General features: G+C 41.4%; 3 protein-coding genes across 10 annotated transcripts; 2 read left to right on the plus strand and 1 right to left on the minus strand.

The window, feature by feature from the left end:
• The first annotated feature begins 1,313 nt into the window (after positions 1 to 1,313).
• TIMMDC1 (translocase of inner mitochondrial membrane domain containing 1) lies at positions 1,314 to 28,340 on the plus strand. Its single transcript, XM_030857371.3, has 7 exons — positions 1,314 to 1,744; positions 4,165 to 4,330; positions 7,730 to 7,818; positions 8,252 to 8,319; positions 19,224 to 19,302; positions 22,520 to 22,630; positions 24,881 to 28,340. The coding sequence occupies exons 1-7, from the start codon at positions 1,551 to 1,553 to the stop codon at positions 25,029 to 25,031; spliced, it is 858 nt and encodes a 285-aa protein (XP_030713231.1). The 5' UTR covers positions 1,314 to 1,550; the 3' UTR covers positions 25,032 to 28,340.
• On the minus strand, positions 26,237 to 52,069 carry CD80 (CD80 molecule). Of its 5 annotated transcripts, none has more exons than XM_030857361.2 (7): positions 51,930 to 52,069; positions 50,565 to 50,669; positions 41,395 to 41,712; positions 36,342 to 36,623; positions 31,929 to 32,039; positions 30,583 to 30,697; positions 26,237 to 28,756 (listed from the first exon to the last, which is right to left on the minus strand). In XM_030857361.2, the coding sequence occupies exons 2-6, from the start codon at positions 50,659 to 50,661 to the stop codon at positions 30,621 to 30,623; spliced, it is 885 nt and encodes a 294-aa protein (XP_030713221.1). In that variant the 5' UTR covers positions 50,662 to 50,669; positions 51,930 to 52,069; the 3' UTR covers positions 26,237 to 28,756; positions 30,583 to 30,620. The 5 variants fall into 5 exon arrangements, with proteins under 5 accessions (XP_030713221.1, XP_030713214.1, XP_060154097.1 ...); XM_030857354.2 differs by having other exon boundaries at positions 31,929 to 32,042; XM_060298114.1 differs by lacking the exon at positions 51,930 to 52,069 and adding an exon at positions 50,929 to 50,947 and having other exon boundaries at positions 31,929 to 32,042.
• An 8,495-nt stretch (positions 52,070 to 60,564) lies between these two features.
• On the plus strand, positions 60,565 to 69,692 carry ADPRH (ADP-ribosylarginine hydrolase). 4 transcript variants are annotated; one of them, XM_060298117.2, is made up of 6 exons: positions 60,565 to 60,799; positions 61,572 to 61,741; positions 62,448 to 62,481; positions 63,555 to 63,880; positions 65,612 to 65,972; positions 67,339 to 69,691. In XM_060298117.2, exons 3-6 carry the CDS (start codon positions 62,450 to 62,452, stop codon positions 67,739 to 67,741), a joined length of 1,122 nt encoding a protein of 373 aa, XP_060154100.1. In that variant the 5' UTR covers positions 60,565 to 60,799; positions 61,572 to 61,741; positions 62,448 to 62,449; the 3' UTR covers positions 67,742 to 69,691. The 4 variants fall into 4 exon arrangements, with proteins under 4 accessions (XP_060154100.1, XP_060154101.1, XP_030713138.1 ...); XM_060298118.2 differs by lacking the exon at positions 62,448 to 62,481 and having other exon boundaries at positions 60,567 to 60,799; positions 67,339 to 69,690; XM_030857278.3 differs by lacking the exon at positions 61,572 to 61,741 and having other exon boundaries at positions 60,780 to 60,799.
• The last annotated feature ends 1,310 nt before the right edge of the window (positions 69,693 to 71,002 follow it).

The raw sequence follows: 71,002 nt of genomic DNA on the forward strand, positions 1-71,002 counted from the left end.
TCAGTAATAACTGCCCAACACTCCCACCCTCCAATTCAAAGTTCTCATCGCAGAATGATTCTGGGGTCATCTTAAGCATTTAGATTTTCCACATGTACACTAGACAGACTGGACAGCCATTTCCTTGGGCTTTCAGGCCTTGGGACTTTATCCCGGTGCCCACCTCCACCTGTATGGGATAGGCAGCAACCTGTGGCCAGAGCCAAGAGTCAGAGGATCTGAATTCTTTATTGGACAACCTATGTGCCAGCCATGATAGGTACTGGGGATAGAGAGGTGAATATAAACGGTCTCTGACCTCAAAGTTAGTCTACTGAGACACATAGCAAATAGGAAATCGTGATGCAACGTAGTAAACGTTATGTTGGGAACTGAATCTAATCCTGGCTCCCAGACACCAGAGATCTTCCTGGCGCCGTGACTGACTCAGCTAGTCACTCTTATCAGTTAACTTCCTGGGCCTTATCTATAGAATTCCAGCTATCAAATTCCTGAACTCTATTTACTGTATCCTACTGAAGAGTGTAACGATTTGTAATTACACCTAGAAAGGAATCAAGGATGGGTAGGGATTGGCAAAGAGAACATGTGACTGTATTTGGTTGCTAGCAAAGATTAAGTGAAATTACACAAACCAGTTTGAGAATATTTTAAATGCGTGCATTTTAATAAAAACTATACTTTGAAGCACATGTTAGTGGAGACTGTAGTGACGGGAAATTATTGCTGGACTATCAAGCAAACGCCTGGTAGAAATTCCAGAAATTGTCCTGCCTTTCGAGAAACAGTAGGCATACGAACTAAGGGGAGTAAAACCCATCTTGTGAAGCCCAGGGCCGATTTCTTTAAAAAGTGTTCTGGAAATCTCGGGGAAACTGGCACCAAGACCCCTCTTCAACGCCTCGGTCCTTTCCGAAAACAAGAATGGACCCCACCCAGCCCGGTAGTCCGCGACAGGGTAAGTTGGGCTTGTATTTGCGCAAATTGCCTTCCCCTTTCCGTACTCCACTTGTAGTGAACACTGCACTTTCTTCACCTACATGGGGTTTCTGCCGTTTTAAATACGCTAACCTACTTTTGCTTGCGAACACGTCTCGCCGCCTGCAAACTGCCCAACTCTCCCGTTTTCCGGGCGCAGGAAGACCAGGCACATGACGCCAGAGGCGGGGCCGGAGAGCGTTAAGCGTGTCTACTCTCCGCCACCTCACTTCCGGCGGGGCGACGCCGCACTGCAGAGGTCCTTCCCGCCTCCAACCGGAAGTGTGTTCGGATCCGGCTCCGCCTTTACTCCTCTTTTGGCCTTTGCCCTCGTTGGGGCGGGACTTCCTGTCTCGTGTGTCCAAGGGCCTCCAAAGTGAGGCCTGGCACTGAGGGCAAGTCTGTTAGGCGATGTGGCAGCGGGTACGGCCGCGAATTAGCTCGGGCGTAGTGTACGGGTACTCGTCCACTCCTTCTTGCAGTTATCCTCGCTCTTCTCCCACGGCGCCTCCGGGAGGCCTTGGCGCCCTGAGCGCCCAAGCGAGTGTCTGTCGGCAGGTTCGTAGAGGGCCATGGAGGTGCCGCCGCCGGCGCCACGGAGCTTCCTCTGCAGGGCGCTGAGTCCTTTACCTCGGGTCTTTGCTGCCGAAGCTGTGGCCGCCGATCCCAAGGCTCTTGTGAAAGACCAGAAGCTGCCTTCCTACGTCCCAGAACCCCAAAACCCGGAATCCGGATGGGACCGCCTCCGAGAGCTGTTTGTCAAAGAGTAAAAGTACCTACTGTCTGTGGGGAGGGGTTCAAAGGAGGTGACCTGCTGCCTGGGTCATCTAGGGCGAAGGACCCCAGAGTGGTGGGATTTATCTTTGTGGGATTTGGGGTTTTAATATTTGTATTCCAAGTTTGTATCCTACCATTGCCGTTTGGTAGTTCTATTGGTTGACAGGCCGGTTTTCAGATGGTAAGGGTGAGACTAACTGAAAGTCAGAGCTTTTAGGGGTTTTAGGGACTGTAGTCTTAGTGTAATCCCCCGATTTTACAGATGAGAAGAATTGAACCAAGCTACTTAGTGATTCTAGAACCAACATCTGCAGGACTCCACTCCAGTATTCTTTTTCACGTTTCACTTGATCCCAAATTTTCATGAACAGCAGCCCTCCTCCTCGCCATAAAAGTGGAGGTTGGAGAGATAACAGAGAGTTGTAAAGTTTTTATTCTGCCAAATAAGGAATATATAAAAAAATAGTAGCAACGGTTGTCTCATCAGTTTATAAAAGAAAAGATATTAGCTGGATTCACAAATAAGGATGTTTCACAATAAAGAATAAAATAAGCCTTTAAACTAACTTTCATGGAAACCTCAGGATAATTAGTTAATTTCATCATGTTTTAAAATTCATCACTTACTGGTGAAAAGTTAGCCCTCTTATGAAGTACTTTACCATACACTACACTGTGTTATCAAGTGGATAAATTAACATTTAAGTTTTAGTATGTTGCTGAGGTAGGGCAGGGGAGCTGGTGGAATTGTATTTAATTACTTTATTTAGTTTCATCATCTCATTTTAAAGATACCGAGGCCGCCCTTCTCATTGGTCATTCCAAAATTTGAGATATCTGTGAACGATCCTGTGTAGTACACAACAGAAAAGTGTTATTTTGATCAGCTTTATAAACAACAGAATGATGAGCTGAAAGAAATTTGGAAGATAATTTAGTGTGACTTTCATTCTCCCTACCATGTCATGGGTGAGGAAACCTAGGTTCAGAGCGATTGTGTTCTGGCTGCAGGTCATTTAGCAGTGGATGACAGAACCAGAACCACAACCCCATTGCTGTTACTTATAGTCCAGGTCCTTTCCACCACTATGCCTTGTTTGTTCACCGTTCATTAGCTCTTAGGGCCAATCATGTAACTTCTTAGAGCCTCTGTCTATAAAATGAAGAAAAATGTCACCTATGTCATGGAATTTTTCAGAGGATGAGAAAGAGGAAAGCATATTGCATTTCCTGGCTTGTTAAATCTTAAGCTCTTTTACATTTACTGTTTTCTGAATTCTGCCAGTTTTTATGTAGATGTTGTTTTTGGTCCTTATTCATTATAAAAGATAAAATATAAAGTTCAGCTTATAGCAGTTTTTCCTCTTGATATAGGAATTAGTTTCCTAAGAGATTTTATTTAGGTTTCTCTCTTGTATATGCAGGAACTATAAAAACTTACTGATTCTGATTTCAGAAATGTAGTGGTTGTTATTGGCAATTAGAATTAAACACTTGTACAGCCTCTGAAGAAAGCAAGTTAGTAATGTAAAAAATTAACATTTAGTAGTTTACTTATGTAGGAGGGCCATTATTTATAGTAACTGAACACTTACAAACTTAGCTATTTCTTAGAGCAATTTCCAGAGGACATCTTGGAAGCTCCAGTACGGGTTCTGGTTTCTTACGCTTTTGAGAGTAATAGATTGGATTAAATGGTAGTTTTTCCCTGTTATTTTAGGTTTGTCTGTGTTGCCCACTGCATGGTGAGCTTTCTTATTCAATGGTCTTTAATAGTACAGGCCCATCTGAGCATGACATAAAAATTAAATATTCAGAAAGATAAAGTTTTGATTTTTTTTTTTTACATCTAGGAATTCATTCTGGCATATGTTGTCCTAAAATCTCATAAGCTCGTGTAATTTCCAAAAGTTATCTAAAAATTCAGAAAGGGAAATATTGATCTGTACATCCAGTTCACAAATTCTTTCTGTTTACAGGGATATGGTAGAGCTGTAATAGTCATCAAATAAAATAACCTTAAAAAACAACCTTTTTATTGGAGTATAGTATGCACCTAGAAAAATGTACATAAGTATACCACTCAGTGACTTTTCACAAAGCAAACATAGCTGTGTATGCAGCCCCAAGACTGTTAACAGCATCCCAGAATCTCCCCCTGGTGCCCCTTCCTTGTCACTGCCTTCCCAAGAATAACCACTAGCTTAATTTCTGAAAGCATAGATTAGTTTTGGCTGAGATTTGAGCTACTTGTAATATAATCATTTAATTCATCAGAAGATTTAACTGGTTCTGCCCATCATGAAAAGTGTAGCCCTTTTAGCATTTGAGATAATTCTGATCATACTGTCTTTTGGAGAGCAGTATGCATAAACTAATCCCAAACAACACTGTCTTTTTGATGTTTAGTGAGCAGCAGAGAACGTCAAAAGAACTTCAGGATATTTACAAGGCGGCAATTTCAGCAGGCGTCATTGGCTGGGCATATGGGGGGATACCAGCTTTTATTCATGCTAAACAGCACTATATTGAGCAGAGCCAAGCAGAAGTTTACCACAACCAGCTTGATGCAGTGGTATGTACTGGTGTTCTAGTAGTATTTGGGGGCATGCCAATTTAGCTGTTCCTTTTACACTTAGTCATCTAGTTAGGTGGTAGGGTTGGGAAGGTTTAGGAAACAAAGTCTGTACTTGACAACAATGCAAGTACTAATGCTAAAGTGCATACACAAGCCTCGTCAGACCACTTTTCTTATCTTTAGAATTGATCACCACTTATGGCTCTACTTTCTGAAATATATTACTACACCCGTGCTAAATCGTCATGGCTCAGCTGTAGCATATTTATCCTATTCAAAAAGCCTCCTGCAGTACACTAGCTCACACTAAAACAATAATTAACACTTAGAGCTTTATAGCTTGTAGAGTGCTAACTCATTTGTTATATCTTAGCTCTGTACATCAATTCTACTGTATTAGTGAGAAAGTTACAGCTCAGAAATTTTAGTTTTTTGAAGCTTTTTTTTGAAATTGTGTCAGACTTAAAAGTTGCAAAAGTAGTACCAGTGTCCCACAGTATCCAAGGGGGATTAGGATCCAAGGACTCCTGCGGATACCAAAACCCGAAAATGCTCAAGTTTTTTGTATAAAAAGGCACAGTACCATAGACCCCCCCCATATCCATGATTCCACATCCTCAGGTTCCAAATCTGAGGATACAGAGGGCTGACTATACAAAGAATTCCTGTATACCTTTCAATCAGATTCTCCAAATGTTAAAATTTTACGACATTTGCTTTCTTATTCTCTCTCTGTATAAGGCATACTATTATTTTTTTGTGAACTGCTTGGGAGTAAGTTATAGACACATGAGTGCTGCATTTCCTAAAAACAAAGACATTTTCTTACATAACCACAATATTATTATGCAGAGCAAGACGTTAACACTTACAGAGTACTGTTATCTTACCTATGGACTTTATGTAAATTTTGCTAGTTGTCCCACTAATATAATTTATTTTAAAAGTAAACAATTCAGGGGCTTCCCCGGTGGCGCAGTGGTTGAGAGTCCACCTGCCGATGCAGGGGACACGGGTTCATGCCCCGGTCTGGGAGGATCCCACATGCTGCGGAGCGGATGAGCCCGTGAGCCATGGCCGCTGAGCCTGTGCGTCTGGAGCCTGTGCTCCGCAACGGGAGAGGACACAACAGTGAGAGGCCCATGTACCGCAAAAAAAAAAAAAAAAAGTAAACAATTCATTAAAAATTTTTTTTCTGGTCCGGGATCTAATACTGGATCAGGTGTTGCATTTGCCTGTCATGCCTCTCTAGTCAGTCTCCTTTAATCTGGAACAATTTTTCTGTTGTTCTTTGACTTTCATGACTTTGATATTTTTTAAGACTATGGTCCATTTATTTTATAGAATGTCCCTCAACTTGGATGTTTGATGTTTTCTTGTGATTAGATTTCACTTATGTGTTCTCACAGGAATACCCTAGAACTGATGTTGTATTCCTCAGTAGGTAAGGATAAGGAGCACAAGATATCTATTTGTCCCTCAACTGGTGATGCTTACTTTAGTCACTTAGTTAAGATGGTCCCTGCCAGGTTTATCCACTGTAAAATTACTATTTTTTTCTCTTTGTAATTAATAAGTGTCTTATGAATACTTTTTAGCTACTTTGAGACTATGCCAATATCCTATTTTTCATCAAATTTCTACCCTCTAGTTTTAGTATTCAATGCTAATTCTTGCCTAAAGCAGTTATTACTGTGGTGGTTGCCAAATGGCCATTTTCTAATTCCATCATTCCATTTATATTTATTGGTTAGTATTCTACTGTAAGGAAGAGCTTTCACTTTCCCTCTATTTATTTATTTGTCCATTTATCTATTTATAATTTATTTATTCAATGTGGACTCATGGATTCTTATTTTATTCTGTAGTTTTATAATCCATTATTATCATCATTCATTTTGATACTCAAATTGGCCTGGATTTGGACAATTGGAGCCCCTTAAAGCTAGCTCCTGTGTCCTTTTGATATGTCCCCGTTACTCTCTTTTTTTTGGCTGCGTTGGGTCTTCGTTGCTGCATGGGGGCTTTCTCTAGCTGTGGTGAGCAGAGGCTACTCTTCATTGCGGTGCGCAGGCTTCTCATTGCAGTGGCTTCTCTTGTTGCAGAGCACGGGCTCTAGGGCACGCAGGCTTCAGTAGTTGTGTTACACAGGCTCAGTTGTTGTGGCTTGCAGGCTCTAGAGCACAGGCTCAGTAGTTTTGGCACACGGGCTTAGTCGCTCCGCAGCATGTGAGATCTTTGTGGACCAGGGCTCGAACCTGTGTCTCTCCTGCATTGGCAGGCAGATTCTTAACCACTGCGCCACAAGGGAAGACCCCCATTACTCCTTGAGCACTCCTTTACTTTCTAAAAGGCACAGCAAGGTGTTTCTGGTCCATCTTTTACTTTTTAAGCACCAGCCCTGGCATAAGCCCATTTCACCAAAGACCTATAAGTTTCTTTTAAAATGGTATTTAAAAGCCAAGTTCTAGTGCTAGGTATGCTCACTGCTACTGAGGTATCATGGCTTCTAGGCTCTAGGCAGATAGAGTTAGGAAATGTGTATGTGTATGTGTGTGTGTGACTTATGTACACATTCATGCACATTTCTATATCTGTTTCTATATTTATCTACCCATTTATTAAAAGCCATGAGTTCGCACTGATACCTTTCAGAGAGGTTTTGACTTGCCCAATATCATATAGTAGTTAAGACTACACTTAGGGTTTCTGTCACATTCTTTAAAAATCTTGGCTTTACCCTCACAGTATTATGCCAGACTTGCTTCATTGTGGTCTAGTGAAAATGAGTTGTGGAAACAGACAACCTAACTTCCAGTTCTGACTTTATTCCTTATTGGCTGAGAAAAACTTCCTCTCTATGTTTTAGTTAAAACTAAAACACCTGCTTGAAGAAAATGTTGTAAAGATTGAGGTAATATGTTAACAATGTTTACACAGAAGGTGGTCAGTAAAGATTGTCTTTTTTTCTTCCTTTCCTCCTTTCCTGCACATCTGTATAACTTTAATCCTTACCCTTTACAGTATACTCTGCTTCTTCTTTATTTTGTGTTTTTCTTTTCCCCACAATTTCTTGAAAGAAAGTATGTCTAATACTGATTTTATGTCTGTCATAGTGTTTGTCATATAGATTCTTAGTTGCTACTTAATTGATGGATTACTTGTGTGACACTTCATCTCTTAGTTCCTTTTATACCTCCTGATAGAATATGATGCACATGGCATTTTCACTTAAGTTTTAGTACTTAAAGAATGATATTTCTAGACATTTTCCTATTGTTTCTATGTGTTCAGGTGTCCCTACTTAATGCCTAGCTGACATTCCTCCACCACATTTTTAAAATAGGGAAAGTGTCAGGGTGTCTCAGAACCTCACAGCCTTTTTATTAACTTTAGCAATCTGCACATCGTGCTGCCACACGAGGCTTCATCCGGTACGGCTGGCGCTGGAGTTGGAGAACGGCCATGTTTGTGACTATATTCAAGTAAGTTCTCTGAATTGTGATGAATGGTCTTGGGTATTCTTTTAGGAGCACATTTTTTGAGAAGTGGAATTACAAAGTTTGAACGCCCATATAAAAGTGATTCATGATACCTTTTTCTTAAGAACTTTTATCTATTTACCTGAAAGATTGGTTCAGTTGTACTTTTGTATGCATGGATGAAGGTCTGCCAACTAATATCATAATAGATAGAGGTTTGCTAAGTCAGAGGAACTCTGCAGAACTCTTCTTTACGTTCTGTTGCTTATTGGCATATTAGCAATCTGAAACACACTGAAGGAGCCTAGACTAGCACCAGGGATTCACATAGTAGGCTCTTCTAAACTAATACATATCACTTTAGTGAAAGTTACAGTCAAGAAGGTAAATGAGATATGCTTTAAATGATGTTTTCCTCCTCCTCCCTTCTTCTCAGTACAGTGAACACTGGTCTAAATGTGTACCGAAATAAAAATGCCCTAAGCCATTTTGTCATTGCAGGAGGTAAGACATTTTTGTTTTGTTTATATTTTTCAATCTCAAATATGGTTTAGGAAATATGTAAGGACTTACAAGTCATGGCTACTGAATTCTTTGGTTGGCTTCTCATCACACCTCATTCAACATTCATGCAAAATGTATGGAAAACGTTGTGCTTGGTCCTTGGTGTACTTGTTGAACAAAACAGATAAGGTCTTTGCCTTCATTGAGTTTTATCATCTAATGTGGATGGGAAAAAAACACGTTGCTATGATAGAAAGTAACAAATAGGTGCGGCAGTGGGATCTAATGTGGACAGGGTGATCGAGAAGACCTTTTTTTTTTTTTTTTAAAACATCTTTATTGGAGTATAATTGCTTTACAATGGTGTGTTAGTTTCTGCTGTATAACAAAGTAAATCAGCTATACATATACGTACATCCCCATATCTCCTCCCTCTTGCCTCTCCCTCCCACCCTCCCTATCCCATCCCTCTAGGTGGACGCAAAGTACCGAGCTGATCTCCCTGTGCTATGCGGCTGCTTCCCACTAGCTATCTGTTTTACATTTGGTAGTGTATATATGTCCATGCCACTCTCTCACTTCGTCCCAGCTTACCCTTCCCCCTCCCCGTGTCCTCAAGTCCATTCTGTATGTCTGTGTCTTTATTCCTGTCCTGCCCCTAGGTTCTTCAGAACCTTTTTTTTTTAGATTCCATATATATGTGTTAGCATATGGTATTTGTTTTTCTCTTTCTGACTTACTTCACTCTGTATGACAGTTTCTAGGTCCATCCACCTCACAAAAAATAACTCAATTTCGTTTCTTTTTATGGCTGAGTAATATATATTTGCCACATCTTCTTTATCCATTCATCTGTTGATGGACACTTAGGTTGCTTCCATGTCCTGGCTATTGTAAATAGAGCTGCAGCGAACATTGTGGTACATGACTCTTTTTGAATTATGGTTTTCTCAGGGTATATGCCCAGTAGTGGGATTGCTGGGTCGTATGGTAGTTCTATTTTTAGTTTTTTAAGGAACCTTCATACTGTTCTCCATAGTGGCTGTATCAATTTACATTCCCACCAACAGTGCAAGAGGGTTCCCTTTTCTCCACACCCTCTCCAGCATTTATTGTTTGTAGATTTTTTGATGATGGCCATTCTGACCAGTGTGAGGTGATACCTCATTATAGTTTTGATTTGCATTTCTCTAATGATTAGTGATGTTGAGCATTCTTTCATGTGTTTGTTGGCAGTCTGTATATCTTCTTTGGAGAGATGTCTATTTAGGTCTCTGCCCATTTTTGGATTGGGTTGTTTGTTTTTTTGATATTGAGCTGTATGAGCTGTTTATATATTTTGGAGATTAATCCTTAGTCCGTTGATTCATTTGCAAATATTTTCTCCCATTCTGAGGGTTGTCTTTTCGTCTTGTTTTTGGTTTCCTTTGCTGTGCAAAAACTTTGAAGTTTCATTAGGTCCTATTTGTTTATTTTTGTTTTTATTTCCATTTCTCTAGGAGGTGGGTCAAAAAGGATCTTGCTGTGATTTATGTCATGGAGTGTTCTGCCTATGTTTTCCCCAAAGAATTTAATAGTGTCTGGCCTTACATGTAGGTCTTTAACCCATTTTGAGTTTATTTTTGTGTATGGTGTTAGGGAGTGTTCTAATTTCATTTTTTACAGGTAGGTGTCCAGTTTTCCCAGCACCGCTTATTGAAGAGGCTGTCTTTTCTCCATTGTATATTCTTACCTCCTTTATCAAAGATAAGGTGACCATATGTGTGTGAGTTTATCTCTGGGCTTTCTGTCCTGTTCCATTGATCTATATTTCTGTTTTTGTGCCAGTACCATACTGGAGAAGACCTTTCTAAGGAGGTGACATTTAAGCTGATACCTGAAGCATGGAAAGGAGCAAGGCTTGCAACGAAGTAGCCTAGGCAGGGAGAACGTCAAGGGTGAGGGCTCTAAGGTTTCTCAAATGCAGGATAATATGACTGGAACATAGTGAATAAGGGAAAGAATGGCTTGAGATGAGATTGGTAAGGTGAAGTAGAAAGGAGCCAGATTTTTCATGGTAAGAGATTGGATTTTATTTTAAAGCTCTCTGCCTCTGGTAGATAATGCCCTCTTTAAAATGAATGTTTAAAAAGAAAAAAAAAGTATTGAACATTTTCATTACATTTCCAGTACAAATCCAGTACATTTCCAGAAATGTAAATGAAGTTAACTGCGTATACATGCAAACACTCACTAATTCATGTACATTCTCTCACATACAAAAACATACACATACTGCACATAACAGTTTTTTACTTTTTATTTGGAAATAACTTCAAGCTTATGGAAAGTTGCAAAAATAAAATACAAGGAACACCATGAGCAATACCCTTTAGTACTGATATTTGTTATTGTTAACATTTTTTTTTTTACTCCACCCCCACCCAGCTGCATAGCTTGCAGGATCTTAGTTCCCCGATCAGGGAATGAACCTGGACCCTCGGTAGTGAAAGCACAGAGTCCTAACCACTGGACCGCCAGGGAATTCCCAGTTATTATTAACATTTTAGCCCATTTGCTTTATCACTTATGCTCTCTTTTATTTTGGGTGCACTCTGTCTTTCTCTGTGTATACACACACAGGCAAACGCACATATACATAATTTGAGCTTAATGTTTTAATGAAAACATTTAAAAATATAAAACTAGAAATAGACATTAATAGCATTGTAGCAGCTAGAGCTTGCCTGGTTTTAACTTGTGAACATTTTTACATGGATATTCTGTAGGCTCAAGTGCCTGTATCCAAACCAAACTCTTGTCTTTCTTCCCCTACTTGCAGATTTACTCCTGTTACATGTTCTCTGTCATCTGTTAAATTCCAAAATTGGAAATCAGTTAATGATGTGGTTCTGCCCTTTATTTCCCTTTTCCAGACTTCTAGTTCTATCAATCTTTTTTTTATAAAAAATTTATTTATTTAATTTTGGCTGCGTTGGGTCTTCGTTGCTGTGCACGGGCTTTCTCTAGTTGCAGTGAGCAGGCTTCATTGCGGTGGCTTCTCTTGTTGAGGAGCATGGGTTCTAGGTGTGTGGGCGTCAGTAGTTGTGGCATGCGGGCTCAATAGTTGTGGCTCGCGGGCTCTAGAGCACAGGCTCAGTAGTTGTGGCACACGGGCTTAGTTGCTCCGTGGCATGTGAGATCTTCCCGGACCAGGGATTGAACCTGTGTCCCCTGCATTGGCAGGCGGATTCTTAACCACTGTGCCACCAGGGAAGCCCTAGTTCCATCAGTCTTATTCCTTAAATATATATGGACTCTCTCACCTCCTCTTTGTTCCCACTGCTACTACAGGTCTTCCCTGTTTCTAATCTTGGTTTGCTTCACCTCTACTGTTATCTGACTTTTTTGAAATATGAATAAGATTTTAATACTTCTCTGCTTCAGATTCTTCCATAGTTTCCCATCACTCTAATGTCGATTCTTGACCTGACCTCCATGTACCACTCTTGCCCAAAACTTATAATCTACTTGGATTTCTCAAACCCAGCATATTCTTGCTTTACAAGAATGCTTGCTTGAATCCACCTTCCAACTCCCACAACTAATTTCATTCAGCTCTATACTTAACCTGTCTTTCAAGTTTCACTTCATCTGTCAGCTTCAGCTTCCCTAGAGGGTTCTCCTAGCTCACATTTTCCTATCCTTAGGTACCTTTCCCCTGTGTTCTCATAGTTCACTGTAAACAGTTTTATCAAAGCATTTATAACACTGTGTTGTAGCTGTTTACTTGTTTTGCTTCCCTACTAGACGACTTACTTGAATTCAGAGAAAGTGTTAGCCTTTTATTTCACAATTGTTTAACATATAGCAGGGTAGAATAAAGGTTTCTTGATTGAATGTAAATATTAGTAAAATAAAAATAGAAAAATATATCTGATACAATATATATTTTTATCTCAAACCAGCAACCAACATTAAAATTAATGGTATAACACTAATTTATCCTGAAGTCAGACTCAGGTAAGGATGTCTTCCCTCACCACTATTATTTGGCATTGGTCTGGACATTCATAAAAGTATATTCAGCATCTAGAATGCCTTAGTAAGGAGCTTGGCAAATCCTCTCCCTCAAAAGTAATAATAAAGCTGGACAAAATTATCAAAAGCAACCATTTAAAGATTCTGAGAATTGACCAGAGGCACACAACAAATTGAGAAGCATTTATTCAAGAATTTCTACTGAATCTCACTGAGAACAGTGGGAGTAGTCTGTAGTGTTTCAGCTTGGGGCTTCTTCCACCTCCTAACACCCAGCTGCATGGTGTTGAAGTTCCACAAGGGCAGGGCAGGCTGGGAGGAACAATACTTCTGCTGTTTGAGGTGACTGACTTGATATGGAGCAGAGCACAGCAAATTCCATGCCTAAGGGTGTTGCTGAAAACAATAGCAAACAGTTAGGGAAGGACAGTATCACACAGCTAACCTGAGGCTTTGATGTTGTTTGGGGCAAGCAATAGATTGGCAGATGAGGCAGAATCTTACCAGGGATGTCCAGGGAACAAGAAAGCCAAAGCGGACTTCAGTAAGATCTTACTAATCCCCAGAACTCCAGAAAGTTACCTGTATGTGTAAGCACACTCAGGAGAGACTGGTAAGGGCCCTAGCAAGCTACTTATCTTTGGTTAATTGTGAGGCCTCATGAACATAGAAAGTAAAAGCCAGAAAGGATTTATAAACTGCCTAAACCTTGAGTGCATTCTTCAAGCCACAGACAGATCCACTGACAAAAGGTAGCAGCCAGGCTTCCCTGGTGGCGCAGTGGTTGAGAGTCCGCCTGCTGATGCAGGGGACACGGGTTTGTGCCCCGGTCTGGAAAGATCCCACATGCCGTGGAGCGGCTGGGCCCATGAGCCATGGCCGCTGAGCCTGTGCGTCCGGAGCCTGTGCTCTGCAACAGGAGAGGCCACAGCAGTGAGAGGCCCGAGTACTGCAAAAAAAAAAAAAAAAAAAGGTAGCAGCCTTACTGGCTTAAGATGTGTAATCACAACCTCTGACAAATCATTGACTGACTACCAAGCTGGTATGATTCTTAGGAAGCCAGGCATAAATATAAAAACTGAGCAGAGACTTCTGTGGCTGCACTCTACAAAAACAACAACAGCAAAAAACAAAGACTCCATAGAATTGGTACAGGCAAATCACTACATAAGCAAAGAACCACAGCCATGCCCCTGGTAGGGAGATGTTCCAACTCCAGTGTTGCTATAATTTATTACCTAAAATGCCTGATTTTTAAAAACAGCAAAAATGTCACACGATATACAAAAACAGGAGACTTAAAAAAAAGCAGTCACTGGGTATGTCTCTGACAGAGGCCATCTATTGGACATAGCAAACAAAAGACTTCAAGCCATTTTAAAAGAAATAAAAGTGTGATGACATTTACTCACCATATAGAAAATATCAATAAAGGTAGAAATTATTCAAAAAAGAATCAAACGAATATTCTAGAGTTGATAAATACAATAATGGAAATTAAAAATTCACTGGAGAGGAGGCGCTCAACAGCCGATTTGAGAGAGCATAAGAGAATCAGTAATCTTGAAGATAGATCAATATAGATTATCTTTTATCAAGGACAGAATTTTTAAAATTAAAGACAAATGAACAGAGCCTCAGAGATCTAGGGGACACAATCAAGAATACTAACACATGGATAATGGAGAGGAAAGAAAGAAAAGGGAAGAAAAAGTATTTTAGGAAATTATGGCCACAGACTTCCCAAATTTGATGAAAAACATTAATCTGTACATCCAAGAATCTCAACAAACTCCAAGAAGAATAAACATGAACAGATTGACACATAATAGTTACACTGTTGAAAGATAGAGAAAAATCATGAAAGCAACAAGATAAAAACAACTCATACTGGAATACCCAATAAAATTAACAGCTGACTTCTCATCAGAACAGTGGAAGCCAGAAGGCAGTAGAATTACTAAGTGCTGAAAGGAATAAACTGTCAATTAGTAATTCTATATCTAGCAAACCATCCTACAAAATTGAAGGCAAAAGATGTTGGCAGATGAACAAAGAGAGAATTCATTGCTAGCAGACCCACCTTACAAAAACATTAAAGGAAGTTCTTCAGGCTTAAAGGAAGTGATATCAGATGGTAACTTGATTCTACATGAAGAACATTGATAAAGATAATTATATAAGTAATTCTTGAAGGCAGTATAAATATTTTCTTCTCCTAACTGATCTAAAAAAGTTACATAATAATAAAATTGAAGTGTTGGGCATACAACATTTAAAGCTATATATTATAGCACAAAAGAGGGGGAAGGAATGGACTTATTTTGGAGCAATGAAATGATACCAGATAGTTACTTGGCTCCACAGGAAGAAATGAAAATTACTAGAGATGGTAAATACATAGGTTAATATGAAAGAGTTTGTGAATCTATTGTTTCCACTTTCTTTTCTTAACTGTTTCCACCCTTAACGTCATTAAAATACATATGGTTGTGTAAAATAATAATAATAACATTGTATTGTTTTTAAACATATATGCCTAACGTAAATGACAATAATAGCACAAAGAAGGGAGAGGAGTGGAGCTGTATTAGAACAATGTTTCTACATTTTACTGGAATTAGTACTGATCTGAAGTAGACTGTGATAAGATGCATAGTATAATCCCTAAAGCAAATAATAAAATAGTAACTTTAAAAAATAGTAACAGGGTCAAAAAGGAATTAGATAATATAGAAAACAAATAGCAAAATGGCAGATCTAAATCTAACCATATCAATAAAAACATTAAAACATGAATGGATTAAACATTCCAATCAGTAGAGATTGTCCAACTGTATTTTAAAAAGGATCCAACTATATGCTGTCTGCAAGAGACATATTTTAGGTTTAAAGGAACAAATTAGTTGAACATAAAAAGACAAAGATATACTGTGCAAACAGTAAGAAAAAGAGCTTGAGTGACTATACTAGTATCAGGCAGAATAGACTTTAAGAGAAAAGTCGTAGAAGACAAAGAAGGACATTTTATAATGTTAAAAGGGACAATCCACCAAGAAGATACAACATTTAGAAACATACGCATCTAACAACAGAGCTCCAAAATACATGAAGCAAACACTTTGAATTGAGAGGAGAAATAGACAACTCAATCAGTTGCTGAAGACTTTTACAGTAGCTGGAGACTTTAATACTCCACTTTTAATAATGGATAGAACAACTAGAGGGAAAATCAACAAGGATATAGAAGACGTGAACACTTATCTATCTACATGACACAGTAACATCTCTAGAACACTCCACCCAGCAATAGCAGAATTTTCATTCTTTTCAAGTGCACAGGGGACATTCTCTAAGCTAGACCATATGCAAGGCTATAAAACAAGTCTCAATAAATTTAAAAGGATTGAAATCTCACAAAGTATGTTCTCTGTCCTCAATGGAATTAAACTAAAAAGAAATTGGGGGAAAATCACAAATATTTGGAAATTAAATAACACATTCATAATTAAACCATAAACCAAAGAGTAATCAGAAGGTAAATTTAAAATATTTTGAGCTGAGTGAAAATTAAAGCACATTATATTAAAATTTATGAGGTGCAGGGACTTCCTTGGTGGTCCAGTGGTTAAGACTCCACACCTCCAATGCAGGGGGTGCAGGTTCGATCCCTCGTCAGGGAACTAAGATCTCGCATGCCGCAGTGTGGGGAAAAAAAAAAAAATTATGAGGTGTAGTCAAATTAAAATAAGAAAGATCTCATATGAGTAAGCTTCCACCTTTAAAAACTAGAAAATGAAGAGCAAAATAAACCTAAAGTAAGCAGGCAGAAGGAAATAATAGAATTAGAATGACATTCAATGAAATCAAGAGAAAAATCAATGAAACCAGAAGTTGGTTCTTTGAAAAGAGCAACAAAATAGACAATCCTTTAGCAAGACTGACCACGGGGTGGGGGGTGGGGGTGATACAAATTACCAAAATTTGCTCAAGAAGAAATAGAAAATCCCTATAGCCCTATAACAAATTGATAAACTAAATATTTAATTAAAATCTTTTCACAACGAAAAGTCCAGGACCAGATGGCTTCCCTGGCTATTAATATTATCCTAATACCAAAGCCAGATGAAGTAGACAACTAAACTACAGATCACTATCCCTCAAGAGTATATACACAATTTTATCCTTAACAAAATATTATTAACCAAATCCAGCAACGAATAAAGATTATACACCATGACCATGTGGAACTTATTTAAGGAATTCAAGGTTAGTTTGAAAACGCATTTGACAAAAGTCCAACATTCATGATAAAAACTCTAAACAAACTAGGATTAAAAGGGACTTTCTTTAACTTGATAAAGATTATCTATGAACAACAGCTAACATATTTAATGGTGAAAGACTGAATGATTTCCTTAAGATTGAGAACAAGACAAGTAGATGAATACACTTGTATTTAGCATTATACTGGAGACTTTAGCCAGTGCATTCAGGCAAGAAAAAGAAATAAAAAACATCCAGATTGAAAAAGACTTCACAGAAATATGGTCCTGTGTAACAAAGAGTGTGACTCCATTTTTTATGTTTGGCTTCTAGCAGCTTCTAAACCCCACCACTCGTCCTCCACCACCCCCCTTTTTTAATAAATTTATTTATTTATTTTTGGCTGCGTTGAGTCTTCGTTGCTGCACGCAGGCTTTCTCTGGTTGTGGCAAGCAGGGGCTACTCTTCATTGCAGTGCGTGGGCTTCTCATTGTGGCTTCTCTTTTGCGGAGCATGGGCTCTTGGTGTCTGGGGTCAGTAGTTGTGGCTCACGGGCTCTAGAACGCAGGCTCAGTAGTTGTGGTGCACAGGCTTAGTTGCTCCGAGGCATGTAGGATCTTCTCAGACCAGAGCTCGAACCTGTGTCCCCTGCATTGGCAGGCAGATTCTCAACCACTGCGCCACGAGGGAAGCCCCTGACCTCCTTTCTAATAAACAGTTTTTTAGAGCAGTTTAGGTTCACAGCAAAATTGGGCAGAAGATAAAAGATTTGCCATATACTTCCTCCCTGCTGCATACACATAGTCTCTCTGGCTATTAACATCCCACACCAGAGTGGTACATTTGTTACAATTGAAGAACCTAAATTGATACATCATCACCCAAAGTCCTGTTTACCTTAGGGTTCACACTTGGTGTTTTACATTCTGTGGGTTTGGGGAAATGTATAATGACATATGTCCACCATTATGATATCATAAAAAGTATTTTCCCCTCTAAAAATCCGTGCTCTGCCTATTGATCCCCATGCTCCACCCTCAACCCCTGGCCACCATTGATCTTTTTAACTATCTCCATAGTTTTGTCTTTTCCAAAATGTTGTATAGTTGGAATCATACAATATGTAGCTTTTTCGGTTTGGCTTCTTTTATTTAATAATATGCATTTAAGATTCCTCCATGTCTTTTCATGAGTTGATAGCTCATTTCTATTTAGCGGTTGATAGCTCATTTCTATTTAGCGCTGAATAATGCTCTATTGTCTGGATGTACGACAGTTTATTTTTCCATCACCTGTTGAGGACATCTTGGTTGCTTCCATGTTTTGATGATTATGAACACAGTTGCTATAAACACCTGTGTGCAGGTATTTGTAGACAAAAGTTTTCAACTCTTGTGTCATTGCTGGATGGTATAGTAAGAGTACGTTAGTTTTATAAGAAACTACCAGTCTTACAAAGTAACATTACCATTCTGCATTCCCACCAGGAATGAATGCAAGTTTCTATTGCTTCACATCCTCACCAGCATTTGATGTTGTCAGTGTTCCAGAGTTTGGCTATTCTAATAGGTTTTTAAAAAATATTTTGTTTGGAAAAGAAGCCTAGAAAAAAAGACCAAATTTTTTGCTGTCTCTGGATAATGGAATTAAAGGTGATTTTTGTTCTTGTTAATTTAAAAATTTAGAAAAGACGGGGACTTCCCTGGCGGTCCAGTAGTTAAGACTCTGCACTTCCAATGTAGGGAGCGTGGGTTTTGATCCCTAGTCAGGGAACTATGATCCCACATGCTGCGCAGCACAGCCAAAATATTAAAAAAAAAAGTTAAAGAATTGGATAACTGGGTATGCTGGATGCTGTAAATGCATAGTCTATAAAATAATAATAATAGGATATTACAAACAACTTCATATCATCACTTGAAAAATTTTTAAAATTTAGAAAAGTTAAAACAATGAATATTTAAATTAAATAAGTACTTAAATAAGAACTATAAACCTCAAATGTTAATTTTAAAATTGTTACCACCTGAAGTGTCATTCGTTGTGTTTGTACGTAGTGAAAGAGGAAAATGAATGGACATCTTGGGTGTACAGTCTTAGTGGGAAGGAAAGAGGACCTATGCCCCGGCCACCAGGTGGCGTTGTAGGCCAACTGCCCACTTGCAGGCCTGCTTGAGAGGTGTAGCGTAGCAGTACAGAAAGGTGAGGCTGGGGGAGGACATGAACTGCAGGCTCTAGTGAAGGTTTTGTTAATTATTTGGGGAAAACTTTCCTTAAAGAAGGAACAAATGAAAGACGTGGAAGTGAAGAAATAACAGATTTTTAAGGCGAGGTTGGCAAAAATGAAGCATAATGAGAAGAGGCTGGGTCCATAGAACCAACTGAGCAATTCTGTTTGTAAAAGGAACGTTTCTTCATTTGAACCTGCAGAGTGGATGAGAAGCTGGCTGTATTGGCATTTTAGATTCAGGAAATCTAGGTTGTGGTGGTATATTAATGTTGGGTTCAAAAAGCTTATTTGGAGATTTATGTCCTTCTTATGGAGGAACATTTTTAAATGGAACTCTGGTGTTTAAAGGTGATTTAATATTGCCCTTTGTTTGTTTCTTTTAAAATAGCTATCACTGGAAGTCTTTTTAGGATAAACTTAGGCCTGCATGGCTTGGTAGCTGGTGGCATAATTGGAGCCTTGCTGGGGTAAGTGTTAACATGGTTTGATTCTAAATTAATATAATTTAATGCCTTCTCTGTTAAAAATTGCAATCATTTCTAAAGAGCAAATTTAATACTTAGAGCCTATAAAAGGTCTCTAGTCTTGTATTAGCAGTAGCTTTGACTGTCCAATTCTGATTGTACCCCAGTTTTTGATTTTACTTCTAGTTTTCACCGGATAAAAACTGTTAAATATCTCTAACACCTGAAACTATTTGAGGTTTGAGCAAAGGTACTTATAAGTAGCAGGAAAAAGGAATAAGAAACAGTTAACAAGCACATTCTATAAAAAATTTGGGGTTAGATTTTGTTTGTATAGTTTAATAAACGTTAAGAATTTTCTTCTCCAACTTTTTACTTTGAAACATTTCAAACCTGTAGAAAACATGAGTGAATTGAACATTGAACACCCATATAACCCTTTACTCAGATTCACCAGTTGTTAACATTTTTCCATATTTGTTTTCTACCTCTCTGTTTATGTGTGGGACATGTGTATATTTCCTTTTCTATTTTTTTCTTTTGGTTAAACCATTTAAAGTATTTTAGACCTCATAATTCTTCAGCCCTAAATACATCAGCATGTATTTCCCAGGATGAAGAACATTCTCCAATGATATCACAGTACAGTTACCACAATAAATAATTTAGCATTGATTGACTGAATACTATTTAAGATAGGGTCCATATTCAAAATTCCTCAGTTATTACAATAATGTCATATATATATAATTTTTTAAAATCCAGGATCTAATTGTTGCATTTCGTTGTTATGTCTCTTTAGATTCCTTTAAGCTAAAACAGTTCCACTGCCTTTTTTTGCCCAGAATATTTCTCAATTTTGTTTGATTATCCCCTCATGATTAGATTTAGGTTTAATGTTTTCACCAAGAATACAACATAGGTGAGGTTGTGTCCTTCTCAGTGTATCACATCAAGAGACATATTATGTCACCCATTGTAAGTGATGTTAACTTGGTGTATTAGTTTTCTGTTGCTGTGTAACAAATCACTACAAACTCAGAAGCTTTAAACACCACACATTTATTATATGGGGTTGGTCAAAAAGTTTGTTCAGGTTTTTCCATAACATCTTACAGAAAAATGCAAACGAACTTTTTGGCCAACCCAGTATCACTTTTCTGTAGGTCAGAAGTCTGGGTAGGCACAGATGGGTTCTCTGCTTAGTATTTCAGAAGACCAAAATCAAAGTGTTGTCCAGGCAGGTTCTTACCTGGAGGCTCTGTGGGAAGAATGTGTTTCTATAAAATTCAGGTTGTTGACAGAACCCTGTGGCTGTAGGCCTGAAGTCCCCGTTTCCTGGCTGGCTGGCTGTCAGGCACCACCTTGTTCCTAGAGACATCCACATTCCTTCTAACGTGCCCCCTCCATGTTCAAACCAGCAACCAGCATGTTGAATCCTTCTCAGACTTTTAATCTCTCTGACTTCCATTCTGCCACCAACTGGAAAAAACTCTCTCCTTGCAGAGGGTTCACCCAGATAATCTCTTTTTTGATTAACTCAGATTCAACTGATCAGTAACCTTAATTACATCTGTAAAATCCATTTTGCCATGTAACAATTTAATCATGGGCATAATAGTTCATCATTTACTCATAGTTGAGAAATTAGGGCAGGAAATTTTGGGGGGCTATTTTAGACTTCTGCCTGCCACATTTGGTATCTACTAAATTTCTCCACTGCAAGGGTATCTTTTTGCCATTGTGCTTAATAAGGAATCTGTGGGGTGAGACTGTGTAAATAGCCCGTTCTCCAGATGTCTTTCTTCTAGTGGTTTCAATGATCCATTGATGATCCCTAATGTAATCAGTTATTGTAAAAGTTGCAAAATGTTGATTTGCTAGTTCTGTCATTTCTTCTGTTTTTATTAGTTGGCATTTATCTGAATAGAAGAGTTATTTCTCCCTTACCCTCCCTTTTTCTACCCCACTTTGGGGAGGAAACACTGTAACTTTATGGATTCTTTTTTTTTTAAATTAAAAAACGTTTAAAATTCAACATATTATAATCTATTGCTGATGTTTTTGTTGTATTGTTAATATACCAGCTTGGTTTGAAGGGAAAAATTGCTGAAATTAGCCGCAAAAATATTTTTTTGTTGAGGTAAAAAAAACACATAACATAAAAATTACCATCTTAACCACTTTAAATTGTACAGTTCAGTAGTGTTACCTGTATTCACATTGTTGTGCAACAGATCTCTAGAACTTTTTCATCTTGCAAAACTGAAACTCTGTACCTAAACACTAATTCTCCTTTCTCCCACCCCAGAGCCTCTGGCAACCACCTTTCTACTTTCTGTTTCTGTGATTTTGACTACTCTAGGTGCTTCTTATTAGTGGAATCATACAATATTTTTCCTTTTGTAACTGGCCTGTTTCGCTTAGCATAATGTCCTGAAGGTTTATCCATGTTGCAGCATGTGACAGGATCTTCCTTTTTGGACTGCATAATATTCCATTGTATATACAGTACCACATTTTCTTTATTCATTCATCATCAATGAACATTTCCACCTAGCAAAAATAATTTTTAAAATGTGGTTACAACTTAAGTTGTAACCAGAAGGAATTTAAGTTGTGTCAGAGTCAAAAACTCCTTCTCTTTGAAAACATGACCCAAACCCTCTTCATTACTGTAATAATTATTATCTAAATCAGTTTCTCAATGGGTAACTGTTGGCATTCTGGTGAGACAGTTGTGCCAGACTCTTGAATTTTAGGATGTTTTGGCAGCTTCAGCCCCAAAAGCCAGTAGCATCCTTCCCTCAATACCCTTCACATTTCTTGTCCCTTAAGGGGCTCTGGCACCATTCCTGGTATTAATTTCATTTCTGAGAAACCTTCAGTATAAAGCTATTTACTAGAACTTGTCATAAATGTATTTTTTCCCGGTTTATTTATCACTCATGATAAAAATCAGAGCCAATTTATAGACCTGTTGTTTTTATACCAGTTAAATTTAGGAAGTTGCAATGATTGTTTTTCCTATTGTTCAGACCAGGAAGGAAATTATCTTAATATTTTTTTATTTGACAAGGACACTTTAATTATCAAATGTTCCTGTACCTGTCAGTGAGCAAGTGGCTCGTTTGGTGCTGCTCGCGCCTTAGCAGAGACACTCATGTTTCGCGTGGTTAACAGCTCTTTCTCCTAAGCATTCCCTCTGCCTCCCCCTCAGCACTCCTATAGGAAGCCTGTTGATGGCACTTCAGAAGTACTGTGGTGAGACAGTTCAGGAGAGAAAACAGAAGGATCGAAAAGCACTCCAGGAGCTGAAACTGGAAGAGCGGTAAGGAGCATGTTAAGACCAGGGGGGTGTCTGGCTTTCCTATCCGTGGACAGTGGTGCCCTCTGAAATAAGTACTCTAAATTGCCGCTCAATTCACAGAGTTTCTGTTTACTGAGTCCTTCACCTGGCATCTTACCTGGTCTTTTAATCTTTTTAATTAAGGAGAATGGAAAACAGAAAGACACTAATTGAGAATCTTTCCTTAGATACATTTTTTTTTAAGTTAAAATGTTGTAAATCTCATTTGGTTGCATATTTTTTCTTTTCCTGTGTTTTTGACTGCATAGAAATTATCTAAAGGAAGTAAACAGCAATGAGTGAGCTTTATTTAAAAGATGATATCCTTGTTTACACATACATCTATGAACAATACAGAGCATGTTAGGCCTCCACATTCAAAGATTTTACTTCTTGCTGTGGACACAATAGGCATTAGGTAGATATAGTGGCTGTTCATGGACTAGATGCCACTGAGAAGGATACAGACTGTCACCTGTTTATCTAGTCACTCCTTGGGGTCCAGCAATAGCAGACTTCATGCTAATTCTTTTTAAGATCATCATAATAGGCTGCCATCTAGCACTTTGGTACAAATGATTCTCATGGTTCTGCTTCCTGGCCACTAAGATGACATCTGCTGCTGCTACTTTGGTGGTTTGGTAGATAAGCAGTCTTCTTTTTACCATGTTTTTATTGGAAACTTCCATTTGTGCCACACACACACACACACACACACACACACACAGAAATTCTTAATATCTGTAGATCTGTTTTCCAAGAACAGGTGCTATAGGAGAAAAAGCATTGATTTTAGAGCCAATGAAACCTTGAAAACAAACCTTAAATCCCAGCTAGACTATTAATTAATTCTGTGACAGTAGATGTTTTCCTTAACTTCAAGCCCTCAGTTTTCTCAGCTGTTCTAAGGGAAGAATCACACCACAGTGTTCAACATATGTTTGTTTTGTTCTGTCTTCTTTCCATAGTAAGAAGGTGAGTGAGATATGCTGCTCTCTAGGTTCTAGGATAAAGTACTTAAAATTCTGAATGCCATCATATATATAATTTGATATTATGGAGAGCTAAAAGCATGAAAGCATTAGCTTATTTCTAGCCCTTTAGGTGTCCTAAGAGACTTCTTTTTAAAAAAGGAATCTTTGAGAAAGGAGTTGGAAAAGTAAGGAAAATATCTGGTTATTTGAATCTGATATAGGAAGTTATAGAAGAATTAACATTTGGAAAAATATGAACAAATAATAATTGTATTCCAATCAGAAAAAAAGGAAACCAGAAAAAAAAAACTAGAGAAGTTGGTCAGTTATTTAGAGATGGAAAACCTCAAGAATGGGTAAAAACAACAACTGGAATTATAGAAATGAAAGAATATTTTGGCAGAAGGAAATAGTGTCAGAAGTGTATAGGTTATTTATATATTTATATATATATATAATATATATATGTGGTATTTCTGAGGACAGTTAATAAATAGTTAAGAACCTTTTATATGTCTGCTTCTTTGCTTGAAAATAACTACAGTATAGAGAAATCAACAAAGTGAGAATCTAGAAAATTGACATAGTGAGCAGAAAATACAGAACATTGGCTGTATTTTCCATAGAGCTATGAAAGAAGATATGGTCAAATCTGGTTATGAAGAGTTGAGAAGAAAGTCATAGGTGACCCTGATAATCACTTAAAGACAGGAAGACACTAATACTTGACTTGGAGAAAGAACTGATCTGTTATTTGGAAATTCGATTTTTTAACTCCTAGTAAATACACGTATGTAGTATTGCCCTATGTGACTTTTCCGTACTGAGATTACCAATGTTGTAACCTTTGTGCATGTCCCACAAGGTCTGTCAACAGAGTTTAACAGAGTGGCAGGGTGTTTCACATCCCCTCTGGGCCCTGAGGGCAAGAGGACAGATTGGTTTGAGGCTCACACCTTAGTTCAGGGTGCTTCATTCAGCAACTGCATGCCACCCCTTCGAGAACTCTGGAATATCTTAAGGATCAGAGCTACTGCTGGCAATGTCCACGATGGTAATGTGAGACTCCTAGCTGGCTTGTAAGTGGAACAGGTTAGGAGAGAGAAGAAAGTCATTGTATTTGAAGTGCAAGGAGCAATGTTTGCTCACAAGTTGTAAGGGAGTATAAGACAAACACTATCTTTCTAAAAAAAATTCTCTCTAAAAACCAAAGAAATAGAGCAGTACTTGATATATCCTTCTTGTTCTTTGATTACAGGAAAGCCAGACTACACTTTACTGAGCTCCTCCCTGAAGAAATTGAAAGTAATTTACAGAAAAATCAATCCAAGGCCGATGCTAAGAAGATTGAAGCACTGCTAAGTCTTCCTAGAAACCCTTCGTCAGCAGATAAACAAGACAAAGACTGAACATACTCTGGACTTAAAACTCGTTGGAGAGTTGAAAGCTGTGTTGCTATGTCCATTGAATGCCAGTTAGTTGGGCTGCTGACAGATGTAAGTATGGGCATCTGTAGTGGCAGTGACTTGCTCTTACTTTTTTTTTTAACCAAGAATTGGGCTACTGTACTCTTACTTTACTCATCCTTAAATTTAAGTACATACTTTTATCTACATTGATTGATCTATATATTTGACATTATATCTATATTGATGGATCAATATAGATTTCTTTTCCCTGGATTATACAATAGTAAATTAAGATTTCCCAAAATATTAAAGTTGAATTGTACAGGTTGTAAATTTATTCTTGTAGCCCTTTAAAAGAGTACTGTAGGGATCACTAGGAAGGAGAGGAAGGAACCAGGTAAGGCAAATGGTCTGTGAAACCCTTGCACCCTTGAGTCTTAGAAACAGTAAGGACCTAAATGTGTAGCCGTGTTTGGTTCTGTCTTAATAAAAATCAAAGATGGTTCCTGTGCCATTTGAAATAATATAAAACTTAACAAAAAGGAAGTAGGTAAGCATTATTAAAGAAACAACCGACCTTGTTTCCTATCTCAGTAATGCTGACAAGTATCTCTGCTATAGTATACAAGAGTTACTCAGAATAGATACACTGTCTCTACACTCCAGGAGCTTGCTGCCTGAGAAGGAGGCTGCCCTGCAGATTATAACTTTTACTCAGTGAGAGGTGAGAATGACTGAATTGAGTGTACTGAGAGGAAAAAACTGCTAGTGCTTTGTTTTGGGGTTAGACCTCTTGGTTCCTACTCTGAAAATACTGTTGTTCACATGAGCAGGGTTTGTGAAGCAGCCTAGAGTAGGGGCTAAAGCCGTGGGCTCTGGAGGCAGAACAACTGGCTTGGAATCTCAGCCCTGGAGCTTTGCAGCCATGTGACCTGCAGCCAAGCCATTTTACTTTAAGTCTCAAGTTTTCTCATCTGTCAAATGAAACAGTATCTACCTCAGAATGAGTATTAAATGAAACGATGTGTGTAAAACATAGCACAATGCAGTGGCACACAGGGCATTATCTAACAACAGGTATTAGAGGTTAAAAGGATACGCACCAGCACATTTTCACCATGATTTACATATTATTGCCACACTCCCAAAAGCATGTTTTTCTTAATTATCCCATTCATAAATTGCTGACAAATTGGTACTTAGTCAATCTGTTTATTGTTCTATTCACAACCACATTGAGATTAAATCCTTCAACTTATAAAATTAGATGGTTGGTTTTAAAATAATTTTATTCATATCACAAAAATATCAGAATAATAAAAGTAAAAAATACTACTTGAAAAAATAGTAGTAACACATTTATTAAATGTAATAAGCAATAATTTACTATAATTTATTTAAAGTACAAGTAAGCTGTCTCTTAGGTTTGTACTGTTTTGTGGTTACTTCTAGAGGTCTCCTTTTGATCATGTCCAAGGATTATGAATCTTAACTAATGTGGCAATTCCTGGTGTGTTTTTTTTTTTTTGGTAGCTGTTTGTTTGTTTAAATTCTTGTAATTTTGTTCTGTGAGCAACCATTTAAAAGTGTACCTCTGTTCCATAGACTATATAGACTAATCTAGCCCCTTTACAGCTACCAAAATTAAACGTTTTAAATCCAGCCCCGTTTGAGAAACTTGATCAACTTGCTGTGCAACTCCAGATTTTCAAATGAGAATGTCTGATTGCCCCAGGTTAAATCACGTCCACTCCTGGTCCAATGAGCATGGAAGGCAATTTCAGAGAAAGAGGAGTCATGAGTTAAGTGATGTAGGAACAGCAGTTGGCCACTTCTTTCTTTTCAATTCTCTGCTGATGTCAGAGGGATCCAGAAATACCATGGAGGAAAAGCCACTTTAGGAATGTAAGGAAGCCCTATGGAATGCTATTTTCATTACTTCAATCAATTTCTGCTAAAGACAGCTTACTCTTTTGTACATACATAAAACCTATCTCATTTTAAATGAGAACCTTCTCATAAAGATTTTACAAATGAGATTAAACTAGCATAAAGCCATTTAAGGAGAGTATCAGTCCAATGTGAACTAAACAAATTATCACTCTCCAACCTTACCATTGCTTTGAGTTGTAAGTCCCCTACATACCAACATTCAAGTTGTGAACTGTTTTTTTTTTAATTTAACTAAAAATAAATTTTAATTCCTTTATATGTCTTTGAAGTAACAAAATAGATATGCCAATTTTTATTACAAAAATGAACTTATGAAGCTGTTTTCATTTGCAGTTACTTTCTAGAACAAGTTATTGATTAGTTCATAAATTTTAAATAGAAAAAAAAGTTTGTGTGTGGTTTGTACACATGCACAACTTTTGCTAAATCTTTTCTTAGAGACGTTTGCATTTTCCTCCTTAACAGTTTATTGGTTGTGTCAGTCTTAACCACAGAGGTTAGCAGTGTGTATTAAGTATTTTGCTATGCCCTTGTTCTCTAATACAGTATTTACTTTGGCTTACCAACTTTTTTCCAAGGAATTATCAAGAAGCATTCATCTGGGCTTTTCATAGTATTGATTTATTTTTTAGTTGCTCCTTTTAAAAGAAAAAAAAACAGTTCAACAAAATCTATTCTTGTTTGACCTATGATCTGCTAAGTTTGATTTACTTTACAAAACAAAAAATAAAGTCATTCTGTTTGCATTTACTAACAAGTTGCAAACTTTTGAAGATGCGAACATGTGTTCGCACGTCCAATCACGTAAGTTAGTTCAAGTGTCTGGCATACGTTGTCACGTGCATGCACCATTATGCTTTTGTGTACTTTACAGTACTGTATAGAGTACAGTAGTAACAGTATATTTACTTCAAGCCCAGCATGTCCAGAAGCAAGCGTAAAATCAGCGGTATATAGCCGCTGTGTTAGTCGGGTACCTAGGCTAACTTTGTTGAACTTACAAACAAATTGGACTTACGAACACGCTCTCAGAATGGAACTCATTCATATGTAGGGGACTTACTGTATAAGTCATTCATTCTACCTGTCAGAGGAAATTAGTTTTAGATGGGTCTACTTCCTCCTGAACCTAGTAGAGAAGTAGGAGAACAACAAAGGAGAACACAATGAAAATGTGCTGGCTAAACACCAATAATATTTCCATTAACCTCATCTAGGTGTACATACACCATACTTCCCACACATTAACATTAGATTGCTTTTAACAACATAACATCCTTCTCTATTCCTTCATCAGATCAAGTCTCTGAAATTGACCTGATTGATACTGGATAAATTCTGTTTCCAGAAGCACTTTGACTGATGTGTGTGTGTGTGTGTGTGTGTGTGTGTGTGTGTGTGTGTGTGTGTACACACATACCAGTTAATAGCACAAAGCTGGATTGATGAAGGAAAAGAGCACCAGTGCCAGGAAATCTGGGTTCTGGCCCTGGCCTTTACAATTCAAGTCACCTTCCAGGACTTCGATGTCCTTGTCATTAGTAAGAGTATTCACTAATGTCTCTTCCAGGCCTAAAGAATTCTGTGTTTCCAAATCGTTGGCCAGGGTCACCATAGCTACTTCTGTCCCCATCATACTCCTCTAGTCACTTTCAGCAAAGCCACTGGACTGAAGAGGCTCCTAGAGAACAGATACATGAAGGTTGAGGTGGGATAATCCTGGCCATTTGAGGAAGCTCCAAGAAGAGGTCGATCTCAGATGGATGTGGGACCTGAAGAAAACATTAAAAATGTTTATATTTTTTATCACAAGGGTATTCCCAGTTTGAGGTAACATTGTAGATATTAATTTTGATGGCTAAAGAACATAAAGGCAAGTCTAAATTATGAGAGAATTTAGGACAAGTCTGACAATTTTTACTACATGAAATATCAGGCAAATATTAAGCACCAGCTATCACGAACCAACCAAACATTATAGATCAAGGCACTCGCTCACGTATATGTGGGGCAAACAAAGGTGTACCAGGCATGCTTGCTCTTCTCAGTAAGCCTACAATTTGGTAAAGGATATAAGGCACAGCACATGAAAATAAACCCAGGGTGCAGAGTGACGTGCTAGAGAGAGCACTGCTCTAGTGGTCGGGCAGAACTGCTTGAACTGGGCAAGATGGCCACAGAATACTTGTGAAGGAGACTGGGTTCCTGGCTTCATTATGAAGGATCAGCTGACTGAGCAGAAAACTTCTAAGATGGAAGGAAAGTCAGGGAAATGCTAGGTAACTGCAGAACTGAGGGGAACATCGTGGGAAGGGCATCCTGGAGAATGAGCAAGAAGTTGAAATGAAAAGAAAGCAGGATAGGAAGCTGAGAGACTGCTGTGCGGAAAATTATGCATAGGCTGCTATGCTGCTGTGAAAGGAACCTGAGCTTGATGTCGAGTTTGGGTCCTGGTTTTCCTCCTTATTTGTCTGACTTCAGGCAGATCACTCTACCTCTGGCAGCCTTGGGTTTCTCTCCCATAAAACGGAGATAGAAAGATCGTGCTCACAGAGATTTTTATACGGCGAAATGAAATAATGCGTTTGTAAAACATAACCTGTTATGTAAGTCTCAGGTATTATAGTTCACTTACTTTCTTTTTAAAGGTAACTCTGCAGACTCTCATTTTTTAATGCCGCTGTTACCCTAACCTTCACAAGTCAAAACTAAACTGTTTATGGAGACTGATTTATAGTGGTTTACCCTGGTCCCGATGTCAGTCTTTTGGATCCTAATGTCTCAATGTTTCTCTTACCTGAAAAGACCTGGGGATTTTAGGATAGCACAAAATTGATATAAACTAATAGTGTGATTCACAAAAGCTGATGCTGTGTTTAGGCTTCCTTAACATCCTTGGACAAATAGTAACTACCCCATCATATGTAGAATCAGATCAAATCTAAGGTTTCGGACACCATTTATTGACATTTAGTGTGTTCACATGGAGCTTTTGGAAACTGCCGTGTGAAGAACAACAGAAACAACTGAAGATTGTTGAAGAGATCAGCTGGAATGTGGAAAGTAAAAAGTTCTGAAACTTTTCCTGTAGACCCTGGGGTCGCTTCTGAGTTTTTAAGTGAGAAAATGACACGGAGAGGTAATTCTTTATGAAATTCGGCTCCGTAATTGGGTCAGTGGGAGATGACTCTGTTAGTAAGAGGCAGACAGATCAATGAGATGTTACTGAATTAGTACAGAGTGACCCCAGTCTGTGTCCAACAGTACTGAGGGATACAGGGAAAAAGGAGTGATCAGAATAAGGAGATAGCCCAGGAATAGTACACGTGTTTGACAGATACTGAAAGACACTGAGTTGACTGACAAGAGGGGAACATTTCAAGATGACAGAATGGCACGGCAAAGGAAGAGGTTACAAGAAGCAAACTTTATGTGGGGAGAAAGGAGAGAGGTGCCAACCATCTGTTTAGAGTACATTGAATGTGGATTTTGAAAAGGTGGTGGTAGTAGTAAAAGATCTTAAATTTGGTACTGAGAGGAAGAAAACTCTGTTCACGAGCACAAGATCTCACATATCCCACACTGGTAGAGAAGATACCTCGAGGTGTTCTGGTCAGCCCAGTCCTTCCACAGATCCTATGTAGATGGGGAAATCCTTTCCATTTCCATGCTCTCGTTATTCCTCCTCCTCTCTCTCCATCTTGCAGCATGTCCTTGAAGACAAAGCACAAGCAATAAAAATCTAGGTAGGTAAGTTTCCCGTAAATCACGCCCACGTATTTCAGCAAACCTTCAACTGGCTTAGAACTAGAGGAGTGGTTCTCAACCAGGGGTGATTTCCACAGCCACCACCACCATCACCCCCCAGGGACATGTGCAATGTCTAGAGACATCTTTGGCTGTCACAACAGGGGCAAGAGGTGCTATTGGCATATGGTGAGTGGGGGCTAGGGATGCTGCTAAACATCCTACAATGCACAGATCAGCCCCCTAAAACAAAGAATTCTACAGCTCCCAAAGTCAATCGTACTAAGGATGAAAAACTCTGAACTAGAGAGGTTCACAGTCTGTATTAGAACATCCTTGAGCCCACCAGACCTCTTTATCCTACCCGTGGGGTAGGATGTTCATAGCAAAGAGTCTCTAGTCACTTCCTCGAGCCTTGACATTTTTTTGTGCTGAAAGTTGGGGAAATCAGCAGATGTTGGTCTTCCAATTTTCTTTGCTCAGTGTACAAGATTTCTACTCCAAGAAAGGTTGGTGTTCCTTCATGGTGACTATAGCCTTAGCACTGGCCTAGCAGTTCCTCTTCATTTAATTACAGATTGAGGGTAGCATATGTGTAAAGCCAAAAATTTAGATTCATAGGAAAAAAAATCCTAGATATCTCTTCTTTCCTCACTCCTGATCTTTCATCCAAAAATAAATTCTGAAGAATTGAGAATTGGTAAAATCACCTGTGGCCATATAGTTGCTCAACTACATCTCATTAGTGCATCTTACCCTCCTCTAAGAAAATGATTCTTACCCTTAAACCTTGTCATTCTGCCTTTCCTCCAATTCCAAATCAAAGATTAGACTATCACTTTGTATCAGATATGTTTTCAATTTAGTTAGCAAGCCTCAGTGTCTCCAAGAAAATATTATACATTTGGGGGAAAAATAAAAGGACTAAACTAGAATGTGTCTTGAGGGCAGTGATCTCTCATCTTTGTAACTCCGGTGCCTAGTAGAGTGCCAGGCACATAGCAGGTGTCCAAGAAATATCTGTCCAGTGAATGAACAGAACTTGCTGAGACAAGTAAAGGAGACACTAAAGTTTCCATAGATTTGGTCCAAAAGTGAGAGTAAAATAGGCTAAAACCTCGGAGGGGTGCTGACCCATACTGGTAGAGTTTGGGTGTCCAGGAATTGAGATCGTTGTGATAGTACAATATTACTTACTGCAGGACAGGCATGTTAGTGTTACTGCAACGATCACAGAAATCCCACATGCTGAGACTGGGATAATAATGGCCCAGAGCAGGAGCTGATTAGCAGAAGGGGCTGGTTTGGCTGCTGAAGGAAAAGAATAGTGTCAGCTCTAATGTGTTTCCAACTGCCTGATACCCATTCTGTGCCCCTTATATTGATACAACTGTAAAGCATTTTTCACTTTTTTGCCTGGTCAGCTCTCCAAAATGCAGCTTCCAGCATTTTTCTTGCATAACTCTTTCATCAGACACGTACTTGTGGGCAACTAATACCAGATGTCAGATATTAAATGTGAAAAAGAAAATTTGAACTTTTGCATTTGCTGAGTTAAGTTGGCATAAAAAAAGATTCTCAGGAACGCCTTTAAAAGCTATCTTGTCTTTCTATCTCATTTCTATAGCTGATATTACTATGTATTGCTACTAATAATTGATATTGTGTTCTAGAGATACCTTATTTTTCCTTCTCCAGCTCTGTCATGCCTTCTCCCTTTTAGGGTGTCCTCTTTAACACACACACACACACAAACACACCCCTTACAGTAGCTGCCTAAAGCTACAGAAGCCACTTTGCATTCATTATCAGATACACATTTTTCATCATACAGCCTAGAGCTTCTGGAAGAATAGAAGAGACCCAGCAAAGAACCAAGCATGGATATGGCTTGGTAGTAGGTAGGATCATCCTGAAGGAGAGCTCTACAAACTGGCTATCAGCTGTAGAGCACAGGGAACAGAGAAAAGACAGGGCACACTAGGAAGGATGCGGGTGGGAGTAGAAAGGTGTATGCGGTACTGCTGTCAGTCCCTCCCGCTCAGGAGCAGCAGCTACACCATTTATTTTCAACCCCTTTGAGGAATAGTTAGCAACGTCTGGAGAAGGGCAGGGACACAAAAGGAATATTAGCAGCTCATCCTCTTCTGATTTCTCCAGAATGGCTTACAAATAAATATTGAGCATTTACTAAAGTACCGTTTCTCATTTTTCTGATTACAAGTCTTGGGGATAAATTTCGGTCTTTAGCTTATTGGACTTCTCCTCAGCATTCGGCCCAGTTGACACTTTTCCTCCTGGGACGTCTATGACACCACATTCTTCAGTTTCTGTTTGTGACTCAGTTTTCTTTGTAGGCTCTTCTTCCTCTTCTTGTCCTTTAACTACCGTTGTTCCCCATGGCTCCATCTGTGATCCCATTCTCCTCTCACTGGCCCCGGTAATCATGGGGTGATCTCATCCACACCCAAGTTTGGAAACACCAGCTGATTTCTAAATCTGTATACCATATTTCTGATCTCATTTCTGAGCCCCAAATTTGTATTTCCAGCCGTTGACTAATGGTTGGATGCCAGCATCTCCACCTGACTAAAATTGAATTCAGTATCCATGTATTCTTTCCAAAGCATATCTACCACCCGCATTCTCCCATTTCAGTGAATGGCAGCACCATCAGTGACCCAAATAAAAGGGGAGGCTTACCTTTGTGCTCACTGCCCAGTAGCTCCCACTGACTTTCTATGCTGTATTGAGAAAATCCCTGCAACTGATTGCTTTTCTCCAAATCTCCTGCAGCAACCGCCTTCGTTCAGGTTTTTCTGATCTCCAACTTAGTCGCCTTTATATTGGTCTCTTTGCCTCTGGTTTTCTAGGCTTTAATAATTCCTACACATTCCACCACAGTGATCATTATAAAATGCACATCTGACCATAGAGAACCTACTACTTAGAGACTAGGGAAAGTCGTTTTTTTATTATTCTCTAAAACACCAGATTGGGTGGAGACATCGAGTGATTAACAGAGTTGGCCTCTGCAGACCAGAATGACACCCCAACTAACAAAGAAGCTCTTGCTATTATCCTGGGAGTCTAGATGTTTCACAAATTCCAACTCACTCCTGGCTTCCTCTCAGAGGTCACTCCTCATCCATCCTCAAGCCTCACTCAGCCTGGAAAGAAGGTATGTGTTTAAAGAGACAGAAAGGGGAACCAGTTGCAGCAAATGTGCTCTGTCGTGATACCTATTAGGAACCTGGTAAGGCACCCCAGGGCAGACCCAAAATCCCAAGTGCATAGTTGTGTGACGACATCTGCACATATAGCTCATTAGACAGCCTGAGTGGGACTCTGATTGACCCCTTCCACACACACACATATATCTTCCAGTACATCAAGGGTTAACAAATTGGGCCGGCCCAGGCTAAAAGAGCCATAGACCCAATCTGTTTAATTAATAAATTTGGGGTAAAGAGTGGGTATTTAAATAGTAAAGGTTTATTCACATTGACATAACTATTCCTATCGACTATACACCTAATTTACGTTTGTTTATGCAGTCACCCCTTGACCTCCCCCACAAATGCATTATTTGCTTTTGACTCTAAATGATACTTGCCATCCAGTTCATGAGATCTGAAGTATTTAAAGCTCTCTGACCACAAAGACAACACTGGTGCCTAGCAAGATGCTTGGTATGTGATAACTACTTAATAAAAACTGAATGAAAGAAAGAATGATTAAACACATACTGTTAATCATCTCTCCATTAGTCATTGTGAATGTGGACCAAATAGGACAAAGAACTAGTGTTTTCAATTATCGTGAAAAGGGATACTGCTCATCCTTAGCATGAAGGAAGAATTGAGAGAAGGCAAACTAGGGAAAAGATGATAAAGCTGGGCAGTCTAAATCATCTTGAAATAATAGCTCCATCCTTTTATATAAAGGACTACATTCTATTTCCTATAAGTTAACAAACTACCATGCACAGGCCAAACCTGGCTTACCACCTATTTATTTATTTATTTATTTAATTTTTTTTTTTTTTTTAATCTTTGTGGTACGCGGGCCTCTCACTGTTGTGGCCTCTCCCGTTGCGGAGCACAGGCTCCGGACGCGCAGGCTCAGCGGCCATGGCTCACGGGCCTAGCCGCTCCACGGCATGTGGGATCCTCCCAGACCGGGGCACGAACCCGTGTCCCCTGCATCGGCAGGCGGACTCTCAACCACTGTGCCACCAGGGAAGCCCCCCACCTATTTTTTTAAATAAAATTTTGTTAAAACACAGCTATGTCACTCATTTGTCTTTTCTATGGCAGCTTTCATGCTATAACAGCAGAACTGAGTTGTTGCCAGAGACCAAATGACCTGTAAAGAATAAATATTTACTATCTGGCCCTTTTCTGAAAATTTTTGTCAACCCTTGCCCTAGAGTATCATATGTACTCATATTCCAAATATAAATGATGTCCAAAATAAAATATAATTGAAGCTGCTGTTACTAATTTGTGTAATACTGTCTACCTTAGTCATGATAATCTAAAAGTGGTTAAATAATTATATATCAGTAAAGTGACAAGAATGCTGAATTAATAAACTTTTTACTATAGGATTCAAAATTCATTTTTATGAATTCTTTAGAATACATAAAAGATGATAGAGATGAGTTTGTACTATTAATAAAATCATGTCAAAATTTTATCTCATTACCTATTGAGGAAAATAAAGAATCCACTCAAGATAGAAAGATCTAGAGTAAATCATTCACTAAGATGAACTACTAGACCGTCTAAAATATCTCCTCTACTACAAGCAAAAATAAGAGGAAGATGTAAGACATACTACACATAATAAATTATGCTCGATGTGTAATTTTTTACTATGCAGCCACAAAACATATTGTTATAAGTGGGGCTAGGGCTGAGAGAGGCCTGGTGGTGCTCCTTATAATCAGCCAAACAAGTTACAAATGTATTTCAAGTATTTGAGTTCTTCTGTAATAACCCATTATGGGTTTAATATGCATAAATTTATAAAAGCCCAACTTTTTCCATTTTATATTTCCAGATGATTTCACCTCTTGGGGAAAGAAACTTCTATAAGTTTACTACATGTAGGGTAAACTATTTGGTCATGGTTTTGGTTAAAAATGACCGACTTGGTTCTAAATGAACCAGTAGTTCTTAAAAGGTACATTCACCCTCAAAAGACAATGATTTGACATCATGGGACCATGGGGAGGGGGCCCCCAAAATGAAAGTGCCAAAGCCCAGAGAGCAAATCCAAAGGAGGACAATTCTTAGTGCTTTCAATCACAATATTGTTATAATAACTTCCCAATATGTTGAGTTGATGGATAGAACTTACTTGGATGTCTAAATTTTAGAATGTTTATTAAAGAAAATAAGTCTAGTGACATTATAGTCAAACCTTGTACAGTGACCTTAATAAGTCATAGTAATACTGTCATTATCATTTTATTTGCATGTCTAAACATACTGCAAAAAAATACTATCAGAGTCAATATACATAATTCTGTGACGCATCTGGCTGAGTTATTTTCTTTTTAGACTCTACACAGCAGAAACTTCCCAGAACAATATCACTTACATTTTTGCCAGTTGAAGGTCTGTGACACTGTTAAGCCTCCATACTTGACAAGACACACGAAGCTGTGGTTGCTTGTCATATTGAAATCCAGTTCGCTGCTAATCGTGTAGAGCTCGGTTTCAGGATCCTGGGAAAGTGTTGTATTGGTAGAATTTAATTCTTCTCCATTTTCCAACCAGGAAAGGTGAGGCTTTGGAAAACCTCCAGAGGTTGAGCAAATTATCCTTCTGTTGTTAGGAGATGGATTTCCAAGATCAGTTATACTAGGGACAGGGAAGTCAGCTGAAGAAAGAACAAGGCCGTAAGTACATATCATTACATATTTGTGTGTGTGTTTATATTTTTAATAAATACCTATCTTTAATCAGAATAATAAAATATAATTTGCAACTTCCCATAAGTCATTAATATTTATGTATAATCCAAAGACTAATTTTGGTTTGAATTGGTTATATCAATTCTTCATAAGGAGGTAGGAGGGCACTTATTAAAGAAAGAAGTAGGTTCATGTGAATAAATACTGACATGGTATCAATACTTGCATTTGCAAGAGGTGAAGAAAAAAATAATAGACAACACGTTAATGTTTCTTAGGTCTGGACATTATCTCATTTCATCTTTACAACAACCCTAGGAGGTAGGTTGTAGAGCAAAAAAGGTCAAATATCAGTAATTTCATATGATTTAACCTAATACAATGTTTCACTTTATAAATAATCAAATTGAGGTCTAGAGAAATCACAACCAGTAAGTAGCAGAACTGGGATTTGAATTCAAGTTTTTCTGATACCAGACCTTTCCCTTCCCCTGACTTCTTTTCTTTTCTTTCCTTTTTTTTTTAGAGCTTCAAACATTGCTGTTTTATTAAAACATTAAAAATAAGATTATATTGAAAAACATATTCTCAGAAAAATACTAATGCCATGGTATTAGAGATGTAAACAAGCAGATTAAAATATGTCTGCCTTCTTTTCTTTTCCTTTCCTTTCCTTCCTTTCTTTTACTTCTTTTTCTCCTCTTTCTTCCTAATTTTTGAGGTATACAAAGTAGCTCTCTTTTATGTATCTATTTATTAATTCATACTGTACTAAACACCTGAGAACCCACCATCCAAACTGAGAACCAGAATATTGACAGTAACTTGTGTAAATCTACTTGTATGGTCTTAACTTTGCTGTCTCCCTACTTCCCACACTACTGAGGTGGGAAGTAGGTAACACTACTCTAAAGTTTGTTTAGCATTACCTTACTTTTTCAAAAGTAGTCTTTAATCAGATAAACCTCTGTCCAAATTTTACACTATTGAGCCTGTAATCTCAACCACTGTACTTTACTGATTCCCTTACTGTTCTGACATGCCTTATGAGGACAGAGAGACCTTCCTAATATTCCTCCAAGATACTTGAGGCACTCTTTCATTTGTGTATTTGCCCCTTAATAAGATAGTAAAATAAAGCAAAGCATAGTGAAATGACTGCAGAGAACACAGGAAAAAACTCCCCTCACCTCTTCCTCACTTATTGTTAGGCTTAAAGAATTTATACTTCTTAGCATAATGTGGGGGACCAATCCCCCCATACGTCATCTTATATATTAGTTTTTTTTCAGAATTCAGAGTCTCACAGAGAGATGTAGTATAGCACAGTGGTCATCAAGACCAGGTTTTTTGTTTTGTTTTGTTTTTATTTGTTTATTTTTGGCTGCATTGGGTCTTCGTTGCTGCGCGTGGGCTTTCTCTAGTTGCGGTAAGCAGGGGCTACTCTTCGTTGCCGGGCACAGGCTTCTCATTGTGATGGTTTCTCTTGTTGCAGAGCGTGGCCCCTAGGCACGCAGGCTTCAGTAGCTGTGGCATGCGGGCTCCAGAACGCAGGCTCAGTAGTTGTGGCGCACGGGCTTAGTTGCTCCACAGCATGTGGGATCTTCCCGGACCAGGGCTCGAACCCGTGTCCCCTACATTGACAGGCAGATTCTTAACCACTGCACCACCAGGGAAGTCCCAAGACCAGGTTTTATAACCAGTTTTGCCTTTTAACACTGGGCCAATTACTTAACCACTTTTAGTCTTAGTTTGCTCATCTGTAATATGGGGATAATAATACCTGCCTCCCAGCGTTGTAAGAATTAAATGACATCGTTAATATAAATCACATAGAACAGAGCCTGACACACAAGAAGTTAGTTAATAGACTAATGTGAGTCTTAAATTTGTCCTCTTTTTTTTGTTTGTTTTTTGCGGTACGCGGGCCTCTCACTGTTGTGGTCTCTCCCATTGCGGAGCACAGGCTCCGGACGCGCAGGCTCAGCGGCCATGGCTCACAGGCCCAGCTGCTCCGCGGCATGTGGATCTTCCTGGACCGGGGCACGAACCCGCATGCCCTGCATCTGCAGGCAGACTCTCAACCACTGCGCCACCAGGGAAGCCCTTAAATTTGTCCTCTTTTAAATGAGTTCCCTCATTTAAATCAAGTTGCCAGGTGAAAGCTTCCAGGACTGCCTGGTGGCACAAAGTTATGACAAGTGACTATAAATGCCAAGAAAAAGAAAAACTTGGATTTGGTTAGGGATAGAGTCACCTTTCTTTTTTGAATTAATCCTGTTCCTAAATTAAGTTTGACATTTTCTCGAGCCATTTTTGGTTGACATTATTATTTTTTACTCCTTTAATTTTTCCTATAAGATCAAATAATTACACTGGTAGCTAACAACAAGAATATTCTGTTTCTTTTTCATAACATCAGTATGTCATGTTATAACTTGGAATAACAAATCCAAGTAACTCATATCCTAATTATGATTCATGTTCATTTCTGCACTTTGCTTTTCTAAGAAACATTTAGCTGCAAGAATGCCACTAATACCAAGGATCATATTAAAAACCATCTTTTCAAGGTCTGGCTGGGCTTAGAACAGCCTAAGCTCTGTCTCCTATCCCTTCTATAAGGTGATCTGTTTAGAGTAACAGCTCCTAAGGCTTTGCAAGACTGTGAACCATCAAAGAATTATTCTTGTGTCTCTCATTTTAATCAATTAACTCAAATTGGTAGGGTAAGAATATCTTATTAGGAAAGGAAAAGGTGCATATGCTTTAGAAAGGTAAAAATCCATTAACCTAGTTAATATGTTAACTAGTATAGCGAGCTCCTCAAATGTGCTGCTTAATGAAGGCTTTCATCCATTGATATTATGCTGCTATTATATCATTTAGCAAATATAGAGAAAGCAACTTGTCCCAGTTAGCCTTTCTCAGTATTAGCACTGAAAATCTCATGTCCAAGGAAACCCCTCAGTCCTGGGCAGAATGGGACAGTTGGTCACCTTGGCCTTGCTTCTCAAACTGCAATCCTCAGCAGCAGCACAGGCCTCACCAGGGAGCTTGTTAGAAGTGCCAGACCTGCTGCCTTTGAATCTGCATTTTAACAACATCCCCAGGTCATAAGCACCTTATCATTTGGGAAGCACTGTTCTAACTGACTCGATTGGAAATACCAGAATTGGTTCTGTGTCTAATTAAGCAAGTAGACTTTCCATTTTCGTCTTCCCTTACCTGATTTTGGTGCTCCACTCTCCTTTTTGAGGCCCTCAGCGCTCCCATGCTACCACTTTAGCTGTCCTTGGTCTCCTACGATAACCTGCTGCTAGGGCCTGCCCTCCCTGAAACTCTGCCTCTTCTCCTTGGATTTTCTTCTTTATCTTTCTATCAAAATGTACATGTTCTAGGGGCTTCCCTGGTGGCGCAGTGGTTGAGAGTCCGCCTGCCGATGAAGGGGACACGGGTTCGTGCCCCGGTCCGGGAGGGTCCCACATGCCGCGGAGCGGCTGGGCCGGTGAGCCATGGCCGCTGAGCCTGCGCATCTGGAGCCTGTGCTCCGCAACGGGAGAGGCCACAACAGTGAGAGGCCTGCGTACCGCAAAAAAAAAAAAAAAAAAAGTACATGTTCTAAGTCTACTTCTGTCTGGATATTCTGTTAGAGAACTAACTATGTATCTAATGTAATTAACTAACACAGGCTAATATGTCTGTGGTGCCATCTCCCCCAGGGAACACATTTTTATCTTTAACAGGGATCTTGTGGGGAAAAAAAGCTGAAATTAGCAGGAGAGGCTATAATAGTGGGAATTCCAGGAATCGACGCAGGTCTGAATTTTGGAGGAGGTGGGCTTCTCAGAACCCCTCATATCTCACCACCATATGATCATTCGCTCTCTCCATGGTTAGGGAATACACAGAGTGAAGTTCAAGATAATCCCATGTGAATTTGGCTTACCTCCTAAGCTTTAGGTATGATCTGGATGTTACAGCTAAAGATTCAATATAACTGAAGACCAAAAGCAGGGAAGAACAGTGAAGACTTCACTAAAGATCCACTTAAGTTAACTGATATCAAGGTTAATTATTATCTTTTATTAAAAGGTTTGAGCCTTTCCACTAAAGCCTCAAGTGCCCAGGAAGAAAAAGAAATGTGTTTGAATTTCAAGTATGAGGGAATGGCCCAGGGCTGCCACTTCTCAATGAGGGCTCAGAATATATTAGTATCCTCTAGCAGTATCACCTGTGGTTAAGTCACGGCTTCTTCCTACCCTGCCCTTCACAGTTCTCTAACATCTAATTTTGTAGGAATGACCGTTAGAGGAGAGCTTCAAATATACAATAAATATAATAGAACAATAGCCATAGTATTTATGCCTGCATTGCTCTTATACCTTTCAACATACTTTACAAGAATATATTACTGGATCAAATCCAGTTAATAGTATAGCTACATCAAATCAAATGTGTCCCTTTATGATTCAGAAGATACTTCAGGTCATTATAGTGCTTCAGGGTGATTGTCATGAACTTAGATTGTCAAAGTGCAAGAAATGCAACTAATAGATATTTCCAGGACATCCTGAGAAAACCGTTAGGGTTCACTGTAAAACTAGAGACTCAACCCTAAGAAATGAAGTGAGGTACACCCCTCTTTGGTAAAATTTCCACTTAAATCAATAGGAGTATGTCTTTAAGGGCATCAAGAGTCTGCCGGCTTACTGAAAATCAGAAAGTTCCACTGACCTCTGACCATTAACTTCACCGAAGTCCGGTGTTTCAGTTTGTAAGACCCTTTCTCAGGCTTCTGAATAACACAGGTGTAGGTGCCATTGTCTGACAGGCGCAGAGCCAGGATCACAATGCAGAGGTTACTGGTGACGTCAGTGATGGTGCGGTTCTCGTACCTGGGCCACACCGTCACTTTTCCAGACATGACAGCCAGCACCATTTCATTATCCTTTTGCCAGTAGATGCGAACTCTCTTCAGTTCTTCAGTGGATATGTTGTAATCACAGGATAGCATTGCTGCTTCTTTCACTGTTTTGGTCACCTGGATAATGCCTGTGGAGAGACAAACAGAACAAGATCATATACCTATTAAATATAGATGCCTGCACAAGCAAGAATTTGGAGTTGACGGTAACAGAATTGAGTGTTGTATCCAGTACCAAGCAGGATTGGAGTGTTCAGTTTGATTTTGGTTTCTTTGGTCCCCAGTGCTTTTTTTCTCCATTTAAAAAATAGTGATTAAAAAATAACATAGGGCTTCCCTGGTGGTGCAGTGGTTGAGAGTCCGTCTGCCGATGCAGGGGACACGGGTTTGTGCCCCGGTCCGGGAAGATCCCACATGCCGCGGAGCGGCTGGGCCCGTGAGCCATGGCCGCTGAGCCTGCGCATCTGGAGCCCGTGCTCCGCAACGGGAGAGGCCACAACAGTGAGAGGCCCGCGTACCGCAAAATAAATAAATAAATAAATAAATAAAATAACATAAATTTTACCATCTTAACCATTTTTAAATGTGCAGCTCAGTAGCATCAAGTGTATTCACATTGTTGTGAAACAGAACTTTTCCATCTTGCAAATCTGGAACTCTGTATGCGTTAAACCACTCCGCTTTCTCCCTCCCGCCAGTCCCTGGTAACCACCACTCAACTTTATGTTTCTATGAATTTTACTACTTTAGATATCTAAGTGGAATCATACAGTATTTGTCTTTTTGTGACTGATTTATTCCACTCAGCATAATGCCCTCAAGGTTCCTCCATGTTTTACATGTGTCAGAATTCCCTTCCTTTTTAAGGATATAATGATAATGACTAATATTCCGTTGTATGTATATATCACATTTTCTTTATCCATTTGTCTGTCCATGGACAATGAGAGAGAAGGCACACTAGTCCCAAAAGAAGAAGGACTTTAGGAGACCTAGCATGTGAGTGGCAACTACCAGTTAGACAATGTTATTCCCACAGGGATAGGGAAGTCATAGTTAAGGAATGTGAGATTTTGAAGGAATTTCCCTGATCATTTTGCTGGTCTTATTTTACAAATGAGGAAACTAAGCCCAGGAAAGGAAACTGCCCCAGTTTTGCAGAGAACTTTTTGGGCCACTCTCCTTGTTTACTGGTTTCCCCATTTGAGGCCCAGTTCTAGGATAAGTAAGCCAGCACTGCCCGCTCCCAGCTGGGCTCCATCACGGGGCTCTTTTGCTTTGAGAAACAGTCCTTTTCCTTCCAGGCCCGGCTTGACCCCATGACCTCATTCTGAAATGACTCTCCTCATCCCCACCTGACAAGGCCTCCATTACTCCTCTGGACAATTTCTGCCCTCTCCAGCTACCCTAAACAGATGGATATCTTGTCTTTATCTCCCTTGGCTATCTGCAATCCACACAACAGGTGCCCTACAACCTAGTTTTGCTAGAGGGTCCCCATTTAAAACATTTGCCCATTTCCCATCAGCATATCACAGAAATATCAATATTTCAGCATCCAAACTCCATCTTTTTGTTATTTCCTAAGCACTCATCAGTAGCACCAAAATCCCTGTCAGACTATATTTTCTGGTTTTTTGGTTTAGAAGGCATACTAACTTTTCCTATGCTGTGCTTGACCTAAAAGCAGAGTTCCTCTAAAGCCCTGGTGCTTTCACAACTGACCACCCCCCCAAACCCCCCAGTGCTACCATGTTGCATCTTCCCTCCGGTATCCTCCAGAGCCACACAGAACCCCTGGGCAGGCCCATGTCTCACTAGGATAGGGATCTCATTTCCAGGCCCACTCTCCTTGGGCAGTAGGATCATGGGACACTAGCACCTCTCCATCTCACCAGCTGTTCTACCTGCCTCCATCAGACTGGATGTGGCCCTACCGCAGCATTTAGGAAGAGAGTATTGTGATGGTAGATATTTTCACAGCAGTGTGAAGTACCTCAGAATGATCGAAGGCCCTTCTTCCGACAATCGTGCTGAACATTGCCAGCCCTAGATTTAGGGAATATAACTGAAAAGGGGGAAATAAATGAAAAGGTCTACTTGAGGGGAGCAAAGAATAGCTAAATAACCCAAACTCTCTTTAAAAAGAGATACAACAAAAGCAAAATGATATGTAGAAGGTGCATGGACTATGGATTCCTGTTGATTTGGGATCTAGTCTCAGCTCAGCCATTTTCTGATTAACCTGTTTCCTCATCTGTAAAAATGTTATGATGCCTACCTCTCAGGATCATTGTAAACTTAAATTCAAATAAAATGATATAAATGGAAAAGTCCCTAGTACATAACAGGTCTTCCGTAAGAGTTTCCTTTCCTCTCTCTCCCTCCTCTCACCCACAACTTGTACCTTTTGGTCTCTTTCATCTCACTCAGGGGTTATGTCAGACGCATGGAACCCTGGTCTTGCTGTGGGCCAGAAAGACCCCATGATAGAAAGCAGCTCACTCCTCCGGGGTCCTAAATAACTGTGTCTTTCCTGTGCCCTGTTTATTCCCACCCAAAAAGAATCCAGGATTTCTAACTCATTTTGACATGTGGTGACATTAGCAAAAATAAATCTTAACTGAAAGTGAGCTAACTTCAATCATAGTTCTTAAGGAGTTTTTGTCCAGCCATCTGAGGAGAAGTGTGGGTGTTTGTCTAAAGGTCAACAGCAAACCATCAATGGGCTCTTCGATGTTCCTATGTGAGATCCCCTCACCAGACGCTGATGCTGAGGAAGAGCCAGACTGAAAAGAGGAACCAAAAACCTTCTGGGCAATTCCCACGAGGACCTCGCTTCCATACTCAGGGACTGCTACATGCGTTTACAAGAAGACAGTCGAAAGATTTCTGAAGGGTTTTGTCCGCTTCAGTGGTTCTAGAGAGGAAAGTCAGGTCTCAGCATTACTGCCTAAATAGTTGGATTTTGAGCTTGCTTTGCCATTTTACAAACTGACCTAGCAACACCTACCTAATAACATGAGTTGAGGTTTCTGTGAGGGAATGCAAGTAAAACCTTACATGGTGCAGGCACACGACCCAGACCATTGTCTTCTCCAGACATCCACACAGCCCCGTCCCTTGCTTCCTTCACGGAAGGTGTCCCCTTGTGGTGAGGGGGACCCTCACCTAACCCCTGACCCCACCCATCCTGCCACTTGTTAGCCCCTTGCCCTCATTTATTTCTCTTTGAGCTTGTCTCCAGCTGCTATATATCAGCTGGAGTTACTTTGGGGGCCATGAGAGCACGGGCTTTATCTGTTTTGCTTGTTGCCATATCTGCAGAACCTAGAACGGGGCCTGGCCCATAGTAGGTGCTCCATAAATATTTGCTAAATGCCTGGCTAGGCATTAGGAGATGAAATCTGCTTCCACCGCTGTGCATTAGAATCATAACCTGTAACATGTTGATTAAACTCCTTGGGCCAAGGTATAATTTCTGCAAAATGGGCATAATACTATCTCCCTGACTTACTTCACATAATTACCATGGGGGGTCATATGACACCCAGAGGTAAAGTGTTTTATTAACTGTAAAAGCTATACAGGGCTTCCCTGGTGGCGCAGTGGTTGAGAGTCCGCCTGCCGATTCACGGTACACGGGTTCGTGTCCCGGTCCGGGAGGATCCCACGTGCCGCGGAGCGGCTGGGGCCATGAGCCATGGCCGCTGGGCCTGCGCATCCGGAGCCTGTGCTCCGCAACGGGGGAGGCCACAGCGGTGAGAGGCCCGCGTACCGCAAAAAAAAAAAAAAAAGAAGAAAAAAAAAAGCTATACAGATTTTTTTCATGGGGCTATTTCTCTCAGACACAGCACCTCATGTGTTGAATCACACCCAGGATGTGGCCAGAATCACTGTGGTAACCAGCTGACACTTGCACTGAGTCAAGTCCCCAACCCCTGCCCTTCCTGACCACTTCAACTCTCCACCGATAAACCCCCAAGAGAGGGAACTTTTTTCCAACAAGCATAGAGGTCACTAGTTTTAGACAAATAATGTACCTCTCAAAACTCAATCTACAATGGAATATTATTCAACCAAAAAAGGCATGAAGTACTGATACTTACTACAACATAGATGAACCTTGAAAACATTATGCTCAGTGAAAGAAACCATACACAAAGGCCACATATAATATAACTCCATTTAGAAGAAATGTCCAGAATAGGCAAATTCACGGAGACAGAAATTAGATTAGTGGCTACCAGGAGACAGGGCAGAGGGAATGGAGAGGGACAGCTAATGGGGATGGAGTTTCTTTTTAGAGTGATAGAAATGTTCTGAAATTAGGTAGTGGTGATGCTTTCACAACATTGTGATTATACTAAAAACCACGGAATCGTACACTGTAAAACAGTGAACTTTATGTCACTGCAGGGGGAAGAAAACCATACAGGACAATTGGGAGATACAATAATAAAATTTAATGTATAGCTTTAAAAAAATAAGAACCCAATCTAGGAAGCCATGAGTATCCCCTAGTCCCTCCAAACTAGAGCAAGGCAGTGTGGACACTGGGCTGGCCACAATGCCCCTTCCTCAGAGGTGAACCCCAGCAATGGTCAGCAGGGCTGCACCACCGCTTCTCCTAAAGGAGAAAGAATCAGGTGCGCACAGCAGCTTATATCACCGTGTACCATAACGTATCTCACTGAGGACCTTCGTGTGCTTTTTAAATAAAGGTTTTCCCTGACTCTAGAAGAAGCACACATTAAATTTGCAAAGAATGAAAAATACAGAAACGCATAAAAGTCACCTGTAATCCCACCACCTGGAGATTTACTGTTAATGGTCTGTGTGACCTTTAACACAAAGGAAGTGACCTTTTTGGGCCCTTCTAAGTGCTTTTGATTAAGTGAACCAGCATCCACGGGGCTTGTGTGGGCCCCAGGCTGGGTGCTGGGCACACAAGGAGGCTAAGAGGTATCTGCTCTCCAGCAGCTGACAGATTTAGACTTGTCATCTGATTTTTACATTGCTGCCAACTTTCTCTCCTCTATAGGCGCAGCCTACACACTCGTTATAAATCTGATCCTTACTTTTATGTGTCTCCCTAAACAGTATATGTCTAAAATGCTCGGGGACTTCAACAGCTGATATCACAGTAGTCATAGCAAGAAGCGTGGCTTTCAGGATGCCTTGGCCAGCAGCATGCAGACAGAACATGGTGGGAGGGAAGAAAGAGGCTTTGTTCACAGTGGCACTCTGAGGGCACTCTTTTCCTCTAGCTCAGTGTTTCTCATGCCACAGAATTCCAGGCCAACACCTATCCTGCATCCCTGGCTACTCCTACCCAAGGCCTCTCCCCTCCCCTGAGAGCTGTGTCTCCCTGAGAGGACCCCAGCTCTGAGGAAAAGCTGCCCATGTTAGACAACCACCAGTCTCTGGAGCACATGAGTCCAGTGTTTCTGCCTCCACAAACCAAACTAGAAGTGGAGAGGAGCCCTGCTGGTCCCACCCTGTGCAGGAAAGAGAGGTCCCCTGTCCTGGGCAGCAATGGATGGGGTGTCAGGGGGAAGTGCAGCTCTCCTACACAGGAGAGGAAAGGAGGGGCTAGTGTGCAAATCCCCTGCCCTGAACAAAGTCCTCCGTGATTGTACTCCACTCTCTTTGTCCAGTCTTGTCTCCCACAGGCCATGCCCAATCCACACCTGCACTTCAGTCTGGCAAATCCTCACCAGTTCTACGTCATACACATTCTCCAATCCCTCCATCTCCCTCCAATCCCATTCTTTTCATCGACGCTATCATCAAGTACTATAAGCTACTAAATGGTTTTGGCAGTCCCTATGGCTGCCCTACAAGCCATTCTTTATGCTTCAGCAACACCATTTTAAAAATATATATATCATTTAGAGCTTTACTACTAAAGCTAAAGGTCTGTGGACCAGCGGTATCAGCATCACCTGGCTGCTTGTTAGAAATACAGAAATGCAGGCCCGTCCCCAGGCCCACCTAAGCAGAAACTACATTTTAAAAAATATATACAGACTTTACCTTTTAGAACAGTTTTAGGTTCGCAGCAAAATAAACGTAAAGTACAGAGAGTACCCGTATACCGCCGCCCCTGCATGGGCACAGCCTCCCCACCACCGATATCCCGCGCCAGAGTGGTACGTTTGTGACAGTCGATGAAGCTACACTGACACATCACTATCACCCAAAGTCCAGTTTACACCAGAGGTCAGTCTTGGCGCTGTACATCTTATGGGTTTTGACAAATGTGTAACGACATGTATCTACCATTACAGTATCATACTGAGTATTTTTACTGCTCTAAAAATCCCCTGTGCTACATGGAACTCTGCTCAACATTCTGTAATAACCTAAATGGGAAAAGAACTTGAAAAAGAGTGGATGTGTATAACTGAATCATTTTGAGGTACATCTGAAACTAATACAACGTTGTTAAGCAACTATACTCCAATTAAAAAAAAAAATCCCCTGTGCTAGAAACTGCTTTTTAACAAGACCCCCAGGTGATTGGCATGTATAATTAAAGTGTCAGCAGCACTGATATAGACCGTGTCACTCCCCTGCTTCAAATCCTTCTATGGCTTCCCAGTTCCTCCAAATAACATTCAGATCCCTGGCCTTCAAGCCCTATGGAGCCTGGTCCCTGTCTCCCTGCTGCCCCAACACTGCCCACCTACACTTCCTTGCTCCTGTGTGTCCCTCACATGCTGCTCCTTCCACCTTCACCCAGATCACTCTCACCACTGTCCCCTCTGGCAGAGAAACAGAGAGTTTCTCGGTCATACATTCATTTGAATGATTGATTAATCTTCATCTTCTTCCTAATGACTGTAAATTCCATAAAGGCAAAAGCCAAGTCAATTTTGCTCACAACTTGTCCCCAGGACCAAGAAAAGTGTCTTGTACATAAGAGATGCTCAGTGTTTGTTGAATTCATAAATGATTAAACAAAAGAATAAACCTGACTCATCCTTACTCACCCCTGACTCATCCTTACCTTCCGCGTCCTTCACCTTAAAGCCTGCCCCGCTGCCGCAGCCCACCCTGGTCCCAGCTTTCCCAGGTCTGGGGCGCTTACAGTCGGGGCCAGTCACTTCACTGCTCTTCACTTGCTTGTGGGTTTGTTTTGCCTTCTCCAACTAACATGCATCTCTTTGAGGGCAGGAATCCCAGGCTCAGTTTTTAAGGCCCACCTGATACACAGTAGGTGTTCAGACAAAAGAAACTCATGGATTCCTTTGTTGACTCAGTATACCAACAATAAAATCTGAATGTAGCTGTAGAACAAGGTACTTTCCTAAATATCTTTCTTTAGCTCAAAGTTTATTTCCTTCCATTTGTCCCTAATTTTTCTGGTATAATTGTTATAGCCTTGGTTTTAATTTTCTTTTTATACTTTCTCTCTTTTTTATTGTTTCTTTCTCTCTCCTCACCCCCCTTTCATCTCTCTCTCTCTCTCTCTCTCCCACACACACACACACACACACAGACACGCTTGCACGCATGCATGCACACATACCACATTTCTAGGAAGCCTGTACATTTCCTTCTACATCTTTTAAAACTCATTAAGATTCCCCAGAAGACTCCAGATTGGGAGTGCTGCCCCCGACTACCCAGAAGAAAATTGTAACTGTTGGAAATCATACTGTCCGTAAGATATAAAAAATCTGATGTGAAACTTGACTCATGGTTCTCTTGGTTCAGCAGCAGTGTAAAATAGCAAGTTTTACAGCTCAGGACAGACAATGTACAAATACCAGAGTCACAGTAATCCCTTCCCTCCAGTGCCCTCCCTCACACCTTAGTCATTCTGGGTGATGGCTGCAGTTTTAAGTAACCAACGCTTACCAAGGCAACCAAGACAAGGCCCTTTGATGTTCGGCTCTTTGCAGATTAGGAAACGCTGCAGGAGGCAAAGGCTCTTCTTTGTTTTGATGAAACTAGGTAGTACGCTGCTCAGCACAAAGCAGATCTTTTTTTTTTTTTTTTGTGGTACTCAGGTCTCTCACTGTTGTGGCCTCTCCCATTGCGGAGCACAGGCTCTGGATGCACAGGCTCAGTGGCCATGGCTCACGGGCCCAGCCGCTCTGCGGCATGTGGGATCTTCCCGGACCGGGGCATGAACCCACGTCCCCTGCATCGGCAGGCGGACTCTCAACCACTGTGCCACTAGGGAAGCCCCCAAAGCAGATCTTTTATTTGTTCTGACTTTAAAAAAAAAAGTCAGAGCCACCCTGTCAGCAGGACCAGCACCACCCTTCCCAGCAGCCCCCCAAGTCCAGCCCCTGAGATGGAACAAAAGCCTCCAGAAATCAAAATATTCTTTGTAGGACACACCTGAAATACCTATATAGTAAGTTAAAAACAACTCAAAATATGATTTGTGCTAAATCGGATACTACTTAATGTCAGATGCCTGTGTTGACAAAGGGCATCAGCACCTAAAGCATAAAAATAAATATTGAGAAAATTTTAATATTAAGAAGATTGTATGTTACAACTATCAATACTTTCTTTTCCCCCTTCAACTTGGAAAGAAGATCATCACTGTTTAGTTTTAGAAGCAGAAGACTTTAGCTGTGTTGTCTCATAGAAATGTAGTTTGGGAACCAGAGCCCAAGGCCAGTGCCTTAGCGTTTCACAAAATGTAAACAAGCACCTAGTGGAAGAGATCACAACTCGAAGCTGTCCTTCTGAATCAGCTTTTGGCTTTGTTAAAATAACGCCACCCCACCTTTCCTTTAAGGTCTGTGTTCTTGAGCTAACTTGGCCACTGGCTTGCTGTGTGATCAAGGGCAGGTCCTTTAACCTCTCTGGACCTGTTTTCTCAGCCCTAAAATGAACTGAAATACCCTGAAGGTCCCTTCCGTCTCACAGAAGGAGGCAGCACAGAGAACACCATTTCCTCTCTCTAAACCCTGAAGCAGTGGACTCAGTCAAGTTCCTGGAGGTTGCTTACCTGAACAGAAGTAAAAAAGACCAGCCAGCACCAGGAGCTGAAAGAGCTTGAGGTATGGGCGCTTGGATGGGATTCCCCACTTCAGCGTGTGATCCATGGCTTGTGCTGTTGAGGATGGAAGACAAAAGCAAACAATTTCAAGCCAGATGAGACTCGGGCACCTCACAGCTTACACCAGGCAAGGCAGAAGACAATTCAATTGCCCCACACAGAGGGTTCTCTCGCAGTGTTTGCAAAACACACTGAGGAGAGGCTGGATGCTGTACCTGGGTGTCCAAACTCCTAAATATAAAATATTATGGATTTATTTCCACAACCTGAAAAGGAAAAAATAAAAGTCACCCAGGAAGGAAGACTGGCCCACCATGGGTTGTAAAACCTGTTAGTTGGCCGCCTGAAATGAGTCAGGGATCGTCATCTGAGCAACCTCTAAGTCACGGCACAATCTCTAGGGAAAAGCAAAAATTGGCGGACCTCTGCGGAAGTGACCCTGCCTGTGCATGCATGTTCCAAGGACCAACCACCGCTCTCCCAATGCCAGAAGGGATGATGAAGACTGCTAGAAACACAGAGAACTAACTATAAGGGCCCTGGATATCAGCAAGCCCAGCCATGAAAGCTTGGACTCTCTTCAGAACATACCGAGAACACAGAGCACCAGGAAGGGCGTATTTTGTCCAAGGCAGTACTTAAGTCACGAAACTACTTCTTTCCTAATATATTAACAACAAAAAAAAGTGTTTCCATTTTTGAATACTTCTACACAAAGAATATGTCTTAAAGGGGTAGAGGATCTCAATCAATGGAAAAGTGTCAGTAAAAAAGGAAGAGAAAAGACATGCTGAAAACATTACTTATTTATATTATGTACTATAATGTGAGGAAGCGGATTTGGTTTTTTTTAGTAAATATATTAAACTTTAGGAATAAAAATGAAAGCTGTGCTCTTATGTGATCCTCTCAGATTGCCACCAGAGACAGTTTAGTGCTACAGGGAAATGTCTGGGACCCCTCGTTGAGCCAGTTTTTCAGCCAAACTGGATTGTTTTATCAGCCACACTCCATTTTTAGTCAGGATTAGCTTGGATTCACTTATTCATCAGAATTTTGCTGGTTGTGGAAAACTCAAATTCAGCCTACAAAATTAATATTTCCTACCACCTAGGAAACTTAAAATAATGGGCCGTAACTCTGATGATGATTCTCCAAGTATGTTGGAATAAGAGACCCCCTGAAGGCCCTTTGGGGCGAAAGTATGCATCTTGGAGGTAAGAGTGACGGTATGTTTCTTTAAAAAGCAGTCAGGTTGTTGGTCACTAGGTCTACCAAGCTATCCCATATTAAGTTAATAGTAAATGTACTTACTTGCTGAAGAACAATTCCTCGTTTTCTCTTGTGTTGAAAATCGAAGGATGAGGCCCCACTTCTGTTCCTTTCTTGCTGTCTCCAAAATACTGGCAAGTCACTCAGTTGTCTTTGAGTGATATTTTACAGAGGTGGCATTTCCCCTCCCAACTTCCTTTTACTTGGTAGAGAACTCTGATGTTCAGAAACACTTAAGTCAAAAAAAAAAAAAAAGAAACACAAGTCAAATCAGGGGATGAGCAGAGTGTTATTTATGTGCAATTTGAGGAAGCTCCCTCTGCTGTCCTACTGTTCCCTCCAGATGGTGTCACAAACCACACAGCAGCCCTCCCTCACCTAGTGCCAGCACTGCCTCAGTGTCAAGGAGAAAGGAAACTGCACTGGGCAGCCTGGGGGAGAGGGTAGAAAGGTGCCCCACAGTGGGAGGGGCTGACTCATCGACTCTGGTGGTAGATCGTCTATGAACCTCATGGGCTGGCTGTGTCTGTGCTGGTCTCAAGTTTTGTTTTAGCACCCAGAAGTACCCCTCCCTAATCACAGTCATGCCACTGCAGCAGTGGACCACCCATCTCATGTGTAGTGGACACTTTGGGAGAGTGCTTAGCTTACAAGGCCACCCTTACCTACACTCCCACCCCTCTACCCCCACCATCTTCACAGAGTGGGTGCCTGCTAGCCAAGTTGGACATTGTATCCCAGTCACCCCAGCCCCGGTAGAGTAACCCTCAGGTGAACACAGTGACAGAAACAAAGGGTCGGGTGAGGAAGCTTTTAGTCCTCCCCTGACAATTTCCAACCAGCCTGCTACCTCTGTGTAGAATTCTGGAGCATTCCATGGGTGAGCAGCCAACCCATGTTGGTCCAGTGGATCTCTTTTGCACCCGTGGAACCTGAGCGCACCTTGTCTGAGCCTGCACCTTTCTCAGTCTGCTTCTGGCACTGGGGCTTCTCTGTTGCCTTGGCATGGGATCCCCTTGGAAATTCTGTACTAAGGCATGTGCAACTTGCAAATAGGAGGCACTTAAAATCCATGGAGCTACTCTTGACCAAAAGGGGCTGGAAGATGATGGATGACTACTTACCACTTTTGTCACCCGGATGGAGAGTTGAGAGACACATTTCATGAGGCTTTCCAGAAGGTCCCAGTGGGACAGAGTACCAGTTGCCTGCAGCAGAGGCCAATGTGGTAAGGCACAATTGTATTGGCTTTTCTTCCTTCCCTGTTTCAATTCCCCTGTCCTGCACCACTGGACTTACATTCCCAATAATCTAGGGCTTTGTAACTAACTTTGCTTTCTGGAGAATCTAAGCTAAGGCAGGAGGGATACTTATGTGGTAGAGATACAATGGTTTCCCATCTAAAATAAATGTGTAGAAGTAAAAAGGTGAGTCAATTTAGAGGAAAAAAAGAAAACGACAGGAGACATGATATATGAATATGGTAAATACAATACACTTGGTTTTGCCCCTGAACAGGGTGATCTTTGTAAAATGATGATTCAATCTTTCCTCTCTCAACCTTAGAGCTGTTTCACTCTCCTCAAGCTGATAAAAGCCAGGCTGAGCTAAAACTGTACCACAGGGAAGGGTCGGGCTGGACCCCAGGGCTACTGCAAAGTTTTTGCATGTTGAGTACTCAGGGTCCAAGGTGCTAGGACAGCTTAGGTGCTGAGAAAACCCCTTTCCCACAGTGGACTCTCTGTTGCCAAAGAAACAAACCCATTTTTTGCGTTAACAAAACTTTTCAGGAAGTCATGTTTTTGGTTTTTCTAACAAGACTGGCTGCAACCCCAGCAGTGAAGAGTCACAAGAAGCTTTCTGACCTCTGTTTCAGGTCAGTTCCCCAGGGCACCCACCTGGCAACAAGCACCCTGATTTCTGCTACGGAGTGTTGTTGCAGTGACTTTCAGCCTGACAGTGGAGCCCCTGTGACTCCTTTCCCAGCTTCATTCAAACCCATCTATATAGCCTGCACCCAGAATGGGGTGGCCAGACCTTGGCTTTAAGACCACGGTGCTCCCGAGTGGTGCCGCAGTCTGTTAAGCTGTGGGAAAAGCCACCAGTGTGAGAGCGGTCACCTCTTCTTTGTACGCTCTCACATTCTTTTTGGTTCTCTGAGATGGAAATCACCAGAATTCTTAAAACGAAAAGAGAAGTGGACATTCAGAGCTAACCCTGGTCTAAACAGAGGGCTTTTTCCCTATTGCCCACTGCCTCTCTCCCTCCTGCATTTGGCACTCTACTCTGTGCCTGAAAACCTTGACTCTACCATAATTCCTACACCGCCTTTCCCCATCCTCTCTGCCCATCCAAACATCTTCCTTCCATAGAGGAGCATTCCAAATGTCACTTCCTCAATAAGCTCTCTTTGACTCTTCTAATCCCCATCTGTTCTTCCCCTTCTCTGAGCTCCTAAAGTCTGTACCACTCCTTTGTCACATCTAGCCAATTCCCCCCAATTTACTGAGTGCCTACTGTGTGCCTAGAACTGTGTCAAGCACTGTGGATGCAAAGGTGAACAGAATGGGAGAGAGATAAGAGCAAGATGGACAGACCCTAAGAAAAAGAAACAAGCAATGGCAGGAAAAGACCAAGGCAACCAGCCAGATCTGAGGCTGCAGGGTGGTGAAAATGGCAACAAAATATTGGGAGGTATGAGTGGAAATAAGACATACCATGGCCAGGAATTATCTTTGTTATCTTTCAACATGAGCCCAGATCCTGATTGAAATATAACATTCAGTTTCAAACTAAATGTAGAAATGGATCCAGAAAAAAGTAACAAGCAATAATAAAACAGATGTTAAACTGGGTAATTCAGAGAAAAGAGCAATCAAAGGAGAGCTGAGATATTTTTAAGACTGGCCAAGGGGTTTTGAGGTTCTTGATAAGGGTCTTTCACTGCCTTGAGGTGTTCCTGTTTATTTGCCTTGAGCTTTTAATGGATGTAAATGCCCTTCACTTCTGTGGATAACCAAACTAGAGAAAATAATCTTAAATTAAAGCCGGTGATATTTTGGTTGTGTTTAAGGAAGTTTTATTTGCTTTTGTTTTTTTGTGATGAAACTGGAAAGTGCAAATTTCAGAGGAAGTTGCAGTGTTTTATTACTTGATCCTTTAAGAGAATAGACAAACCCTGTATCCATCAGCGTTTGGGCTTCTCTGCCTGAGGGTAGGGGCCTGCCCTGGAATCCTGGCAGTTTGTGATTCTAGGATTCTGGGGATTGAGTTACCACAGACATTGGCTGCTATCCCCCTACCCACACTGTCCATTAGCGCTGCTGGCAAAGTTACAAAAGTCATACTTTTTTCAGTTTGTATTTCATTTTCCTTGTTCCTCAAGAAACAGTAAGGAGCCAACCATCTGGCAGTAGAAGGATACAGAGATGATTTTGGTGCTTTCATAATGGGACAGTGCAGCTGTCATGAAATCAAACCTGAATAAATGAAAGCTGAAGAGACAAGTGAACAGCCCATTAAAGATTGAACAGTAGGGTATTTACTGCTTAAACACACTAAACTATTTAACCACCCCTTAGACACAGTAACCACCTTCCTTTACTCTCCTCCTTCTTTCTTCTTCCCCTTCCTCCTCCCCTTCTCCTCCCTCTCCTTCTCTTTCTTCTTTCTTGCATATTTTCCTGAAAAGTGAAATAGATAGCTGCCCTTTGTTTCTTAGTGACAAAGTAATCTAGGGGAAAAACAATCTTTAACAAAAGGTTATGGTCTCCATATTTCAAAAAAAGGGGGTGGGGACTAGTCTAATTCCATGCATAAAATTAAAGAGAATTTGCATGGCTTTAGTGGAAAGGGGGAATTTATCTCTCATCAACTCTTCCCAGAAAGGGCAACATTTAAAGTATACCTTGCACAGACACATTTAGCTGCTATTTGAATACGAGAAGAAATCTGGCCATTTGCAGCCCAATTTATACAAGGACTGTCCCATGAAGAGCAGAATTTGATGGAGTGAAGGGCCTTAACAGCACCCTCACACTGACTGCCTCCCGATCCTGGAACTGATTTTGCTGGTGTCCACAGGGGGAGGTTGAGGGACTCTCCAGTGGCTGTCACTACTAGGAAACCTGCCTAAACCGCCTTCCTCTGTGAAGTCTTGGTTTCACTCTCACTCTTTTTAGTTTCCCCACCCCAAACTTCAGTTCTCTCCAAAGAGCAGTTTTAGGAATGAACGACAGAGACCAAGGATGAGGGAACTGACACCTCATCAGAGGGAGGAGGAGAGGGCTAAAATCTGAGAGCACCTAAATGTCCCCTGACTAGGTTTTTCTTTACCCATAGTCCCAAGGATTCTTCTAGAAACAAAAATGAGAGTGGATTCAGGTAGGTTAGCCTAGGCTGACCCTGATGGAGGGGTTGTGGAGCAGAGGCTGGGGGTGGGGGGGAGGGGTGGGGAGGGGTGAAGTGGGGGAGGGGTGGGGAGGGAGGGGTAGGGGGTAGGGGGTAGGGGGTAGGGGGCGGGTGGGCACAGGCAGGGAACTTTAGCAAGGCTCCCCAGGTTTCTAGTTTATGGAGTAGTTACTTTCCGGTTCCTGGAAGCTGTATTTTCACCCACCGAGAGCCAGTCTTGCGGGCAGTGAAGTTCCTTTACGATGAGCCTGTGGCCAGGAGCACCAAAGGTCCATTGCAAAGCGGGGAAGGGGAGTGCTGACCAGCTGAGCTTCCCTCCCTGTGGGAAATCCCAGCAGGACTGGGAGAAGCAGAGCAGTGGAGGCCATCTGGTAGAAAATGTACCAAAGAAGGTTTTAAAATCTACCTGGGTCTCCAGATCAAAGGCTGGGAAAAAACAACTTACAGAAGCAAGCTAGAGCACTCGGGGACACGGGGGAAGAGGGGCAGGCAGGAACATGGACTTCCCCCAGTTCTCTTTCTGTTCTGCTTAGGATAGAAGCCACTGCCAGCTTTTAAAACACCAATTTTTATCCACTTATCTCTCCACTCAGTGTTCCCATCCACCCTCTGCCATATTTGATTACTGCCTGTTTATTAGAATTACAGCACATATCTTAGACCTTTCTTTAAATGCTGCTTTTACACTGTCATAAAGCAGAGGCCTCTTTTGGAAGGAGCATGAAATATTTTAAAAATCAGATTCAGGAGGTTCAGAGCATTAATGAACTCAGGGTTTAGTCTATCGTATCATTTCAAAGCTTGTGTAAATGGCAGTACAGAGAATGGAAGAAGTCCTGGACTGAGAGTTCAGAGACAGTGGACTCCAGGCCTCCTTCCCTCTGCTTGTGTGACCCTAAGGAACTCTCTTCACTTCACTGGGGCTCAGTTTCCTCACTATATGGTAACAGGTTGTGCAAATATTCCTTCTGACACTAACATGTTGTGACTTAAACTTTGCTCTTATGTACATATGGATTCTATTTTTAAAAAGTACTTTGGGACTAGTGTCCAGAGAGCCTGTTGATAAGCTGATCTTCAAGTTCTTTCCTAGCCTTCTTTAAAATCCTTCAAGCGGATACCTGATTTCCATCGTGCAAAGCTGGTGCTCAATCTTACGGAAGATGTGTTTGGAAATGATTCAGTAAGATGGAAAGGAGAAAGCTTAAGACCGTGACCGCTCTCATAACCCGGTGACAGGCCCGGCTGGAAAATAACTCACGCCTCAGGACTGAGGTGGCACCGAGCAACCGTGCATCACTGGGGAGGAAACGTCAACCTAAACTTGAGTCTTTGCTTTTACTTTTACTATTTTTTAAAAATCTTTGCTTCTCTTGTGCCCTAGCTGCTCCGGTTATTTCTGGGCTTCTGGAAATTTTAATTTGTCTTTTAATTGTTCTTTAAAAATTAGCCCAGACCTAATTTTCTCTAGATGCCTCTGTGAATGCTGTAAGCTGATAATGTCTCTCTCATATTTGCCCACCTTGCACCTTCACATTCTCCTTTGTCACAGTGCTCGTGGCCTAATGTCATTACACCCTATGAAGTCTCCTCTATTTGTGTGATTCTTGCCCTACCTCAGTAGCTGCATGGAGTGCCTAGCAAAGTGTCTAGCACATTTTATATGCCGTATTAGTCAGGGTTCTCCAGAGAAACAGGACCAATACATATATGGAAAGAGGGAAAGATTGATTTTAAAGAATTAGCTCATGAGATTGTGGAGGTTGGCAAGTCCAAAATCTGCAGGCTAGGCCAGCAGGCTGCAGACGCAGGTTAAGGGTTGAAGTAGCAGCTCCATCTGAAGACAGTCTGCTGGTAGAATTTCTTCTTCCTTGGGTGAGAGCCGTCTCTTTTCTATTAAGGCCTTCAACTGAATAGGTTAAGTGCCACTTACATGGAAGATAATCAGCTGGCTCCACATCTACTGATTTTAATGTTAATCTCAGCTTAAAAATATCTTCACAGAAACATCTAGAAAATGTTTGACCAAATATCTGGGTACTATTTCCTAGCCAAGTTGATACATAAAATTAACCACCACAGATGCTCACTAAGTCTTCTGAAGTGAGTTCATGATACAGCATATGTATGTGAACAGCCGCTTTGGGCTTCCTATTTCTCCTGGACCAGCTTTCTTCTAAAAAGCCTCTACTTCATTTTTTCCCCACTTTAAATCATTTTAACAGGTGTGTATTGTGGTCCTATTCTGTGGTCTGTTTTTCCTTTGAAACGTTTTGTTATTTTGTGTTTGCTGCAGAGTTCAAGGGGCCCTGTCTATTAACCATTTCCTGTTAGCTCTTTTTTTTTTTTTTAATTTTAGCTCTCATGACTTAATGAGGCATGGTGGCATGGTATTTACACATTCAGGCCCACGAAGTGGCAAAGATTTGTTTAATCTCCTGTTTTTCAGTTATCTATGCTTCTGTTTTCCTTCTGTTGAACTAGCCTTGGCCATGGTATGGGTTGGAGAGAAACTGAACATCAGAGCCTCATATTTCTTGGTATCAACGTGAAAGGGAGTTTACCCTAGAGGCATTACCTTATCTGAACATTTGGATTCAATTATAGTAATGACACTGTCACAAATGACACAGAGAAATGCTTACAATGTGAAGCTCAGTGGTTAAAAAAAAAGGATATAAAATTGTATATACAAAATGATCCAATTTTTTTTAATGTGCATAAAATATTGTAAGTATTTAAAATCTGAGTGGTGGAATGTGGGTTTTTTCCTGTGCTTTCTAAAATTTCTTTCTACATGTAAAAGAAAAATTCTTAATGTGAAAAATTTCCCCTTCTCTCTCTCCCTACTCCCAGCAAACCCTCCCATTAGCCTCCTGAGAGGTAATTATAATCATTACTAACAATGTGACATGTATTCTTTCAGTCATTTTACACACACACACACACACAGCTCTTTTTTCTTCCATAAATAGACCATGTATATTACTCACTCGAAAACTTGACTTTTTTACTTAACAAAATGTCTCCAAGCTCTTTCCTTGTGAGCCTGATTATTTACCCAAAGTCTACTGATTTAAATGTCTACCTTTTTGGAAAGGTAATTAAAATAATTCATAATTATGAATAATTTATTCATAATTATGCCCTAATTTAGGAGAAGGAAACTCACTCTCCACTCTAAACAGAGATTGAGGTTATTTCCAATTTTCTGCTATAAGAAACAATTCTGCAAAGAAATCCAGAAACATTTATCTTTGTGAACACATAAGAGTTTTTATTTATTTATTTATTTAGTTAGTTTTGGCTGCGTTGGGTCTTTGTTGCTGCACGTGGGCTTTTCTCTAGTTGCGGCGAGCAGGGGCTACTCTTTGTTGTGGTGCGCGGGCTTCTTACTGTGGTGGCTTCTCTTGTGAAGCACGGGCTCTAGGCGCGTGGGCTTCAGTAGTTGCGGCACGCGGGCTCAGTAGTTGTGGCTCACGGGTGTAGTTGCTCCCTGGCGTGTGGGATCTTCCCGGACCAGGGCTCCAAGCCGTGTCCCCTGCATGGGCAGGTGGATTCTTAAGCACTGCACCACCAGGGAAGTCCCTGAGAGATGTGTTTTTAAGAGAGATTTCTAAAAGTTTTCTCAACTTTTCTACTGGAAGTATGCATTATTTTTTTATCATAAAAAAGGAACATTTTATTAAAAAACAAACAAATCAACAGGCTAAGATGAGATCACTCAGCTGGGTGCAGTCCATGAGAGCAGGTCTGTGCCAGGACCTAGCATCCACCTGGTACACAGTAGGTGTTTAATGCCTGTAGCGAGAAAGATAAGCACAGCAAATCAAAATTCTTGAGAAGTATATAGAATACTTGCATATGGTGATTCTAGTATTTTTCAGATGATATTTATTCAGACAAAAATACTCTTAGTTTTTCTTTGCTTTTCTTTGCTATCAGGATGAAAAAATTCTATTCTGCAACCAAACAAATGACAAGAGTTAAAATTAATTAAATTCTAACAACCAACCTAAGAGGTAGGTACTATTATTGTCCCATTTTATGCGTGAGGGGCCCAGACCGTGACAAAGGCCGCGCACACACTAAACACCCTTTTCCGAGTCAGGGGCCACACGCTGTTCACTGCCCAGAGGAGCTGGACTGGAGGAAAGGCCGAGGCGTCAACCCGGGGTCACACGTGAGTCTCCAACAGTCTCTCAAAAGCGTGTGGGGGCGGGGGGAGCGGAGCAGCGCCAATTCGCGGCTCCTGGTGCTCCCCGGCGCCCTCCGGAGCTGAGGGCGCCGGTGACGGGGGTCCCGCCACCCGGCTCGGGCGCAGAAGGCTGCGCGCCTCGCCCGAGCCGAAAGCTGCGCCCGGCACTCGTCCAGCTACGTTGAACCTGGGCGTGGTCCGCGGGCGCCGCGGCAGGGTCCGCCCTGGGCCTCCTCGCACCCAGACTTCCCCGCGCCCGGCCCCGCCCTGAGCCCGCGCGCCGTGCCCGCCTCGTGGCCACCAGGTACCCGTCCCCGCTGTCGGCTCCCACACCCGCGCTCCTAGCCTGCCGGCGACCAGTGCCGCCCGCCCCTCCTCCCCACCCTCCTCGCCCGCGTCCCCCGCGCGCTCCTCCCCCGCGGTGCCCCGGGGGCCACCCCCCACCCCTTGTCGGGCCTGGACCTGTTCCCCACTCGCCTGCTCCCCACCCCCCACCCCCCCAAAAAATAGCAGAGGACTGCCGGGAAGCAGCTGCCCAGATCTCAGTTGTGAATTTATAGTTCGGGAATGAGCCTATAAACTGGAAAAGTTAGAGGAGTTTAGAGAATATCAGCGTTCTGAGAGCGGGAGGCCAGAGCAGTACGGTGTCAAAGCTAAAGGAAATTTCCCCACAGAACGAGGTGGTCATCGCCCCTAGCCTCACTCAAAACTCATAAAAACACATTTCGGGTGGAGCCAGAGGAATTACAGAAAAGAAGCTGAGGACTTTGGAAGAGGGTATAGAGGGTTAAAGATTGATCTTCAGAAGCCAACTAAGCTTGGACTCTGAAGCACTCAGCGCAGAGACAGGAGCCCAGGCTGCCTCGCTAGCTCCCCTCCTGCCCCGCAATCCAATTTACCATGGGAAGGTTGAGATCCAGGATGGGTGGCTTGTCCACAATCACACACCTGATTCTGGGCAGAGCCAGGACTATCAGCCCAGAACGCCAGTTCCTAAGCATCATTTATAAACAATAAAATATGTAAGTAGGGCTTCCCTGGTGGCGCAGTGGTTGAGAGTCCACCTGCCGATGCAGGGGACACGGGTTCGTGCTCCGGTCCGGGAAGATCCCACATGCCGCGGAGCGGCTGGGCCCGTGAGCCATGGCCGCTGAGCCTGCGCGTCTGGAACCTGTGCTCCGCGAGGGGAGAGGCCACAGCATTGAGAGGCCCGAGTACAGCAAAAAATAAATAAATAAAATAAAATGTAAGTAATGTTTTACAAATAGCCTTTGGGAACCAGTTAACTCAGCGTGATCAGTAACTCAGTAATGGTCTGCTCAGTCTGTCATCATTTTTCTCAGGTGCTTGCCAGTCTGTATTTCCTGGCCCACAGCAGTGCAGCTGGAGGAGGACTCTTGGAAGCCCAATGACTTGAACTTAACCCTGAGTAAATAGATTTTAGGGAAGAGGAGGAGAGGAAGGCATCTTGGATGGGGAAAGAACTTGAGCTGAGGGAGGATGAGCTGGCCCACCAGCGTTTGCAAGTGTTCTCCTAGTCAGGGCAAGTAGAGTGGCTGATAGAGTGGGAGCAGACAGTGGAGGGCTTTGGAGATGAACGCTACAGGCTATAGGGCACAATGGGGAACTGGAAACGCACCGACAGGGAAACCAGCACTTTACTGGGGATTAGATTCATGGAGAGAGTGTTCGCTGAGACCCCAGGACTCTAGAACTCAATCATTTAGAAGGAAAACAAAATTTAAATATTGCTGTTGAAAGGAAGGTTGTGGGAGAAAGTACAGTCTTCTAGTTCAATTAATAGAAAAATCATTTTCCCTGGTTGTGTATGAATAATAAAAATACTGCTTACTATGTGCAAAGCACTGTTCTAGGTGCTTTATAAAAATTAATTCACTTATTCCTCATAACAAACCCACGAGGTTGTTGCTGTTTTTGCCACCACTTTACAGGTATGGAGGGTGAAGCACAAAGAGGTTGCTCAAGGTAAGTAGGTCTGTGCTGAGTCAAGGGCCCAGAATCAGAAGATTTGGGTCCCAGTGCCTCCATTTATTGCTTCTGTGAATTTACCCTCTCTGACCATGCTTTCTGGGGTTTTTTTTTGTAATTTTATTAATTTTTTTATACAGCAGGTTCTTATTAGTCATCAGTTTTATACACATCAGTGTATACATGTCAATCCCAATCGCCCAATTCATCACACCACCACCACCACCCCCCCGCTGCTTTCCCCACTTGGTGTCCATGCGTTTGTTCTCTACATCTGTGTCTCTATTTCTGCGCTGCAAACTGGTTCATCTGTACCATTTTTCTAGGTTCCACATATATGCGTTAATATACGATATTTGTTTTTCTCTTTCTGACTTACTTCACTCTGTATGACAGTCTCTAGATCCATCCATCTCTCAACAAATGACCCAATTTCTTTCACTTTTATGGCTGAGTAATATTCCATTGTGTATATGTACCACATCTTTATCCATTTGTCTGTCGATGGGCATTTAGGTTGCTTCCATGACCTGGCTGTTGTAAATAGTGCTGCAATATCTGTGAAGTGCATACTGTAATCCAGGCCTACTTATGAGGCAGGATGTGTGGGTGCTTTGCAAACAGTGCATTGTGATACCAATGGAAAGTGTTAATATTTAAGTAAAGGAGGGATGCATTCCAAGGCCAAATTCAAACCAAAAAGAGAAAATGACAAGCTTGGTTTGACTTGCAGAATTTAATGGGCTTGCCACCCAAGGAGAGGCAAAGATGGAATCGTAGTTAAATTGTGGGCTTTGGAGTCAGATGGATCTAAGTTGGAATGCCAGCCCTGCCATTAATTAGCTCTGTGACCTAAGTCACATAACATTTCTGATACTGCGTGGCTGATTTACTCATCTGTAAAATGGGCCTATTCCACTCCCCATAGAGCAGTTGTGAGGATTAAATGAGATATCCTTAATACTGTGCCTGCAAGGTGTGAGTGCTCAGTAAAATGTAGATAGGGCTATTATTTTTCCTGATTTTTTTTTTTTTCTCCCCATCCTCTGTGTGTCTTTATATTCCCCCAGAGACAGCCTCACCATGAGCGGGGAATTGATCAAGAAGTATGTGGCAGCCATGGTGCTGAGTGCAGCTGGAGATGCCTTGGGGTACTTCAACGGGAAGTGGGAGTTCCTCCGGAATGGGGAAAAGATTCACAGGCAGCTGGCCCAGCTTGGCGGTTTGGATGCCATAGATGTGGAGAGGTGGAGAGTCAGTGATGACACGGTGATGCATCTGGCCACGGCAGACGCTCTCCTGGAAGCTGGCAAAGTCTCGGACTTGGCTCACCTGTATTCCATCCTTGCTAAGCATTACCAAAACTGCATGGGAGACATGAATGGCCGGGCACCAGGTGAGAGCAGCCAGTGGAGGTCCTGGGCAAGTGGAGAATAAACAGCCCCAAGGAAATCATTAAAAATATTGAATGAGATTTAAATTTCAAGGAGACATTAGTTTTTATAGTTGTTTCAGAAATAGAAACAACCTGAATGTTCTGTAATTTATTTAATTATGGTGACACATCTGCAGCCATTTAAATTATGCAGATAACTATTTACCAATATGGAAAGATATTGTATATTAAGTAAAAAAAATTAGGTTACAAAACACTATCTTATGAACCCATTTTCTTTCTTTTTTTTTTTTAAACATCTTTATTGGAGTATAATTGCTTTACAATGGTGTGTTAGTTTCTGCTTTATAACAAAGTGAATCAGCTATACATATACATATATCCTCATATCTCTTCCCTCTTGCGTCTCCCTCCCTCCCACCCTCCCTATCCCACCCCTCTAGGTGGTCACAAAGCACCAGCTGATCTCCCTGTGCTATGTGGCTGCTTCCCACTAGCTATCTATTTTACATTTGGTAGTGTATATATGTCCATGCCACTCTCTCACTTTGTCCCAGCTTACCCTTCCCCCTCCCCATGTCCTCAAGTCCATTCTCTAGTAAGTCTGCGTCTTTATTCCCATCCTGCCCCTAGGTTCTTCATAACCTTTTTTTTTTTTTTAGATTCCATATATATGTGTTAGCATACGGTATTTGTTTTTCTCTTTCTGACTTCATTTTGTATGACAGACTCTGGGTCCATCCATCTCACTATAAATAACTCAATTTCATTTCTGAACCCATTTTCATTAAAAGTATATATGTAAAAAAAAAGTATATATGTATATCTCTGTTGGGAGAGGTCTGGAAGAATATACACAAAGATGTTAATCATTGTATGTGGGTGATAGGGGTATTTATAGTTTCTTATTTTCGTTTTACTTATTTATAGCTTCTGAGTTTTCTTTAATAAAGAAAATTTTTTTTCTTTATTAAAGAAGACTGGAAAAGGTCATGTAGAGACCCCTTTTCTGGTTCCAGGTTGCTCACAAGTGGTTCCTGCTCACTTTGGGAACTTTTTACAGCCACTTGGGCCACCAGCTGATGTGAATCGCCTTTCCCCCAGCTCCTCCTGTATTAGTTAGCTTGACCTGCTGTAACAAAATAACCTCAGACTGGCTGGCTTAAACAACGGACATTTATTTTCTCACTGTTTTGGAAGCCAGAAGCCTGAGATCAAGGTGTCGGTTTCATTTCTTCTGGAGACCTTTCTCTTTGGCTTGCAGACAGTTTCCTTCTAGCTGTGCCCTCTCAAAGCACACATTCCTGGTGTCTCTTTGTGTCTCCAAATTTCCTCTGCTTATTAGGACACTGATCAGACTGAATTAGGGCCCACCCTAACATTCTCACTTTAACTTCATCATCTCTGTCCTATCTCCAAATACAGTCACATTCCAAAGTACTAGGGGTTAGGGCTTCAACATATGAATTTTGGGGAATACAATTCAGCCAATAACACCTCCTGATGAAAAGCTCCCCGCTCCATAAACCTAGGGGCGTCTAGTATAAGTACTCTGGTGTAAGTAAGGCACAATGTTGCTCTGGGATTTGGGGTTTGGAGTTTGGGGACATTCATCATCATACTTTTTCGCTTTCCCTTTCCATCAAGGAAAGCTGGAGATGGGGCTTGGTTCTCTCATCCTGCGGGGGCTTCGCTTTGGGGTACACTGACCCCATACCGGACTCTCCCCAGGGGGCGCCTCAATGCAGAACGCCATGCTGCTGGAGCCAGACAAAGCTGATGGCTGGAGGATTCCCTTTAACAGCCATGAGGGTGGCTGCGGGGCTGCCGTGCGGGCCATGTGCATCGGTCTCCGGTTCCCTCACCACAGCCAGCTGGACACCCTGATCCAGGTGAGCGTCGAGAGTGGCCGGATGACCCACCACCATCCCACAGGCTTCCTGGGAGCCCTCGTGTCTGCTCTTTTTACAGCCTATGCTGTGAACGGCAAGCCTCCCCAGCAGTGGGGAAAAGGACTGATGGAGGTGCTACCGGAAGCTAAAAAGTACATTGTCCAATCAGGCTACTTCGTGGAGCAGAATCTTCAACACTGGTAAGTTTGTAGCTGCACGTTCCTGCTAGAAGGTTGTTGAACCCGTGTGTGCACATGCGTGCATGTGTATGCCTAAAGCTCATAGATCATAGCAACCATCCTGGTTCTCACCATCCAGTTCTGTCGTCCACCGCATCCAGCTGCCTCCCCACCCACCTGCTAAGGATTTCAAGTACAGTCCCAGTGGTGGTGGCCACCAGGTCGCCAAGTGAAGACCTCAGGGAGTAAGGCAGCTACACTGCTTCCCTCATGCGTAGAGATCCTGTTCTCTATAGTTTTTGTGGCTGTTCTTTTTTTTTTTCTGGCCACACCACGTGGCATGCAGAATCTCAGTTCCCTGACCAGGGATCGAACCCATGCCCCCTGCAGTGGAAGCACAGAGTCTTAACCACTGGACCACCAGGGAAGTCCCTATGGCTATTCTTTACTGAGATGAACTTCCCTGCTTATTTCCTGGAACTTGTTTTTTCAGTGTTGTCTTGACACTCAATACTGTGAAATCCTTGGCTAAAATTATCTAGAGATAGGTTTTTCCACCAGCTAATTAATAAGTGGTAAGGCCACATCTTCCCCTTTTCTTGAATTCATTTCACGTTCCCTTTCTTAGAATAAAAAGGTCCAGGGCTTCCCTGGTGGTGCAGTGGTTGAGAGTCTGCCTGCTGATGCAGGGGACACGGGTTCCTGCCGCGGTCCAGGAAGATCCCACATGCCGTGGAGCAGCTGGGCCCGTGAGCCATGGCCGCTGAGCCTGTGCGTCCGGAGCCTGTGCTCCACAATGGGAGAGACCACAACAGTGAGTGGCCCGCTTACTGAGGCTTTCTAATGAAATCACCCATGGTCATGATGTTCCAAAGTTCTCTCTTAAAAAAAAATAGTAACCGTATAAGGAGATGATGTGTTAATTAGGTTGATGGTAGTGATCATTTCATTATGTATATGTATATCAAATCATCATGTCATACAGCCTTGAATATGTACAATTTTTGTTAAGAAAATAATATAAAGTAAATAATAAAATAAAATATATAATGACAGGCTAAATACATAAAGTTCACCCTTGAAAGTTGACACTTGCCATGATTCTCAACTCAGGAAAAACAAACCTTTATTTCTAACCTTTAACTTGCTGTATATCTTCTTTATGTAGCAACAGGTATCAATGCCTTATTGACATCATTCCTTAGCAAAAATTTATTGAATGAATGTCACTTAGAGCTCATTTTGATTTTTTTATATCATATGATTTTAGTACCAGAAGTTGAAGTCATCTTGGAGCTTTCCCTGCTCACACATCTATCTGGTACCTTTCCTAATGGCTTTTGACTTTATTTTTTCAATTGACTGTAGATTTTTTTCCTTCCTACAGGTCTTACTTCCAAGACCAATGGAAAAAGTACCTAAAACTCAGAGGGATTTGGGATGGCAGATCAGCCCCTACCTTCCCCAAGCCTTTTGATGTGAAGGAGAGGGATCAGTTCTACACCTCCGTGAGCTACTCTGGCTGGGGCGGCAGCAGTGGACATGATGCCCCCATGATTGCCTACGATGCCATCCTGGCTGCAGGAGACTCCTGGGAGGAGCTTGCCCACCGAGCCTTTTTCCACGGTGGAGACAGTGATTCTACAGCTGCCATTGCTGGCTGTTGGTGGGGAGCGATGTATGGTCTTAAAGGAGTGAGTCCCTTCAACTATGAGAAGCTAGAATACAGAAACCGGCTGGAAGAGATAGCTAGGGCTTTGTATTCTCTTAGGTCAAAGGAAGATACGTAACTCCCCTTTAGGGAGAAGTGACATTCATTTCTGGTGGTTTCTCCTCTTGTGTAGTCCCTTTTCTGCTCAGTTTCACTTTTTTCAAAGTCAAGAGTCTTAACCTTGTACTCAGGGAATTTTGAGATAACAGTCCCTTGGGTACCTGAAGGTCAGTCTTTCCAAACTTATTCTGTCCTCGCCCCCCACCCCAAATCTACCCCTCTTCCTATCCTGAAGAGTCTTTATGTCAGTTGATGGCATCAGCATCTCCCAAATTAGAAATCTCATAGCCTCATATTGAGTCTTCATTTTTACCATCTGATCTTTCGCTAAGTTTTTTTCTGTTTGTTTTAGGGTGGGTTCCCCAAAGTGGACTCTGAGACAAGGATTTGAGTGCAAGTAGTTTATTTGGGGGGTGATTCCAGGAAGCACTGTTAGGAGAATGGGGAAGTGAGACTGGGAAGGTGGGGGAGCCAGGACAAGGTGCGTTAATGAGCATGTTACCAATGTGGGCAGTTGGGAATCGGTCCGTCTGGGTCCTCTGCGTAAGGCACTCAGAGTTGTCCCACCGACTTTTATCTGATGTTGGTGGAGGACCACTCCCAGGCGTGCTAACTCCCTGGTGCTTCCTGGCCTGCCTCTTGCGCTAGCCAAACACGAGTGTCCTCAGGTAAAGTCTCAGAGATGTTTGCAGTGGCAAGCTGTATGGCGCATGGGAACAGTGAGGGGTATATGTGGGGTCCCAATAGCATCTGCTGGTTGGTTCTACCTCCTAAATATCCTTCAAATCTGTTATTCTTTTACCTTTTTGCACCAAGTATGTTTCAGCTGGATTTCTGCAATCCAAGCTACTCAAGTCTGAGGAGAGGCTGCTCCTAGCTGCGCCCTCTCATTTCCTGGGCATGGCAGTTGACATGGTGCCAGTTTGTTGTTGCCTATTTGCTTGCCTTTATTCTCCTCTAGACAGAACCTAGCCTGGTGCCTGGGCACACAGGAGATACTTAATCAGTGTATATTAAATGAATGTTGTTTATTAGCCTCCTATCTGGTGCCTCAAATTGCAGTACTGCCTTCCTCATCGCCCTCCAGAGTGATCTTTACAAAGAGCAAATTGATCATGCTGCACTTCTAATCATGTACAATGAATACTCACCCCCTTTCTTCATTCCTCGGTGCTCTTCCCTCTCCTCTTCCCCTTTCGAGCCCCAGCTCAGGTAGCATCTCCTAGATGAAACCTGCTCTGACCGTTCAGGCTCCTCACTACACCCACAGCCTTCTGTCTCTAGCCCTCTCACCACACTGATCCTGTTGTGTGGTGACTGTGTGTCTTCTGGGGACGATCTCAGGCTACTTGTGAGGGCTTGTGTCTTATTCTTTTTGTGGCCTCCCCGTCTGGCCCATTAGAGAGATTCAGTATTTACTTTGGAAGTTCATCAATTTGTGTTGATGTGAACGCTTTCAACACGCAGTGTCTCATCTGTTTCGGATGCCCTCTGCTTCATGATTGTCAGGAGTGACCTGTGCCGGCCTGAGAGAGATAGAGGTGTGATGCTTTAACCAGGCCTGTGTGCTGACTTAAATGAGAAAAAGCTCTCAACTCTGTATTTGAAGCAGGACTCCAGCAAAGGCATGAGGTTTATTATTCTTTTATACGTAAAGAGAGAAGAAAATTCCAAAGCTCTTTTTCTGGTTCAAAAAACTCTGATGTGAGCCGGGACGAAGTGAGAGAATGGCGTGGACATATATACACTACCAAACGTAAGGTAGATAGCTAGTGGGAAGCAGCCGCATAGCACAGGGAGATCAGCTCTGTGCTTTGTGACCGCCTGGAGGGGTGGGATAAGGAAGGTGGGAGGGAGGGAGACGCAAGAGGGAAGAGATATAGGAACATATGTATATGTATAACTGATTCATTTTGTTATAAAGCAGAAACTAACACACCATTGTAAAGCAATTATACCCCGATAAAGATGTTAAAAAAAAAAGCTCTGATGTGTATTTATATATTTCAGAAAACAGACGTGTTTTAAATATTACAACTAGGACAGCAGATTCTTCAGCAGGACAATCAGAATTGCAGACTTTAGGGGTGGGGATTTACAATTTACAGAATATGGTAATAACCTCTTAGATTCAGGTGTCTTAAATTCAGGTGTAAAAGAAGACTTCTTTGTAGAAATATTTTGAGGACAGTTTCAGAATAATAGAAAGCAGTCAGTACATACATTTTTACACAAGATTCTTTTTTTTTTTTTTTTTTTTTGCGGTATGCGGGCCTCTCACTGTTGTGGCCTCTCCTGTTGCAGACCACAGGCTCCGGACGCGCTAGCTCAGTGGCCATGGCTCACAGGCCCAGCCGCTCCATGGCGTGTGGGATCTTCCCGGACCGGGGCACGAACCTGTGTCCCCTGCATTGGCAGGTGAACTCTCAACCACTGCGCCACCAGGGAAGCCCTACACAAGATTCTTGAACAGAAGATTAAGATGGAGCCTCTCGTGACTGTAATTTCCCAGTTTTTGATAAAAACTGACATTATAGTGCAGAATAGTGTGTGCTTTTCTGCAGCTGTAGGAGAAGAGGAAACATCTTTTCCTGATCTTGCTGGGGTTTCTTTTACCAATAATCAGGAGACCCTGAAGTTTTAAGGTGGAGAATTAGAATTCAGTTAGCACTGCCCAAACAGCAGAACTGAGATGCTTAAACGTTACAATATAGAAAAGGGAAGAAAAGTATTTTAACAAGTGGATTCTGAAGCATGATGTGTTTTACCTCTGTAACTGGTTTGGTGAATGGTCTGAATTTAGTGAGAAGCAAACATGGAATGATTTTCTTTTTCTCTAGCTACTGCCTTCATACATACTGCATTGAAGCTGCTTTTCCTGCCCCTAGCATCAACTTTTTGGTCTTGGGATGGGGGTATGGTGGTGGGTATTAAAAACCCAATCCAGTCCATCCCAGTCTAGTTTTTTAAAATTTCAGCTTTACTGAGGTATAAATGACATGTAAAATTGTAAGATATTTAAAGTGTACATTTGTGGTGATTTAATATATACATTGTGAAAGGTTTCCCTTCATCTAGTTAATTAACATATCCATCACCTCACATGTTTATCTTTGTTTGGTGAGAGCATTTAAGTTCTACTCTCTTAGCAAATTTCAATTACACAATATAGTGTTATTAACTATAGTCACCATGGTTTACATCAGATCCTCAGACCTTATTCAGCTTATAGCTGAAAGTTTGTACCCTTTTACCAACCTCTCTCTATTTCCCTCACTAC

The sequence above is a fragment of the Globicephala melas genome, chromosome 4 (genome assembly GCF_963455315.2).
Source record: "Globicephala melas chromosome 4, mGloMel1.2, whole genome shotgun sequence".
Lineage (NCBI taxonomy): Eukaryota > Metazoa > Chordata > Mammalia > Artiodactyla > Delphinidae > Globicephala > Globicephala melas.

Excerpts from the sequence above, each read along its gene's own strand:
- TIMMDC1 (XM_030857371.3), top strand. The coding sequence starts at position 1,551 with ATGGAGGTGCCGCCGCCGGCGCCACGGAGCTTCCTCTGCAGGGCGCTG. Across the intron at positions 1,745-4,164 it reads CGAGAGCTGTTTGTCAAAGA|TGAGCAGCAGAGAACGTCAA; the intron begins GTAAAAGTACCT and ends TTTGATGTTTAG. Across the intron at positions 8,320-19,223 it reads CCATTTTGTCATTGCAGGAG|CTATCACTGGAAGTCTTTTT; the intron begins GTAAGACATTTT and ends CTTTTAAAATAG.
- CD80 (XM_030857354.2), bottom strand. The coding sequence starts at position 50,661 with ATGGATCACACGCTGAAGTGGGGAATCCCATCCAAGCGCCCATACCTC. Across the intron at positions 32,043-36,341 it reads GACCTTCAACTGGCAAAAAT|CAGCCAAACCAGCCCCTTCT; the intron begins GTAAGTGATATT and ends CTTTTCCTTCAG. Across the intron at positions 30,698-31,928 it reads ACTAACATGCCTGTCCTGCA|GACATGCTGCAAGATGGAGA; the intron begins GTAAGTAATATT and ends TTTGTCTTCAAG.
- ADPRH (XM_060298117.2), top strand. The coding sequence starts at position 62,450 with ATGGAGGGTGAAGCACAAAGAGGTTGCTCAAG. Across the intron at positions 62,482-63,554 it reads GCACAAAGAGGTTGCTCAAG|AGACAGCCTCACCATGAGCG; the intron begins GTAAGTAGGTCT and ends ATATTCCCCCAG. Across the intron at positions 65,973-67,338 it reads GAGCAGAATCTTCAACACTG|GTCTTACTTCCAAGACCAAT; the intron begins GTAAGTTTGTAG and ends TCCTTCCTACAG.